The sequence below is a fragment of the Xenopus laevis genome, chromosome 1S (assembly GCF_017654675.1).
Source record: "Xenopus laevis strain J_2021 chromosome 1S, Xenopus_laevis_v10.1, whole genome shotgun sequence".
NCBI lineage: Eukaryota > Metazoa > Chordata > Amphibia > Anura > Pipidae > Xenopus > Xenopus laevis.
The window spans coordinates 178,149,828-178,221,916 of NC_054372.1; the positions used below are offsets into that span (position 1 = coordinate 178,149,828).

Here is a 72,089-nt window from a genome sequence, read left to right on the forward strand (position 1 = left end):
AAGTGAGCACCTCTTGCATAGTAAAAGGCATTAAAAGCAAGTAAATATTTCCAGCTACTTTGACTACAGCGTTTCCAAGTTTATAGCATCAGACCTCAATGGGAATATACATCAGCTCCCACCTTTTTTAGGAATTAACTAAGGTCAATGTCGTCCACTGTGCAGTGAGAAATATATATAATAAAGGAATGTCAATCTTGATTTACTGAAGCAGGAAGTGTCTCTGGACCTTCTGCTGCTCACTGCTTTCATTCCTGTAATATTGATCTGCAAAACTGGTGTCGAGATTAGGGATGCACCGAATCCAGGATTGGTTCGGGATTCGGCCTTTTTCAGCTGGATTCGGATTCGGCCGAATCCTTCTGCCTGGCCGAACCGAATCCTAATTTGCATATGTAAATTAGGGGTGGGGAGGGAAATCACGTGATTTTTTGTCACAAAACAAGCAAGTAAAAAAGTTTCCCCTTCCCACCCCTAATTTGCATATGCAAATTAGGGTTCGGTATTCGGCCGATCTTTCGCAAAGGGTTTGGGGGTTCGGCAGAATCCAAAAAAGTGGATTCAGTGCATCCCTACAAGAGATGCTTTCTGCATCAGTAAATCCTGTTTTTTGCCATTCTGCCTGGCCATGCCGAGACCAAACAGCTGGTTCTCCGGTTACAGATTTGTGAAATTAGCAGTGTAAAAACTGCTAATAACAATGAGATCTAAAAAAATAAATAAAAGTAGAGCAATTGCCAGGATTTTTGTTTCCTATTTCATACAGTAACACTTTGGTAGTGTTTGCACTTTTGATATTTCTTCCCATCCCCCCGCTACGCATATCTAATCAGCATTTTCTTGTTCAGGTGGTTTGGGCACATTCCATGCATTGGTGAACTGTGTGGTTCATGTTATCATGTACAGCTACTATGGCCTGTCAGCCTTGGGGCCTGCCTACCAGAAGTACCTATGGTGGAAAAAGTACATGACGTCTATCCAACTGGTATGGGATACTTCTTACTGTTCTATACTTTGTGTGAAAGTAAAAACTCTTTCGCAAACTACCCTGTTTGGGGGGGGTTGCTTTATTTTTACATCCCTTGAAGTGGTGGTGTTGTGTTAAAGCTGGTTTGCAGAGAGCCGGGCAGTGCATTCTGTGTGTCAGAGCTATATATCCCCTCTACTTAAGCCCTTCATGAACCCTGTGATGGTTGTAACATATTAAAGCTCAACCTGAAGTGTCTGGTGTAGTGGCTGTACCTCATCCTTAATAAAATCCCTCAGTAAAAAGATGCATGGCTTATCAAATGGCTTGTGTGCACCTTATCCAGCACCCAGAAATATAGAACTTTTACTTGATTCTAATGTAAAACCACTTAGGAACTTAAGGTCTCCTAGACATGCTTGCTCAGTGTAGAAGTCAACAGTATCATTCACTGTTGGGTTTACCCAGTCCAATGGAATTCTCAGTTGCTCTTCTGAGTTTATTTGTGATGATTCTTATGCTGTTCCTTAAAATATAATTACCTATGGTTTTTTTCTCTCTTCCTCCCATGCAGACCCAGTTCTTGATGGTCACTTTTCACATTGGCCAGTTCTTCTTCATGGAAAACTGCCCGTACCAGTATCCCGTCTTCTTGTATGTCATTTGGTCGTACGGGTTTGTCTTCTTAATCTTGTTCCTTAACTTTTGGTTCCATGCTTACATCAAAGGACAGAGGCTGCCGAAAGTCATCCAAAATGGCGACTGCAAGAACAACAACCAAGAAAACGCTCATTGCAAAAACAAAAACCATAAAAATGGTTTGCTGAAGAGCAAAAACAATTGACCTCAAGAATAAGCTAAGCAATCTCTAGCCGTATCAGACAATGGTATTACTTGATAATCAAGCGTACTCTGTTTAGAAGTCTACTGTACATATCTTTTTCCAAATAAGTCAGAACCCTGTATTTTTACACTAAGTTATTGGGGTTTATATGCTGTAGAGAACATGGACCTGTGGGGAGTTGTTCAACAAATGTACATATATTTAACATTAGAGACCAATGTTTGTTACCCATAAAGCTCCCAAGCGTGCGTATTTATAAACAAATGGGTGTGCATGAAAAGTACCATTACTTTGAGCACCATGACAGTCAATATGTTATTGAGACAATGTAATAAAAGGAGCAAAATATTTAAACCATAGCAGTCAATCAGATCTTTGCTTTCTTTATTACCAGCTGATTAGTCGTTATGAGTTACTAATCCAAGACTCGCATTTGTGCCTTTTATCACATTCCCCCAAAATGTTTTGTTGGTGTCATGAATGAAGTTGAACAACAATAAACTGGACTAAAGACACAAGATATTTTGTAAAAGCATCTGCAACATTTGCTGTAGAAAGGCTACACTCCTGCAGTTTTGTACCCGTTGAGCCAAAATAAAATGAAAACCTTTTGCCTATTTTGTTTGTTGCAGTTTAATTTATTTTGTTAAAATATTTCTTGACCAAGTAATAGAAACCAGGGCAACCAGCTTCCACAACCCCCCATCATCTAGAGGGTGGCAGGTCATACATGCAAGATCCATTTAGTTTACAGTTCAGGAGATTAGTGTCCATTCATGTGTACGCGTCAGTTACTAATGAATTTCAATCCATCTTTCCAAATTAACCATACTACTTGCCAGGCAAGTCCTATTAAAGGGATTGTACACCTTTGAGTTAACTTTTAGTATGATGTAGAGAGTGATACTGTATGCTGAGAATATTTGCAATTATCTATTACTTGTAGTTTTTGAGTTATTTAGCAGCTGTTCCGTTTGCAATTTCAGCAATCTGGTTGCTAGGGTCCAAATTATCATAGCAACTATTCTGTGATTTGTATAAGAGACTGGAATTTGAATATGAGAGAGCCTGACTAGAAAGACAAGTAATAAAAAGAAGCAATAACAATAAACATGTAGCCTTACAGATGGGGGTCAGTGACCTCCCATTTGAAAGTTGGAAAGAGTCAGAAGAAAAAGGCAAATTAACATTCTGCTTAAGACAGGGGTGTCCAAACTTTTTGTAATGAGGGCCAGAATTAGCGAGGTGAAAAATGTTTGGGCCGACCATTCAGCCTGACATTCTTTCAACCATTAACATCATTTAACTCATTTAAACAAGGCATCGCATAGCCGCAGCAATAATATTTGGGTACATTAGTGAAATGATCTGCCACTTGGTCTATACTGCTGCCTGTGTGCTGAAGGTGTTAGTAATAGACACGTACTGGCACGTAATGACGCGCTGCTCTAACATACTACTTTATTTCACTGTATTGGCACGTCATTACGTCTATTGCACCTTCAGCCCTAAAGAAATATGCGAGAGCGGCGCATCACTACGTGCATGAAATTAATAATAATACGGCCCTCCAGCACAGTACAATCAGGAATCCCGTAGCCATAGCAGTAATATTTGGGCACATTAGTGAAATGATCTGCTACTTGTTCTATACTGCTGCCTGTGTGCTGAAGGTGTTGGCAAAGACCAAGTGGCAGATCATTTCACTAATGTGCCCAAATATTACTGCTATGGCTACGGGATTCCTGATTGTACTGTGCTGGGGGGCCGTATTATTATTAATTTCATGACGGAGGCTGAGGGCCAGTGTAAATTTCAAAATGGGCCGCAATTGGCCCCGGGCCTGACTTTGGACATGCCTCGTTTAAGAGATAACCGGTAGCTCAATCTCACGTGAGCCTGCAGCTTTCTTTTAGACAGAGGAGAAACTGCACACAGACACCATGCTTCTCTTGCTTCAAGAAGACAGAACTTAATTCAGATCAATTAAAAAGTTGCTTAGAATTGGTCATTCTATAACATACTAAAAGTTATAAGGTGAACCACCTCTTTAAACACATTTCATGTTTAGTGGTGCTCGGGTCCTTCTTCCTTGTTTCCTTTGGCGCCTTTCGTGGCTTCGGGACTTTGGGTCTTTGGGACTTCAGGTTTTCGGGACTTCAGGTTTTCGGGACATCGCAATTTGGGTTCAGCTTGTTTGCTGTCAAGGGGGCCCAGCTAATTGGGAAAGACCAGAACTGTACCCCTGTGCCCCGATGGCATGCTTACAAAATCTGACGAGCCAAACTGTTCCTACACAGTATGGCCACCTATCTCTCTTGTTCTGCTCATGTGAGACGATCGCCAGAACGATCAAAAGGGCAGGATGTGAAGTAAAGCTGGGATTGCTCATATCTTTCTCATCTGCCAATTCACCATGCTCTGGCCAACATGGAGCAACTTCTATATTGTAGGGTCTCTTAATAGTACAATGGTTACTCACCACATCAAAGAAGTGGCCCAGGTGCACCGCCCTGGGCCCTCAGCACAAGGGGCGGATAAACCGAAATCTCGAATGGAAGCAGGCACTCAAGGGCAAAAACTTCCACCAGGCAGATGTTCAAAAGTGAAAAAGTTTATTGTGTCAAACAGCCTGTTCCAAACACTTAATCATAGGCTGCTCCATGTTGCTCCAACATGGAGCAACAGCAAATACGTTTTCAGACCTGCCTGATTGATGAATTTACCGATATCTATAGTATATACTGTAGATCTTAGCTGGGGTTGTTGTGACAGCATACATGTACCACAAGTGCTCAGCTATTTTACCTGTATATCTATGGTCATCTCAAGGCCATTAGAAGAGTAATAATAAGATAATAATGGTACATTGCAGATTGGCCAGTGTTAACTGGACGGTCTTTTTTTTTTATTTTGTTTGTGATGCTTATATTTAGTTTGGGCTTTCTTCACCTTTTTAACTGGAGTAAAGGGTTAATTTGAAAGTTAACTTCCGCATCTCTAGGCAGATGGGTGAGCAATACCATATTGAGATCACACAATAAGCCCATAAATCATTAACCATTAACTGATCTTGTGACCAGCACTAGGGTGTCAGAATGGGTATTGTGTTGTAACCACAACAGACCTTTATTATGTGCTGCAAGCCTACAACTCGCTACAGTGTTTATGTACTCACTTATACATTTCGTTGTTATTTAAAGAAATGCATGAAAGATGTTTTTAAATGGTTTAGGAAAAATACTTTGAACTCTGATCTTCAGTTCTTTCTATAGATATTCAATTAGATTCAAGTTGGGTGATTGACTGTGCCATTCTAGCATCTTTTTTTTTTTCTCTGAAACCAATGAGTTTCCTTGGCTGTGTATTAGGGATCATTGTCTTGCTGAAATGTCCACCCTCGTTTCATCTTCAGCATCCTGGTAGATGGCAACGGATTCTTTTTAAGAATGTCCCTGTACATTTCTCCATTCATCCTTCCTTCAATTATAAGAAGCCTGCCAGTACCATATGCTGGAAAACAGCCCCACACCTCTAAACTTCAGTGTTGGTATGTTTTTGTGGTGTTGTGCAGTGCCATTTCTCCTCCAAACATGGCGTGTGCAATGACATCAAAAGGGTTAAATTTTGGGCTCATCTGACCAGACTATATTCTCCCAGAATGTCATTTGCTTGTCCAAATTTTGTGCAGCAAACGTTAAATAAGCATCAACATGCTTTTTTTTTTTTCACCAGTGGAGTCTGGTGCGGTGAGCGTGCATAGAGGACATGTCTGTTGAGTGCATTACTTATTGTTTTCTTTGAAACAACTGTACCTGCTGATTCAATGTCTTTCCGAAGCTCTTGGTGAGTGACCCTTGGCTCTTGGACAACTCTTCTGATTATTCTTTTGTCTCCTCTGCGAGGAGCACCTGGTCGTGACCGGTTTAGGGTGAAATTATGTTCTTTCCACTTCTGGATTATGGCCCCAACGATGCTCACTGGAACATTCAGAAGCTTAGAACTATGTCTGTAACCAATACCATCAGTATGTTTTGCAACCATAAGGTTATAAAGATCTTGAGTGAGCTCTTTGCTTTAACCCATCATGAGATGCTTCTTGTGTGATACCTAGGAAACGAGAAACCTTTTTATAGGCCATTAATTAGGACTAAACCAGCTGATATTCATTTGCACTGATAGGCGCAGGATTGCTTTCAAAATACTTGAGGCTTGATAAAGGGCCCTGCGTGGCCCGTAGGGTTGCCATGTTTTTGCAGTCTACGAGCCAATAAATCACTTTGTATATTCACCAAATAGATTTGTGTGCTACAGCGACCTTGGATTTTGTTGCAGATTGTTTTGGCCCTGAGCAGGGGGTCTTATACGCTGTATAGCACCAGACACCTGAAAAGGTATATGGAGTAGCAGGTGAGCGCTCTAACTTCTGTGTGGAATTGCTTTCTAAATACTGACAGATTTCAGCAGGTTTCTTGGCTTCAGGTCTGGACTGGGAGTCAAAATAGGCCCTGGCACTCCAATACAGAGAGGCCAAATCAGATCCTCACCACCCCACTAAATAGTGACTTTCTATGGCATTTTATGGCAGCCACTCAGAACCCACAGCTTGCCAGTCCGGAGCTGCATGGCTTTCCATGTCCTTTTGCTCCTCCTTTTCTTCATGTGTTCAATACTTATTCCCTGTGTCAATCCACTTTATTACACATAACTTAATTTATGGACTTCGTTTTGAGTTCTTTGTATGTGTGGATTATTTCGGTTGTTACCGACATCTGGAGTAAATCTGGTGTCAATAGTCCCATTAGCAATATATATATATATATATATATATATATATATATATATATATATATATATATATATATATATATATACAGAGAAAAACATTGACGTGTTCAATACTTATCTTCCGTGCTGTATATTACATAAAACACATGAAAATCCTTCATTGAAAATCTCACTTCAAGGGCATTTGTAATTCTTGGGCTTAGACTGTAGGCCTAGTGAGTAGTGGCATGTGCCTAATGTACAGCACTAAAGAAATCAGAGCATTACTGCTGTCTAAATAAACATATAGAGAAATATAAAAAAATACAGCAAATGCCCAATATACTGTTCAAGATTTGGTGAAAAACAAAATGTTCCAGTTTGTAATGGTCTTGCAGCAATAGCTACTTAGCACATAAATAGTGCAGCCAGCAATGCTATATATAAAATAGCTGATATAATAGCCCCATCTAGTGAGCCATTGTAGTAAGGCGATATGAGCATTAAAGTGGTTGTTAACCTTTAAATTAACTTTGCAGTTTGGTATAGAGAGTGGTATTCTAAGGCAATCTGCATTTGGTTATCATTTTTTATCATTTGTGTTTTTTGAGTTATTTAGCTTTTTATTCAGAAGCTCTCCAGTTGCTGGGGTCTAAATTACCGTAGCAACCATGCATTGATTTAAATAAGAGACTCGCATATGAGTAGGAGAGGGCTTGAAAAGAAAAATTAAAAATGACCTGTAGCAATAACAAATTATTTGTAGCCTTACAGAGCATTTGTTTTTTAAATGGGGTCAGTGACCCCCCCCCATTTGAAAACTGGAAAGCGTCAGAAGAAGACAAATAAATAAAAACATGCAGGGGGCAAGGAATAAAACATATTACACAAATTACTTGTACCTATATTTTGGTTTCCACACAAACCTAACAACAGTTTTTCTATAAGTATATAAAGTAGTAATTATATAGGGACTAAGTGTACAGACCTAGGGAGATGAGTTTCCCCGCAGGTTTAACTTGGGGAAAAGGCTGAAAGCTGGGTGTACCCCGAGTGGCTGTTGTGTACATTGTCCCCATCCCTGTGGGCGACAGCTACTGACCAACGGTGCTGTGAGTATATGCCTATCCACTGTTCTGTATGATCCTGTTTGCTCTGTATGTACACTCCAGTGTGGAGGTTCTTGTAAAATAAATATGTTCATTGGTTAAGTTATAAAAACCACTGGCACCCAATTATTGTACCTGCATAAAGTTACAGTTACACTACACCCTGCCTCCACACCATATGCGAGGTCTTACTCCCTAAGAATTAAGAATTAAGCTCTCATCCGGAGCACAATTTTGGGACTGGCGCTCATAGTAAGAGAACGGTGCGCTCAATTTACTATAGCGCTACACACACATTAACACGAACAGTTCATTTACACACAGGCATAAATACACACAAAGACACACACATACACTGGCATTGACACACATATATAAACTGGTATTCACACTCTAAGCTTAACACTCTAAGATTGACATTCATCTGCCCTGGGAAAGAAGCTGCTTCATTAGGAGAAAAGTCTCTGATTCTCTCATTCCTCACACAGTTGAGGAGCAGGAAGCTTCTCACAGAGGAAAGGGGTGAAGCTAAACTGGACTGCTGCTCTGAGCAGTAGAAAAGGTATTGGGACGGTCCGTTACTTGAAGGGGTGCTGACCACAAGTCCCTGGGTATCTACTCACAGCTGATAGGTGGCTAGAAGCAGGCCCGGACTGGCAATCTGTGAGATGGGCTGCTGTAAGATGCCATAGACAGACTATTTAGTGGGCTGGTGGGGAGCTGTTTGGGCCACTCTGTACTTGAAATGCCAGGGCCTATTTTGACTCCCAGTCCAGTCCTGGCTAGAAGTGACACACTTGGCAACTGCCATCTGATACATATTGGCAGTCACTCAGTCTAGTCACAGCATTTTTTGCCCATTTTCTTGGCCGTCTTCCAAAGAAAAAGTTAGATGGCTGAGCGGTAACGGAACTACAGTACATACAGGATCAAGGGCAAACATTGAAACCCCCCCAACTTTTATTGTTACTTTTTAAAGGTAACACCACATTGGGCATCATAGGGTTGCACTGCATTTGCAACAACCCCCCCCCGGAAGTTACACCACTGGGGTTACTGCTGTAAGGCATGTGACACTGACAAGGTGGTGGAATTGTGCCCATTGTTTGTAAAAACAAGTAAATCCTGACAGTAAAACTTGTTACAGACTATATACAACTTGCACATTGATCTAAATGGACACAATCTTCACTTCTGAACTTTGTCCTCTGTACATGCACTTACAGGTATAACTAGCCACATAGAATGGTTGGGCACAGACCCTCCTTGCAAGTGCAAATGTGCATCAGGCTGAGCTGTGTGTATAGTGAGCACGTTCCTGCCCTGCAGCCTACAACAACAAACTAATTCAAACAAATCAAATTCCTCCTGTTAAATCCACTCTCCAGTCACTATCCTTTTCGCTTAAAACATAAATAATAACTGCAACATGTCTATAATAACGGCAATGGCGCACAGGGCGAATCACAGTATTTTCTTACCCAAGCTATTTCCAACTTGGTTGGTGGGTGCCTGGAATAATTATCAGAAGTGCCCCACCATTGCCTTGAAGGGTAAGCACCTAGAAAGGCTGTGCCAGTGCAAACAGAGAGCCTAAAACATGGCTACAAATACCCAAAACTTCCCTCACCTGCCCTCATTACAGACCTTCACAGTTGTAATCAGTGACTGTCTGGCGTGTTATATTATCTGCACTGTCGGTTCTAACTCCTGAACAGTGTAGCAGAAGCCAAGCCCAGACTGTCAATCTGTGGGTTGTGCTTCTGACAAATGCCAGAGCAGCTGCTGTAAGATGCCATAGTCACTATGTATTGGGCTGCTGGGGGTTGTTTGGGCCTCTGTCTACTTGGAATGCCAGGGCCTATTTAGAATCTCAGCGTGGGCCTGACAGACCTAGCACACTGACTTCTGCTACATTGTTTTACGAGTCAGAACCTGAATTAGTTAAAAGCCATTAGTGAAAAATGTCAAGTGAATGTGCTTATAATTATAGTTCCTTTTCATGGTGCAAAAAAATCAGCCGGTCCCCATGGACATTATGGGCTCTGGGCAGGATTGCCAGGTCTAATATTCAATACCAGCCAAAGGCGGCTACAAAACCATCCCAAAACTAGCCAAGATTCACTTTAAAAGTAGCCAAATGTGTGCAATAAAAAAAATCTAAAAAAATAAACGAATTTCTGTGAAAATACACCTTTTTAAAATTTTCAGTTTCAAAAATTTTCCCATGAAGTAAAATGGGACCGATTTGCCTGTCACCAGGGGCGTAACTACAGAGGGGGGCGCAGGAGGTATAGGAACCCCATAAGACCCTAATACATATTCAATTTCAATAAATATTGGTAAAACAGCTCAACCTCTAAACATTTTGGTGGCCAGCAGTTGTTTGTCCCAAAATTGTCTGAAATTGAGGAAAGTCACCTGAAAACGCAAGAATGCTTAATGTGATGGCAGACGGGGAGCTAGGGTTGTCACCTTCTCTGGAAAAAAATACCGGCCTTCCTATATATTTATCTTTTTTCCCTATTAATAACATTGGGATCAACCATCAGGTGGCAAAACTAGGGGTAGCCCAAGTAAGTCCCATTGCATGCTGGGTATTGTAGTCTTATTTTAAACTTGGCAGCTGGCGAACTGTTAAACAAAAACTACATTACCCAACATGCATTGGCAGGCGTAAGCTTGGCACATTAGAGCAAGAAAAAAAACGCTGCTTTCCAAATTGTCAAAGCCAAAGGTCCAAAAAGTAGCCCAAATTCATACCTTGGCTAGTTTGTACTTCAAAACCTCCCTGAGCTTTAAGTCAGTAGCCCAATTTTGCTGTAAACCCGCCAAACCTGGCTCTGTGAATAAATTGTGCAGTTTCTATAGCACTACAACAATCACACTGCCATGTTCCCCTCCCCCTCCCGAGGGCTGCCAGTCTGTCATTATTTACATTGCTGCACAGCCCACACTGTCTCGCCGCACCGGCTCTGGTCACGTGCTTCGCGGGGCAGCCAATTGGAAGTACTCATGCAGCAGGTACGCGTTTCAAACTGTGATTGTCGCCAGGAGACGTAATAGAGACGCAGGCCCCGCGGCGCATTCCGACTTGGGGACCGGGGAACCCCCTGTTTACTAGGAATTCCCTTAAGGCAGTCCCACAGCATGGAGCACAGAATTATAGGACCAGGACCTTACAGGGCCACCAAGCTGGTGAGTAGCGAGCTGGAACCATGTGAGTTTAACAAAAACTCCCTGAACTACGACTCCCATCATCCTCTGCAGCCATACGTCTGTACTATGTATACCCTTTGTATATGTGTGCCCTCTTTACTTTGTATTTTGTCAACAGTTGCTTCTTTGTCTGGCTGTGCTAGCATTGGCTTTACTGATCTGATACACACTTATCTGGTAGCTAATATCTGCCCCTTTATGCCCAGCTGATAACGTCCCCTGACCCTCTTTGCTTGTGGGGTTTGGGAGTCGAGACTACCCAGTGGAACCCCAAAATGTTTCCTGATCCTGAACTGCACTGTTTGCTCCTGTGTTTATTGCATTGTCCTGTAGGTGGCAGCAGCATGAACTGAATTGACACAGGTATGGGATCTGTTATTTGGAATCCCGTTATCCAGAAAGCACCGAATTACGAAAGGCCGTCTCCCATAGACTCAAAGTTAACCACCCTTTTAATGGCATATGTTTGTGAGTCGGGGGGAACAATAGTATTCAAGCCACTCTCCTTCAACTGGCGCAGGGACCGGATTCTTCCTACGCTGTTACTCATATAAATGGTGCCCCCTCTGCCAGTCATGCTTTGAGATTTATATAGTGAATAAAGTACCACTTATTGTAAAATATAATGAGATTATAAATTACCAAGGAGTTCCATGACCACATAACTCAGAGGTTACTTCCAATATGCTAATTTTCCAACAAGGGGTACTTTATTATAAAACACAGGTTGTAGTGGGTCATGCGAAAAAAATGACTCCGTTTATAACCGATGACATCACTAAGAGCTATTTATAAGGATATAAATTTACAGGATATTCATGACTTGTGCATTATATTATTATATATGTTACCGTGCTGAAGAAAATAACTAAAGGGAGGAGCAGAACAACTAGTTCATGTTTTATTATAAGCACTGTGGGGAATAGTGTAAAGGTGGCCATAGACTCCAAGATCCTCTCGTTTGGCGACATCGCCAAACGAGCGGATCTTTCCCCGATATGCCATTAAACTGCATGGCTATATCGGGGGTAATTCGAACGTTCGACCGTATGGCCGAACGTTCGAATTACGATGCGCCAAGCGGCTCCGACGGGTCGGTCGGGTAAAAATCCAACCTTCCCGATCGATATCGTGGCCAGATATCGATCGGGAAGCCCTTATGGAAGCCCCCATACACGGGCAGATAAGCTGTCAAATCGGTCCAAACGACTGATATCGGCAGCTTTATCTGCCCACGGATGGCCACCTTAACTTATGTGATACAGGTTACTACATGCTCTATGCAGTAAAATAACAAAAGCTGTTGAGTCACCTGATTCCTGTAAAAATACAGGCATGGGATCCCTTACCCAGAAATGTCCAATTTACGGGAAGGCCATCTCCCATAGACTTCAATTAAAGCAAACCATTCCTTATTTTTTAAAAATGATTTTCTCTATAATAATAAAATTGTACATTATCATTAGGGATGCACGGAATCCACTATTTTGGATTCAGACGAACCCCCTAATCCTTCCCAAAAGCCAAGTCCTAATTTGCAAATGCACATTAGGGGTGGGAAGGGGAAAACATTTTTTACTTCCTTGTATTGTTTTGCATATGCAAATTAGGATTTGGTTTGGCCTGGCAGAAGGATTCGGCCGAATCCAAATCCTGCTGAAAAAGACCGAATCCCGAACTGAATCCTGGATTCGGTGCATCCCTAATTATCATTGATGGTAACCAAACTGCATTAATCCATATTGGCGGCCTGAAATTTCCTTGTGAGGCCACTTCGGGCGACTTCGGAAAAGAGATCCGAGTGCCATTCTGCCGGCGATTCATATTCTAGCCGGTGGGAAGGCATTTCTGGGAGATTAGTCGCCCGAAAAAGAGGTTTGTCATTGGGCGACTAATCTCCCCGAATAGCATCGTGTGCCACCACCCTTACCTGAGGTGGTCAAGGGCTTAACATTATTATACAAGCTTTCATGTAAACTTACTATAGTGGGATGCATTATCCCAGAGTTTTAGTAACGGTGTATGAAGGTTCAGCAGTGTGGGAAAGTGAAATTGAGGGCTGGTCTGTTGGTCTATATATCAAGGAATATATTATATAAATATGATCCTTAAGCACTCATTCATATCTCTCTCCTTCGCTCTTTTCTGTCTCTCTCTCTCTTTTATATTAGTGGAATGAAACAATTGAGCTTTTTCGTGCTGGAATGCCACAGAAAAGGCATCGGGTTCACTTCAAAATCTACGAGAGGTGCTTTACTGCAATAGAGGCTGTGGATTTCCTGCATGAACTGCTGCAATGCAACCAGAACTTTGGTCCCGAGGTCACCCGCACCCAAACCATCCAGCTGCTGAAAAAGTTCCAGAAGAACCACGTCATTGAGGATGTGAAAGGGAGATGGGGCAAGGAAGACTTTCAAGATAACGGCTGCTTATACAGGTGGAGTTAACTTAGGTTAATGAATGTATGTGCTGTAGCTCAAAAGCATCTGGGCTAATGCTTACATAGTGAAACCTCAATTTTCCATAACCTGATTTTTACTTTTCCACTTCTTTTTCTGTGGTCACACCAATATATAATTCATAATACAACTTAAAGGAACAGTAACACCATAAAATGAAAGTATTTTAAAGTGATGAAAATATCATGTACTGTTTCCCTGCACTGGTTAAACTTCAGAAACACTATTATAGTTTTATATAAATAAGCTGCTGTGTAGCAATGGAGGAAATTGAAAAAAGGATATATTGCACAGGTTAAATATTGGATAACAGATAACACCATTATGTTCTACAGAGCTTATCTACTATGTAACATGAACTAATTCTCTTTTGAATGGCTGCCCCCATTGCTACACAGCAGCTTATTTCTATAAACTATAGTAGAGTTTCTGAAGCAAACACACCAGTTGTACCAGTGCAGGGCAACATTGCATTATACTTTTATTACTTAAAAAAACTTAACATTTTTGATGTTACTGTTCCTTTAAAATGGGGGCTATTCTGTACTAAAATAATGTATAAAGAGATGACCCGCCTTAATGATCCAAAGGGATCCTCAAGCTACATATAATATACCGTAAGAAAGAGGGCCTGGGCATGGCATGCAGATATATCATATTAGCAGATTGAAAACTGCTTATCATGAAATATGAAAAAAAAAATCTGCAAAATGTAAAAATTATGAGAAGAGCCGTTTTATAGTAAGCTATATAGGACGGAACCCTAAGGCTCTTTGGCAACAGGAAGACTAAGGTTGAAGAGGGAGGATTTTGTACACTCCGTCCTACCTGTACCTTCAGTGATTCGCTCCTTTCCACCTCCTCCACTGGTCAGACCCTCTGTTCCCTCTGGAAACAGGCCTGTTGTCTGAAGGGCCCATTTAGCCTGTTACGGGCTTTGTTGTAGTTGCCCCCGGTGGATGTCCCACGTGGGGGGCTAACCCTCTAGGATGCCAGGTATTCCTGCTGTTGCCCCTATCGTCCAAACGTGTGGATGTTTTTGGAACTATACTCTCGAGAGCTTTGTCCATCCTCCCAGGAGTAGGACACTTAAAAAACTGATTGGAATGAGTATAGTGTGTGGGGTTTAAGAATAAGTAAACCTTAAAAATAAGTGAATGTAAAATTGATGACAGTGCTATTCTAAGAACCTTTGCAATGTATGTTCATTATTTATTTATTTTTTTAATTCCAAGATATTAAAGGATACATGTACTTTTTACATCAATGCATTTTGTTTCTACAGTGCCACCTGTTGGTCATTTTCTGATCAGTCTGGCCACCAAATAGTTAAGGAAGTTGTCAGAAGAAAGAAAGAGGCTTGCTCTAACGCTGTTCTGGTGAGGAAAGGTTTCTAATTTTCTTTCTAATCAGAAGAACATCAGAGCAGCCTCTTTCTTTCTCCTGACAACTTCCTTGACTACTTGGAGGTGAGACTGGTCAGAAAATGACCAGCAGGTGGCGATGCTGTAACAAAATTCATTCATGTTAACAGTACATGTATACTTTAATATTTTGGAATTTAAAATAAATAAATAATGAATGTACATTGCAAAAGTGCTTAGAATAGCCCCCTCATCAATATTACATCCACTTATTTTAAGGTTTACTTATCCTTTAAGCTGGATCACCAGACACACCCTTTTCAACATTTTAATAAGTTTCCTGCCTCCTGGAGGATGGAGCTTAACCCCTATGTTCCCTGTGTCCCCCCTATCGACTACAGGGAAACAGATTTAACGGTGAGTATCAAAAATCTTATGTCTCCTTTAATTGCTCTGCATATAAGGCTATATGTGCATGGTACAAGGCATGACATCTGTAGGGAAAATATTAATACACTAAAGCTTTGTAGTGCTGCTACATCTTCATTTGCTAGGTTGTCTTGGTGACAAGTTTATGTTGCAATTAGGGTAATGTTGGTGCTGTATCCCATAGCATCTAAGCAGATGGTTTTTCCATTCATAATTCAAGCTGCTGCAGATCATTAAAAACGAAATGGCTTATTGTTATGAGTTATACAATTGTTTTGTGGTACAGGGACCTCTAACAGGTGTTATGATTGTGTCACCACATTAGGGAGATAGTTGGCAGATGCAGAGCAGGGGCCTTACTGCAACATCTATCTACGTGCTCTCAAATGCATAACGGATTTATACGTCATATGAGGAACTGAATACAGATGTATTTATAAAGCGCCAGTATATTCCACATCACTGTACAATTGATGAGTTTATACAATTAACATACAGTATGTACTTATGCAGTGACCAATAACCGGTACAAGAGGTGAAGAGGACGCTATCCAAAAGAGATTACAAAAGAAATCTAAAGATTTAGACCTTATATCGATAGCAACTGACGTCCCACACAATTTGGAACCACAACTATCAGGCCAGGAAAGATGTTTGTTACAACCTGCCAAACTTACTGCTATGATTTATGTATTGGTCGTCACAACCTATTGTTAGCACATATGAATCTGTTGCTGCTGAAGTCTCCCTTATATTTATTCTGATTTTTACAGATTTCCACCAACCTCTCCACTGAAACCATACCCCAAAAGACCCCCCTGCAGACCCAATCCCATTCCATTCCCACAGTGGAGTGATCAGGGATCGCTGACATCTCGGGTGCAAATACATGGGAAGTCTATAGATCTGGTAAGCCATTATAGTTATTGTTATATAACCCACAAGAGCCGTAGTAAATTATATCCATATAAACGTGCAGATTTTATTCTTTGTGTGATGAGCGCTTGCTGGTGTCCGCAACATATCAGACAATGTTCTGGTCATTCATTGACTGAGAGCAATTGTGCAAAAGTTATGTAGCACACACGTGGGTGGGCCTGAGAAGTGTGTGACTTGTGACCAGTGTATACCAGGCACCCTAAGGCTATGGGCAACTCCCAACAATTTGTAGTGGCCCCTCAGGTGGATCCTGGGTGTCTCCTGGTGTACAGATCAATAATACTGAAAGAAACAGCAGTCCAGGTTAATTGCTTCAAACAGATAAACTTCTTTATTAGAGAGTGGCAGATGATATGGCTCTCAGCAGTCAGGCAGTATAGAAAATACAATCACAGTACACCATGGAAAACCTTCACAGTTTCTAATATTGCCAGTAGATCCCTCTCAGGGGGTAGTCTTGATGACTTTACCCAGCACTAAAGATCCCACATGGTATCTTGCTCCTTGGCACTTCCCCTGCTCCTGAGCTCACCCACTTGTTTCCCTGTCTGACGGCTTGATCATCGCAAGGGTGCTAACCCCAACTACTCTTTACTCTTTGTTGGAGCCATAAAGCAGCTCACTAAAATAATCTGCTACTATCTGTCGCTTCTAGAGTGACTCCTACCACTAAATAAACTTTCTGTAACTTGGGGCCTGATACTGTCCAGACCCACTCCTGTACCCACATTCCTGCAAGGTGAGTTCCAGGAAGAGATCCCTGAGCGTGTGTTCTCCCTTTTAAACATGGCCACCTACTGGGCAAAACTTTGAACTACAGTGGACCCAGGAAAAGGGACATAGCTACCTGGGTGAATCCAAGGACCATTTAGGTGTCCAAAATACAGTGGAAACTGCTTGAGTAAAACCATACCTAAACCTCAGGGTCTCTTCATTTTATGTCCGAGTAATAGCCCTTGGATATCTTCAGATAGGCAATACATGCAGAGATCTTATCGGCAGCTGTCATAAATCCTTTAAACTGTCAAAAGTTTATACATTTCCTGTGAAAGAAGAGATTTATAAACTTAAAAAAAAGAAAATTCACTTTATGGTCTTGCTAGTCCTTCAACTGCATGTGCACCTTAGATTTAACATTTCTAGCTTTCTCCTTGACCTCTACTATGCTCATGTTTACCGGCAAAACACACAGCAGCAGGGAATGGGTTAATGTTTGATCACCCCTGTGCAGATCCTTCATGTTGTCTTTTCCTCCCATTACTATAACAGAACTCGGAAGCATGGTACAAGCGTCACAGCATAGCAATCGGGGAGGTGCCCATGTGGCGTTTGGTTAAGAGGAGGGAGTTAACAGCAGCTCATGTTGAGGAAATCTGGAAATCAAGAACTCTTCTCCAGTAAGTATGTCAATAAGGGTCTTGGTCACTGGCTAAAGTGACATATTTAGATGTTGGACTTGTTTGGGGGCCCAAAGCGATTCATTACTTAAATGTTAGTCTATTAATAAGCTCGCCAAGCTTTACATGCTGGAAGCAACAAAACATAATTGTAGCCAATAAATGCTGAGAAGACACATACCTGCCCGTACTGCCAAGTACAGTTACATATTAGTTGACGTGACTGATATATCTGATATCATAACTGTAACTGCCATGCATTCATTTTTTTTTTTTTTTTTTTAAAAAGTGGATGTAAACTCAAAAGTATGTTGTCTAATATATTGATATATTTGTATTGGTTTTATTCATATGTAACTGAAATGGCTATTGTAAGCAGTATCTCGTCTGTTCTTTTCTATTCTTTGCACTGGTGGTTCTGGCATTTGAGACAATGTTTTTTATTTTTTTTGGATTACCCTGTGTGCTGTGTCAAATCTGGTATATATTTCTCTTTAAAGGACCCACACTCCAAAAGCGGTGAAACATTAATTTTTATTCATACTTGTGTATCCAATGTTAAATGATAAAGGCCCTCATCAGGGCCGAAATGTTGGATACAAAAGTATGTATGAAAACAAATGTTTCACTGATTTTGGAGTGCAGGTCCTTTTGAAGGAAAAAAAAAAAAAAAAAAAAAATATATATATATATATATATATATATATATATATATATATATATATATATATATATATATATATATATATATATATATATATATATATATACATAGCGACACTCCCAGGTTTTTTGGAAGTTTCAAAAAAGTTGTTTATTAAGACTCAATGTTTCGATCCCCCACAGGGATCTTCGTCAAGAGTATACAAACAAACATATACTCCTGACGAAGATCTCTGTGGGGGGTCGAAATGTTGAGTCTTAATAAACAACTTTTTTTATTTTTTGAAACTTCCAAAAAACCTGTGAGTGTCGATATTTTCTACTTTTGCATCTATCTCAGATTGGCGGGCACCCAGGTAAGTATAGTGAATAAAGTACCCACTCTTGTAAATTATAAGGATATTATAAGTCACCGAGGCATTTCATGACCATATAAAAACACGATTCCGAAGGCCGAGTGTTTTTATACAGGTCATGGAACTCCAAGGTAACTTCTAATAGCCTCATATTTTGCAAATAGGGGTACTTTATTTATTATAATACACAAGTTTCAGGAAATCATATGACAGAAATGACATCAGAACTCAAAGTTTCTAAATGAAGACATCAGAACTCACTTTTTATAAGGATATAATTTGCAAGATATTCATGGCTTTTGTGTATTTTATATATAAATATATATATACATATATGGTGGTCATGTCAATCCCACTTTGGTGAGTTTCCCAAGAAGTAAACCCATTAACTGGAAAAAATCAAGGAATCCTCTAGTTTTCCTTGCTCATGTGGAATAGATTCATCCAGCAGCTAATCATGTAATGAGAAAATATGCCAAAATATAGAAAATACAATCACCATGGAAAACTAAAGGTTAGCTGTAGAAGTAGGCTAGAAATGATGTACCAGCCTAAGGCAACCACAGCCCTTTAGCAGTAAAGATCTGTGCTTCCAAATATACCCCAGTGTCGCAGACACTTTCCAAGATGGTGGCCCCCTGTGACAAGTTTGAAGTTCTGGATCATTACTGCTATTGACAAGCTGAAACTTTAGGCTGGTGCAATAAGTTCAGTATATAAAATAAGGCATTTTTAGCCATATTCATTTTTAGGGTTTAGTTCTCCTTTAAGTAAAAGTGGCCATACAATAGCTGAAAATTCCATCAGAAGAGGAGTGTGTTGAACCAGTCCATTCCTGAAGATTCTCCATAGGCTTGCAGTATGATCCAATCAGCATGGTTTGGCCCAAGGCATGGGTGGCAAAATCAGGCAAAGATCTGCTTGGATATGAAATGTTTCCCTTTATGCCCAGGGTTACTCTTATAACTGTAATATGCATGTATAGTTTAATGTAAATTGTGGAACTGCACAGTGAAATGTTTATATTTGCATATGTTTTTATTGTCCTTACAGTCTAAAGAAGATCCTCGGACTTGATTCCCTGAATGATGTGATGGACACAAAGCAGCTGGAAGCAAAGCATATATTGCACAACATCTACAACACTAATAAGCAGGGGATTGTGGTGTTGGATGACAGATCAAGTAGGTGCTGCCTGTATCTGGAATAATGAAAACACTCTGTTCCACTCTAATCCACTGTCACTTATCTTCTCCTTTATCTCGTATCTATAACTGGATGCAATTACTTTACCTCATCTTTTTAGTGACAATTTAAGGGACCCTGACTGGTTGAACAGAACCTTACCATATCATTTATATTAGCCACCAAATTAAAGGGAAACATCCAAGTATCTTACAGTATACTGTATATTATGTTGCCTATTTGGATTTTTACCTGCATAAAATCTGTTAGATTAGCTCTTTTGGCAAATGTATTCATAATGTTCAGCTATGGAGATTTTACTAAAAATGAATGAGTTGCTGGGACAGGCATCTCCCAAACATAGTTAAAAGGGAACTATCGCAGAAATGGAAAATTATATTAATATTCGCTTCAGCATACTGAAATAAGAAACTTTCTAAATACAATAAATTAAAAATTCTGTACCCTTTCTGAAATAATCAAGTTTATGTTCACTATTCCTCTCTCAGCATCTGCTTTTCTTCATTCAGGAGTTGGGTATCCAATATATCTTATAGGGGGGCTCCTTTTGCCTAGAAGATGTATTAGAGCTCACTCTATTAAAATCACCAGATATCCTGTCTCTCTACATGCAGGATTTGTGCAAAAGGCAGTTATTTTGTTTTGTTTGATTTTGATTGTTCTGGAATCAGTTATTTGAATGAGCTCTAGCTCTGCTAGGAAAGGGAGCCCCCTATAAGATATATTGGATCATTCATCTAACACCCAAATGCTGCATGAAGAGAGAATGAAGAGAAACCGATGCTGATAGAGAGAGATAGTGAACATAAACTTGATATTTAAAGCTGGCCATATACGGAGAGATCCGCTCGTTTGGCGATGTCGCCAAACGAGCAATTCTCTCCCTGATATGCCCACCTTGAGGTGGGCAATATTGGGCTGATCCGATCGTGGGCCCTAGGGCCCAACGATCGGATCCTAACGAATGGGAACGGGCGGGCGGATCGCGGGATCGCATCAACGAACAGATGCGGCCGCGATCCGATGGGATTTTTAGTCCCATCCAATCGAGATCTGCCCGACTTTCGGCCAGATCACGATCGGGGGAAGCCCCTCGGGGGCTCCATACACGGGCCAATAAGCTACCGACTTGGTCTGTCGGCAGCTTTTATCGGCCCGTGCATGGCCACCTTTAGAAACAATGTAGAATTTTTAATTGATTGTATTTAGAAAGTTTCTTTTTTCATATGAGGGAGCTTATATTAAATTTTCATTTTCACAATTGTTCCCCTTTAAGAAATGCAGGCATGCAAATATTCTGTGCCCCCCAGAAGCCAGTTTCTAGTACTATGCGCCACCTAAAACCTGCTGAATTGCTGTTTTAGTCAGTGGAAGACGTCCTGGGATCAATTTGGAGTTGTTCGCGGCCTTCCTGACATTCAAGTTTTTTTCGGAGTAAAAAAAAAATCAAGGTTTTTAAAACTCGAATCATATTCGATTTGAATTCGAGTTTCGATCCTATTCACCCAAGTTTTGAAAATTCGATCTTTTTAATACATTTCAAATTTCAAGTTCATGGGAGTTTATGGGAGTTTTTAAAAAACTCACATGAACTTGAAATTCGACCTTTGCTAAATGTGCCTCTTAATGTCTTTTATGCTAAATAGAAACATTTATGCAGGAAGAATCTATAGTTGAAATGAAAATAAGCTGGTTGCAGATACTAGTTTTTATTCCTTACATATGCACTAAATCAGCGTTATAATCATGTTTCTCTCTCCACAGAAGAGCTCCCTCACTGGCTGCTCTCGGCCATGAAATGCTTGGCAAACTGTAAGTATTATAATATATAATATAGTGTGTAACTGCAGCCAATTTGAATTGTGGGTTGCCATGGTCATTGGTAACTATGCCCAGCTTTATCTAGTTGATAGGTTTGCTATGATTCTTACAGGGATACGGTCATGATTTTTATGGTATGGTTTTTATTTCCAAATTACACTGTTTACACTGGAAATAATTCACTCTACAATATAAAATTTTATTCTTGAACCAACAAGTGTATTTTATTTAGTTGTAATATTGGTGTGTAGGCGCCATCTCCGCTCATTTTGCCTGGTCATGTGCTTTCAAAAAGATCAAGTGCTGCAGTATGGAACTGCTTTCTGGCAGGTTATTGTTTCTCCTACTAAATGTAATGGAAGTTGCAGTGGGATTTGGATTTTTACTATTGAGTGCTAATCTCATTTGTGCCATGGAACTGTTATGTTGTTATTTGGTTACCTTCCCATTGTTCTATTATTAGGCTGCTGGGGGGGGGGGTTCACGGCATTAAAGAGTGACTGAAGTTTATCAGAGCACAAGTCACATGACTGGAGGCACCTGGTAAACGGACAATATGTCTAACTCCATGTCCAATTTCAAAATGAAATATAAAAAAAATCTGTTTGCTCTTTTGAAAAACTGATTTTAGTGCAGATTTCTGCTGGACCAGCACTATTAACTAATACATTTTGAAGAAAACATAATTCACCACACACATTGTTTCAGACAATTGTGCTTGGCAATAAGGGGCTGATTTACTGAAAACTGGATATTCTTGAGGAATTCACAGCAATTAACACACTTCTGGCAGTCATGAATGTGTTTAAGGAACTCACACATTTATCAAAGCGTTTCCTGCTTTAAAGGGGAAGTAAAGTCTAAAACAGAATAAGGCTAGAAATGCTGTATTTTGTGTACTAAACATAACCATGAACTTAATGCACCACAAGCCTAATCAAACAAATAATTTATGCTTTCAAAGCTGGCCACATGGGGTCACCATCTTGTAACTTAGTTAAACATCTTTGCAAGACCAAGACTGTGCACATGCTCAGTGTGGTCTGGGCTGCTTAGGGAACGTCATAAATTATCAAAACAGCACAAGTCAAATGATATATCTGCCAGAAGCCGATACAGCAAGACTGATTAATAATCAGAATATACAGACTGCACTGGCTCCTGTGTTGTCATGTAATCTAATGTGGATTTTATAGTTTTTGTATTGTTTAATACAAACTTTCAAACCAGTGACTGTAGCAAAATAATCCTCCCAAATAGAATCCCAGTTTATCTGTTTAAATCTGGCTCCATGATCTTTGTCCCTGCAGCTGGAGTTGGAAACAGTAAAGGGGATATAAAGGCAACAATAAAATCCAATACAAATCTCTACACAGTCGCCGACTGCTCTACAGAGAAACAAACAAAGCTGCTTGAGTTCTATTTGGCTGGGAAGTAAGGCGGGGGGGCCCCCCCGTTGTTCATAAGTATATGTTTCCCTTCCCAGCAGTTGGGGACCGTCTGACAATTCCTATCCACAGCAGTAAATGAAGGAAGAATTTCACTGCATATAGTCAGGTTTCTTATAAAAATGGTTTCTTTTTCATTAAAGAAAGTAAAAGTGGGATTTTATTTTTTGCCTTTACATGCCCTTTAAGCAGTCACATGTAATTCTCCCCTCTAGGAAGCACTGAATCTCCTGTACCTCTATGATGATACAGCAAAATATTATATTGAGCCCTCTGTGAAGATTTATTGTCTGTCCCATCGTGCAAACTCTTTTACTTATAGGGCCGAACTATTCGGACTGGAACCAGCCAATGTATTTGGGATTTGAGCGAGATGTATTCAGAACAATCAAGGATTATTACAGTTTCCTGAAGGAGCCACTTCTCCCTTTTCATCTTTTTGATGCTTTTGTAAACGCTCTTGGTAAGTTAATGACTATATATGCTATATGTTTAAAGGAGAAGAAAAGCTACCGAAGCAGTTAATTGCCAATAGATTAGCCACAATAGTGAAAGCTAAACAACTAAATTTATTTTGCAGAATGCTTTACCATATCTGAAGCTCTTCTGTTTGTTTTGGATAGCAGCTGCCACATTCTGCAGAAGCTCTTCTGTTTGTTTAGGATAGCAGCTGCCATATTAACTTGGTGTGACATCACTTCCTGCCTGAGTCTCTCCTTGCTCACTCATAGCTCTGGGCTCAAATTACAGCAAGGAGAGAGGAGCAAACTGAGCATGCTCAAGCCCATGTCCTTTAAGCTGAAAACAGGAAGTCTGATACAGAAGCCCATGTGTACACAATAGAAGGAAAGAAATGCTGTGTTTCGATTGTCAAAGAATTTAGAGCAGCATTACTTTGAGGATTTACTGGTGTATTTATATAGACCTTTCTGATAAAGCTTACTTAGTTTTAACTTTTCCTTCTCCTTTAAATAATATGGCCCACAGGTAGGCACATTATCCCAGATATTGGTTTCCAATGCAAAAACTGAGACGTGCCAAAGAATCTGCATGTATAGCTGTCCATGCACAGATCAACATAAGCTGTAGACATGGCCCTTCAGACTGGGTTGGCAGTTTATTGGCCTGTCTAACAATTATCTGAGCAGAAATATATTGGCATGTTGGAAAATCCCACTGGGTGAAGACCACATTGGTCTATTGATGTGGTTGTCTCCAAGACAGGTTTGTATAAGTAACATCTGATCTGATCATTGATCTTGCAGCCAAGCGATTGAGTGACCTGGTTTGGTCCAACTGGAGGCAAAAGGCCCAGATCAGTGACTTCAGAATATATAGCTGCCCTAAGCACGGCCAAAATGGCATCATAACTTAAAGGGGAACTATTGCAAAAATTAAAATTTAATATAAGCTTCCTCATTAGAATTACAAATTCTGCATTGTTTCTGAAATAATCAAGTTTATATTCACTATTCCTCTCTCAGCATCTTTCTTTTCATTCTGTCTTCATGCAGCAGTTGAGTATCCGATGAATGATCCAATATATCATATAGGGGGAGCTCCCTTTACTAGCATACGTACAGTATTAGAGCTCACTCAAATAATTGATTCCAGTACAAACCAAATCTAACAAAATAACTGCCTTTTGCACAAATTCTGCATGTAGAGAGCCAGGAGTTCTGGTGATTTTAATAGAGTGAGCTCTAATACATCTTCTAGTTAAGAGGAGCCCCCTATATGATATATTGGACACCCAACACCTTGAATGAAGACAGAATGAGAAGAAATGTATGATGAGAGAGGGATAGTGAAGATAAACTTGATTATTTCAAAATAACAGAATTTTTAATTGATTGTATTTAGAAAGTTTCTTATTTCAGTATGCTGAAGCGAATATTACATTTTCATTTTCGCGATAGTCCTCTTTAATGCAATCTGGTCTTCCAAGTGTCTTCTAGTGCACAAAGTTGCTCCATTGTTTCATTGTTACCCGGTAATAGGGATGCTCCGAATCCAGGATTCGGTTCAGTATTCGGCCAGGATTCTACCTTTTTCAGCAGGATTCGGTCGAATCCTTGTGCCTGGCGGAACCGATTTCGATTCCTTAAAATCATGGGACTTTTCGTCACAAAACAAGTAAAAAAAATTTTTGCCGCACACTTCATGCGCGCCTATCGTTCCCCCTCACTGATTTGCATATGCAAATTAGGGTTAGGTATTCAGCCGATTCTTTCACAAAGGATTCAGGGGTTCAGCCGAATCCAAAATAGTAGATTCGGTGCATCCCTACCCAGTAACAAGTAATTGGGCTTGTCTTTGATGTCTCCGGATTCAGGCACTTTATTTGAAAGTTATTTGAAAGGATATTTACGGTCATGTGCTAGACAACCTTTTATTCAGAACTGATACTTTATTCCTTCGCAATCTATAATTCATTGCAATGCCTCCACAGGCCTTCTGCAGAAGAAGCACGTTGCAATTGAAGCACTTCAGCTCTGCTGTCTTCTCCTGCCTCCAGAAAATCGAAGGAAGCTGCAGCTTCTAATGAGGATGATGGCAAAAATAAGCTTGAACAGAGAAATGCCACCTCTGTGTGATTCCACTGGCAACCGGGCGCTGGTATGTTAAACGCTCTCCAGATAATTGAACATTCGTCAACCGCTGTGTCTTTCCCTACGGGTGTCCCTCTTGGAAATGGCAGTTTTATCTGTGTAACAAATGATCATCATTACATAGTGGCTTCTGTTTTAAAATCCTGCACATTTTCCCTTTATCTACAGTTCAGGCTGTTTTAAATGGCAAGTAAAACCAATTTATAAGTGAGGTTTATATGTCGACGTAGATTTTTTCATATATCAACAAATTTGTCTTGTGTGTTGCGCAAGTGAAGTTGTTGTGAACAGAGAAAATATCCCTCACAGTGTCCAATGAAACACGCCGAGGCACATTTATGAAGGGTTGAATTTCCAATTCAGGTGAGTTTATTTTTATTTTTTTAAACTCCCATAAATTTGAAATTCAACTACTCAAAATGAATTAATTAAACAACTCAAATCTAATTTGATTTGCATTATAAAAACTCAATTCAAGTCAGGAAGGCTACAAACATCACCAAATTGATCCCTGGACCTCTCCCATTGACTAAAGGTCCCCATAGACACAAAGATTTCTCTTGCCGAACGACCGATTTTTAGCGAAGTCCGATCAATCTTCCGAAATTATCGTGCGGTTACTAGGATTCGACTGATCTAACGATTTTTCCGCAGACATCAGTCAGGATCTTGATTGGCCAGATTAAAAAATTCGGTCCCAGTGCAATCTCTCTATGTTTGCAGGGCCAAGCAGGCAGCTCCCCTTTGTTTTCCTGGCAAATTGGTCTTTTTAGTTGATGGACAATTCGTTCCGAAATAATCGTGGTCTCACGATGACGATCGGATCTTTTAAAAATCTCAACATCTATGGCCAGCTTTATACAGTAATTTGACAGGGTTTTAGGTGGCGAATATTCGAATTTCTTAAAGGGCCAGAGTATGATACATCTTGAAATTTAAAGGGGACCTGTCATCCAAAAAAATATTTAATATCCTATTTTATCACATTAGTCAAGCAAAATTAACTTTAATTACACTATATAAATTATTTGAATCTTGTTTCCTTCAGTCTGGGAATTTATAATTATAGCAAGCAGGCAGGAGCCATTTTGTGCACACAGTTATTAAGGCAAGTCTTGTATCATCTCAGAATCTTGTTTGTGCACCAGAATGGGGGACCTGATGTCCATCCCCATGCCCTGGCTACCAATTAAATGGTGAAGAGAACGGGGGAATGTGGGGAGAGCAGTGACATCTAGGAAGTGCTGAATGGAAAGTGAAAGTAATTGTCTGCCCCGCCTCTATGCCCAGGGCATAGAGGAGTGGCAGACAATATTTGATTGACACCTGAGATTTTTAAATGAGTTTACAGCTATGAATGCTTTAATAAAAAATAAAAATTTGATTTCATGTTTAATTTGAAAAGGACTACTATTATACAGATTTTTGTGTCTGGGTGACAGGTCCACTTTAAGTCACATCTCCGGCACAACCTTGTTCTAAATGAACTCCATCAAAGCATTTTGTTTTCTATTCATACTATGATTGTGATGTCCAATGTGTATATAGCAATGCTAAATAATGGATTCAGTAGCTGCAGAAATCAATCAAAATGTATATTTTTTAAAAATGTATTTAAATTATTAAATTAATAATTAGCACTCAACGTTTTCATTATTTTCATTGCTACATATGTTCCTGAACTAGTATAATAAAAATTAGATTTTTTTTCTAATACCTTATGGCCATATAGTTCAGGTATGAGATCAGTAATCTGGAAAGCCATTATCCAGAAAGCTCAGAATTATGGAAAGGCCATCTCCCATAGACTCCATTTTATTCAAATAATCCACATTTTTTAAAAATTATTATTTTTCTCTGTAATAATAAAACAGTACTTTGCACATGATTCAAACTAAGATATAATTAATCCTTATTGGAAGCAAAACTAGCCTGTTGGGTTTATTTAATGTTTACATGATTTTCTAGTAGATGTATGAAGGTATGAAGATCTAAATTACAGAATGATCCGTTACCCGGAAAACCCCAGGCCCGAGCATTCTGGATAACAGGTCCCATACCTGTATTTAAGCTTACCAGCACCATCCGTGCATATTTATTCATAGTTAAGCCCATGAATCTTTGGACAGAGACAACTTTTTTCTAATTTTGGTTCTGTACATTACCACAATGAATTTTAAATGAAACAATTCCGATGCAGTTGAACTGCAGACTTTCAGCTTTAATTCAGTGGGTTGAACAAAAAGATTGCATAAAAATGTGAGGAACTTAAGCCTTTTATATTTATAAAACAAATGCTCTGTAAGGCTACACATTTATTCTTATTGCTACTTTTTATTACTCTTTTTTTCTGTTGAGGCCATGTCCTATTTATATTCCAGTCTCTTATTCAAATCAGTGCATGGTTGCTAAGGTAATTTGGATCCTAGCAACCAGATTGCTAAAACTGGAGAGCTGCTGAATAAAAAGCTAAATAACTCAAAAACCTTCAATAATGAAAAATGAAAACCAATTGCAAATTGTCTCAGAATATCAATCTCTACATTATACTAAAAGTTAACTTGAAGATGAACAACCCCTTTTACTTTATAAGGACTTCTGTTCTTTCCTGGCAGTTATAGCAGTCATGAATCTGAATCTGAGTAACCACTCCTCTTTCATTTACCACCAACCCCCAAAAATATATATATCTTTTTGAGGAGCTCCTGATTATCCACTCCCATTTTTTTTTGTAACAGATGGTACAGACATTTTCTCGCTGTATCCTTCGTTCCAAGGATGAAGTAGACTTAGATGAACTTCTCTCCACCAAACTGGTGACTTTCATGATGGATAATGCTCCGGATATTCTCACTGTGCCGATAACCTTAAAGAACACAGTAGAAGATTATGTTGCCCAGCAGCGAAGAGTTCAGGTAAGTATAAAAAAAACAGTAAAAAATCTGATTGATCAACTACTTGCCTCGATCCTCTTGGCACTATACATACAGTCTGCTAGTTTGGATAAACCCATGTGCATCTCAAGGGGCATTATACCAGCTTTCTAATGGGTCGTTTCTTTCCTTTTCAGATCAAGTACCCAGGATCTGATATGGAGACCACGCTTAACCCCACCTTTGTCCAGCCGCAGACCCCAGCCCATGACTATGAATACCAGAAGTTAAGCCAAACTCCAGATCCAGCGAAGGTCCTGCTGGAGGAAATTATATCAAATAAGCAAATCTCTGCTAAGGAAAAGAAGAAGCGTCTCAAACAGGTTCTTTGCATTAAACAAAAGCCACAGCTAATGTATAAGCAGGAACTGGTTTCTGGACTCATTTTGTATCTAGGTTGTAAAATACTACAGGTCTGTTTAGGGCTGGAGTTGGGAAAAGACGGTGGTTGGAATCCTGCAGAGTGTTCAGACTAATGCTCCATATATAGTTGAGATAAATCTATTTGCATCCTCTAAAAAGCTTGGAGTTGCATACCCTGAGGTAAAAATAAATATATAGCTATGGGAATTTGGAGTTTGATGCACACTTTCCCCCGAAAGCTGGTCGTACTCTTTAATATCCTCTCATAAGACAAGGTCAACAATTCAGAAGATTTTTACATAATTCAGCTATCAATGCACTGGTCCAAATCAGGAGGATCTTTCCATAGGTTTTTCAGCCAATAAGTTTCTTCACTGATCTGCAGGTGCCACATTGACCACTTTTATTGGCCTGTGTATGTGTTTCCTAAGATTTTAGTTAATATACTATATAATCTCTGGTTTACTCTAAAACCAGGTCTGGCTCTTCTTCTGAAAGGTCATTTTTTTTTTTTCAAAACACATCAGTTAACAGTGCTGCTTTAGCACTGAAATCAGTTTTTCAAAGGGGCAAATGGATTTTTTAAATTTAATTTTGAAATCTGACATGGGGCTAAACATGTCCGTTTCCCAGGTGCCCCCAGTCATGTGATTTGTGCTCTGTCACTCAGTGACTCGTTTTACTGCTGCAGCACTGCAAGTTGGAGTGATATCACCCCTCCCTTCTCCCCCCCCCCCAGCAGCCTAACAACAGAACAATGGGAAGGTAACCAGATAACCGCTCCCTGGTAGATATAAGAACAGCACTCAATAGTAAAATCCAGGTCCCACTGCGGCACCTTCAGTGTCATTAAGTAGGAGAAACAACAGCCTGCCATAAAGCAGTTCCATCCTAAAGTGCTGGCTCTTTCTGATAGCACATGACCAGGCAAAATGACCAGAGATGCACCTACACACCAATATTACAGCTAAAAATTACACTTGCTGGTTCAGGGATAAAATTTTATATTGTAGAGTGAATTATTTGCAGTATAAAAAGTGTCATTTAGAAATAAAAACTACATCATAAAAATCATGACAGAATCCCTTTAAGGTAGAATTCATACATGGCTCTATATCCAAGTGAGTTAGCTGGAACTGTAAAAATAGAGGCATCTGTGAGACTTTCCATATGTATTTATGCCGGCTTGCAATAAAGCGTTTTCGGCACAGTACTGTTGTTGGTGAACATTCCTAGTAAACGGCGCTTCTCTTATTACATTATGTTAATAAGAGTTTTTCTTAAGGACTACCCTCGTATCGCCACCCAAACTCACAGGGTCGAAGTAATTGTTGGAGCTATGTGGTTTAATGACAGTAACAATTTAATGTATCCAGATGTAGTCATCAAACATCGGGTCATTTGCTGTTCATCAGCAGACCTTGAGCAGATTCTCTAATCCTTTGATATTCTTTTTGCCATCTGTTAAAAAGTGGCCATACACTGGCAGAAATAAGATGCAGATTTGAGTCCTGTAGACTGAGTCGGCCGTTTATTTGTTCATGTATGGGCTACCCGACCAATATCTGGGCAAAAATCAGGCAGATGTCGATCAGACGGTTTGATTTTTAAAGGGGAACTATCGCGAAAATGAAAATTTAATATAAGCTTCAGTATATTGAAATAAGAAATTATCTAAATATACAATCAATTAAAAATTCTGTACCGTTTCTGAAATAATCAGATTTACCTTCACTATTCCTCTCTCAGCTTTTTCTCTTCATTCTGTCTTCTTGCAGCAGTTGGGTGTCAGATATTCATTGACAGTTAGATCCAATATATCTTATAGGGGGGCTCCTTTTGCCTAGAAGATGTATCGGAGCTCACTCTATTAAAATCACCAGACATCATGTCTCTCTACATGCAGGATTTGTGCAAAAGGCAGTTATTTTGTTACATTTTGTTTGTACTGGAATCGGTTATTTGAGTGAGCTCTAATACATCTGCTAGAAAAGGGAGCCCCCCCCCAATAAGATATATTATATCTGAATTGGAATTGCTGCAAGAAGACCATGAAAAAAACCAGATGCTGAGAGAGGAATAGTGAAGATAAACTTGATTATTTCAGAAACAATGCAGAATATTTAATTGATTGTATTTAGAAAGTTTTGTACTTCAGTAAGAGGAAGCCTATATTACATTTTCGCGATAGTTCCTCTAAAGTTGGGTTGAGGACCACATTGGTTTGTTGAAGTGATCTTCAGCCCAAGAGCCCCTATTCTGGTCATTGTAATATGATTGGCCCTGGGGCCAAACGATCAGATTGGCCTGATTTCGCCCACCTTTGGTGCCTATATAGGGAAGAGAGATACTCTTGCTGCCAAACGAGTGGATCTTATAATGTATGGCTCCTTAACTTGTGTTATCTATTCACCTGGATATGTTTCTTCTTCAGTTCCAGAGATCCCATCCAGAATTATACAAGCAAAGCTTTCCAACTCCTGACAGCGAAGCAGCACTTTTCCCTGAGAGACCAAGCTTAAAGTCGCAACTCTTGTTTTTCACACTGAAGCGACCTTTTCAATCATTTCAGAGAACCCGGAGCTTTCGGATGTAGCTGCGGTTATTCGCCCTTATCTAGACTGGACTGTCACGTTCGCAGGATTATACTGAATATCTTCTGCTGGCAGTTGGATACAGCACCCTGTATAAACCCTGAGACACTGAATTTTACCCCAAGCCTTTATCAGTATTGTGCACATATGATTGTTATAGGTCAGTTATGCTCGGTGATGTATGTGTGGAAGCGACTGGAGCCTGTGCTGTGGAGTTCACATGTGCACGAGAAATATGAATTTATATTCGGAACATTTCAGACCATACATGTATGTTTTTTCATCATGTACATACTTGAATTACGTTGACACACTGAAAATTATATTTTTGTAGCGTTCTACTTTCCTGTGTCAAAACTGAACATTTGGTAAATTTTATATATTTTACTGGCAACTTTTTTTTAATGGAAATTATTTTTTTTAGTGAGTAAAGTATAATTGACTAGAGATTGATGCTGGATTCTTGACAAACAAGTATGTGTAATATTTTTTTATATGCAGTTTGTCTTCGGCAATATCTTCTGATTAAGTATTGTTTCACCTTATAGATAGGATTCTGGGAGTTCCAACCACTCTAGGGCTGCGGGCTAGTCACCTGTAAAAAAAAAAAAAAAAAAAAAAAAACTATATATATAGTTCCCAGTTAGAAAGCACTTACGGCAAGTCGCTCACATCAGCGTTAGAATAAAATTGTAAACTTTATTTTAATATAGACGTGTTTGATCTGTAGGAGATCGTCATCAGGATCTGATGACGATCTCCTACAGAACGAAACGCGTCATTACTTGCCGTGAGTGCTTTCTAACTGGGAACTGTGTTATTTATGGTGAGCACCCGGCCCTCGGTTCAAAATGTGGTGAGTGCAGATTAGAAGGAAGGATATATTCCTTCCTGATGATGGCTTGAGTTTGTAAGCCGAAACGTTGAAATAAATCTACCAGCTTTTTTTTCACTTATCAAGACCTATGTGTGCGGAAGTTTTTTTGCTTTATATATATATATATATATATATATATATATATATATATATATATATATATATATATAAGCTGTCCATCTTTGAATCGGCGCATCGTGGTGCCTTGCAGAACGATAAGGAAGCCGACTGGCTGGGGCGCTTGCAGGATCAAACCAGCAGGTATAGAGCGGAACTGCTAGCATTCAAGAGCGCAAAGCGGCTCAAAGTTAACCAAGACTATAAGGAAGGCACCGTGTATCGCTGGCAACAGGGAGGGATCCCGAGGAGAAGGAGACCGGAATGGCGATCGCGGAGGTCACCGTGGATATCAGCAAACAGCGGCGCATCGGAGAGTGAAGGGGAAATCGCTATACAAGAGTCTCCACGTCCACAGGCGGCTTTTTTAGGAGAGCGACAGAGAAGCGACCGGGACCCAGGAAGGCCACCCGCCGTGGCGGCAAGCGCAACTCCAGTAAGCACGAGATCGCAGAAGCAGCAGCATGCGGTGAGAAGGAAAACTTGATATTCAACTTGTCTACACATCAACTGTCTGAGGCTGAACAATCGTTATTGGAGAAAGGTCTGGGGTACGTGCCGATGGTGAGTGATAACTCTTTTTTACATACAATTGACAATTATAAGTTTACCAGACAATTGAGGTTAAAGGAACGATATAGACCCAGGGCTAGTGATATTGGACTGGATGAAGATAGGTTGCGAATTACCATAGACACCCCAGATACCAGTGTTGACACAGCAAGTGTGGGCCCGGCTCGGGACAAATTCAAATTGGCAAGCACTTTTGATCCGATTAGCATGAATGCGTCTATTAAGACTTTCAATCGCATGCTGAATTTTGATATGTCCACGTTTAATAGCATGAAACGTAATAGAAGAGGTAATCTGACGATGCCAGAGAAAGGGGCATTAAAGTCTCTAAAGGATAATAAGGACATAATCATTAAGGGGGCAGATAAGGGTGGGGGCATTGTGGTTCTGGACTATGCTTATTATAAACAGGAATTATTGGCTCAATTATTTGATTCAACTAAATATGATAAATTGCCCTCTGACCCCACGGAACGGTTCCACATGAAATTGGATACCATACTTAGAACTGCTGTGAATAATAGATGGATTTCAAGTGAAATGTACGATTATTTTTTACCTGCATACCCTATCCGGCCCGTGATTTATACTTTGCCTAAAATCCACAAAAATGTGGAGAAACCCCCTGGACGACCGATTATTTCTTCAAATGGCTCGTTGAATGAGGGTATTGCTAAATTTGTGGATAATGTGATGCAACCATGTGTGCAAAATATTTACAGCTGTTTGAGAGATACAAAGGATTTTTTGAGGGTGATCCAAAGTATCAATATGTCTATAAGAGATATTATCCTTGTGACCATGGACGTACAGAGCCTCTACACCTGCATTCCCCATGATGCAGGTGTGGAGGCAGTACGGGAATTATTGATCAATAATCCATTATATGTGGGTCCCCCAATTGAATTTATACTGACCCTGTTGAAATTTATTTTGGACAAAAATTATTTCAAATTTGAGACTACATATTACATTCAGCGAACAGGGACAGCTATGGGCTCGAAAGTAGCCCCTGCCTACGCGAATGCATATATGAATAAATTTGAGAGTGACTATGTATTGTGCAATCCAATGTTTAGACAGTATGGGGCATTCTATAGGAGGTACATAGATGATATCTTGTTTTGTGGACGGGCCCGATGAAAGACCTGGTAGAATTTGCCGATTACTTGAATACTGTAGACAGTCCAGTGAAATTTACAGTCCAATATGATATGCATCAGATCAATTTTTTGGATATAACAGTCTATAAGGAAAATGAAGGCTTGCAGACGTGTATATATGTCAAGCCGACTGACCGTAACACCCTAATGCACTATCATAGCAACCACCCAAGGCATCTGTTAAACTCATTACCGAGGTCACAGATGCTTAGGGTGGTGCGTATTGATAGTGATTCAACAAAAAGGGAGACCGATTTGAATGATATGTGCCGAAAGTTTTTGATTAGGGGGTACCCTAAAAAACTAGTAATGGATACCAAAAATTGGGCCCTCTCACTGGATCGTAATGAAGTAATGAGAGAACAAGAAGGTGAGCTGAACAACAAAAAACCAGTTGGGAATGATATGTACTACGTTAGCAAGTATGGAGAAAACAGTGCACAGGTCAAACAGAGTGTTGTGACGCACTGGAAGCTTCTGATGGCAGAGTCCATTTGTAAGAAGCTGCCCAAAAAACCAAAGTTCAGTTTCAGAAGGGGGAGTAACCTTAAGGAAGTACTCAGTCCGTCAGATCCTGTGCAAAAATACCAAAAACCACAAACGCAACATTTTTTGATGCAGCGCCCAGGGGTGTTTAAATGCTCAGGCTGCATCTTATGTGGAGCGCTGATACAGGGAACACATTTTACTCACCCTCATACAGGGAAGCGTTATGCGGTTAGACAGAGAATGACATGTAATACCACTATGGTGGTTTACATTATTAAATGTCCCTGCGGCCTCATTTATTGTGCCAAAACCACTAGACAACTGAAGGAAAGGATGGCGATGCACAGGTCTAGCATACGGGCTGCATTGGACCCAGATAAAAAAGAGGTGGTTAAAAACAAGAAACAGGACATTGCCCAACAGCCGGTGGCAAAACACTGGGCCGAGGCCAAGCACAGTCCGGCAGCATTTAGGTGTATGCCGATAGAACAGGTGCCTAAGAGAGTGAGAGGGGGTGATTATAATAACATACTTCTAAAACTAGATACACGAGTTGGACTGTGTAACGCCCAAGGGGTTAAATGGGCAACAAGTGTTCAGCTGTTTCTTAACTTGAGGTAAATTTTTGTCTCGATGTTTTCTAACTTGTGGTGAAATCTTTTCCCAACCAGCTATTATGTATTCACAGCAAATGGCAAGTACAAATGTTTATTGATACAGAAAATTGAAACATGAGTAAGAGATACATGACGATTTTTTTATTTGCAGATGATGTTACAATGTATTTGCTGTATCTGGAAATGTAGTGAGCAATAATGGAACTTTTAAAGTGATTTTATATGGATTGGACACATGGATTTTTCACTCTTGGCATCGAGGTGACACCCAGTGGTGGTTTTTATATATATATATATTTTTATATATTTATATATCTATATATTTATGTATTTATATGCTTCTCAATGACGGATGTCTTTCACTCGTTTTTAAAAATTTTCACACCTGTGATATAATAATTTGATTGGTAATGATGTCATCTTAAGGCGTCTCTTTTGGAGGGTTTGTGGGTATTTAAAGATTTGTAACACACAGCACTTTATCCTTGACAAAGGCCCCAAAGAGGGCCGAAACGTTGGAGACACTGTGAGTTTTGAATACCATTGAATTTTTTTGGAAAACGGAGTGCTGGTCCTTTCTACAATTTTATATACCTAATTTTGACCAAGCACCCGGCAAAAACGAGATGTGAAGGAGTGCGGGTATCATCTACGATTTTGATATATATATATATATATATATATATATATATATATATATATATATATATATATATATATATATATATATATATATATATATATATATATATATATAACAAAATCGTAGATGATACCCGCATATATATATATATATATATATATATATATATATATATATATATATATATATATATAACAAAATCGTAGATGATACCCGCATATATATATATATATATATATATATATATATATATATATATATATATATATATATATATATATATATATATATATATATATATATATATATATAACAAAATCGTAGATGATACCCGCATATATATATATATATATATATATATATATATATATATATATATAGAATAAAGTACCCCCTCTTGTAAAATATAAGGATATTATTAGTTACCGAGGAGTTTCATGACCATATAAAAACACAAGGCCGAGTGTTTTTATACAGGTCATGGAACTCCGAGGTAACTTCTAATATCCTCATATTTTACAACTGGGGGTACTTTATTTATTATAATACACAAATTTTAGTGAGTCATGTGACAGAAATTACATCACTACTCACCGTTTATAACTGATGACATCACTACTCACCGTTTATAAGGATATAATTTACAGGATATTCATGGCTTTTGTGTATTATATATATATATACATACATACATACATACATACATACATACATACATATAAATGCTTGGGGTTTAGGGACAAATGCTAAATCTGTCCTATCAAACACTGGCCCTGTGCCCATCCCCCCCAAAAAAACCAAGTAGTTGTTTACATTATGAGTGGCAGCTAAATGTCCTTGTGAGCAGGTATTAGTCGTGATGATCACCAGTGTAACTCTGTGTGTACTCACTATCCTGGAGAGGCTGCACATATTCCCGTAATCTTGCACATTAACATCGTTAATATGAACAAATCATTCCGTATGGAAAAGGAGGCTGTTATAATTGGTTATACACTTGCACTTCTGTCTGTTGTGTATTCGCATTGCTGTGTTTTCCCTTGGTCCATTTATATTCCCGTCTCTCCTGCAACATTGACATTCTCTCTTTTGCATTGCACATTTTATATTGGTACTGCTGTGCATTGCCTGTATATGAATGTGGGTGCTCTTTATACCTACTGGAGTACAGTGTTCCCCTAAATGCACTTATTAAAGGGGAACTATCGCAAAAATGAAAATTTAATATAAGCTTCATACTGAAGTAAGAAACTTTCAAAATACAATCAAGTGCTGAAATAATCAAGTTTATCTTCACTATCCCTCTCTCAGCTTCTGTTTCTCTTCATTCTGTCTTCATGCAGCAGTTGGGTGTCAGATGAATGATCCAATATATCTTATAGGGGATCCCTTTCCTAGCAGATGTATTAGAGCTCACTCAAATAACTGATTCCAGTACAAACAAAATAACTGACTTTTGCACAAACGCTGCATGTCAGGTGATTTTAATAGAGTGAACTCTAATACATCTTCTAGGCAAAAGGAGCCCTCTATAAGATATATTGGATCTAACTGTCAATGATTATCTGACACCCAACTGCTGCATGAAGACAGAATGAATCTATAAAAATTTCAATATAGGACAAGAGAAAAAGATTTAACGGCGAGTATAAAAATCTCTTTCTCTTGCCTAATTGGGGGACACAGGCACCATGGGGATGTCCCAAAGCAATCCCAGAGGGTGGGACACTGTAACCCCGCTTTCAGTGATAACTGTCTGTAGCACCTTCCTCCCGAAGCCTGTGTATGTATCCTGTAGAATCGCATTAAAGTATAATGGGATGCCCAAGTGGCCGTTCTGCAGACCTGTTCGGCCATTGCTTGATGTCGAACAGCCCATGACGTGCTGATAGAACGAGTGGTGTGTGCTGTGATCTTTAATGGAGGATTCCGTCCCTTCACCGCGTATGCTCTGTTAATCGTGTCCTCAGAAAGAGAAGACACACGTACTAGTTGCTGGAGTACTGGTGATCAAGGACTCCGGTCAGATCATGCCACATTTAGGGCCACTGATTCATTCAAGAGCCCTTCCAGCTGCCTGAATATTTTCTGCCCAACAGCCTTCCCGCTCTACGGAGGACTGCAGGCTTGGGATTTTGGTTCTGTATGACTGTAATACAGTGTTATTGTAATGTTATTTAAATAATGTTCATTTTTTGTTGTAAAGTTTTCAATAAAAAACATAAAAACCCATATCTCCCTACACTGGATTCCCGCTCTACGGAGGCTGCACCAGTGGTATACACCAAGGACCTGGTGTTATACATATATGTGTTTATATACATATTAATATACTTCAGCATATAAATATATATCTATAGACATATTAAGTCAGGGAGACACACAAACTAATATCTAAGGGCACCGTTCAGCTGGCTACAAATGGTGAGTAGGCAACTGAGATTGCATCAACCCTCACCTGGCTTCCCCCTCTTTACAACATCCACTCCGTCTCCTTTATTTAAAAAATGCGCGTTCCATTCGGCACCATTGTATGCGCTCTTCCGGCTGTCCCATCTTCCCCCCTCCACTTCCAGCGCCTATCTCTCTGTGCTCACTTCCGACTGTGCACGCATACCTCTACACCGCCTATCGGATCCAGCGACATTCCGCCTGCCATCTTCAGCCTACGCAGCTCTAACCCTGTGCGCCTCTAAAGGAATATCACCTCAACCAGGATTTGGTTGTCCCATCTCTTTGTCCTGAACCCAAGAAATCCTCGGAGTGTCTGTTACACAAACTAGATGTAGTTAGAGCACTCAAGATTTACTTGGAGGCCACCAAGGATATCTGAAAGGTAGACTCTCTCTTCATTATTCCCAATGGGCCAAGTAAAGGAAACAAAGCTTCTAAGACTACCATTGCCAAGTGGATTCGCTCTACGATTATCAGAGCATAAGCGGTGAAGGGACGGAATCCTCCATTAAAGATCACAGCACACTCCACTCGTTCCATCAGCACGTCATGGGCTGTTCGACATCAAGCAACGGCTGAACAGGTCTGCAGAGTGGCCAATTGGGCGTCCCATCATACTTTCACGCGATTCTACAGGATACACACACAGGCTTCGGCTGAAGCTAGCTTCGGGATGAAGGTGCTACAGACAGTTATCACTGAGCACTCAAAGCGGGGTTACAGTGTCCCACCCTCTGGGATTGCTTTGGGACATCCCCATGGTGCCTGTGTCCCCCAATTAGGCAAGAGAAAGAGAGATTTTTATACTCCCCTTTAAATCTTTTTCTCTTGTCCTATATTGGGGGACACAGGCCTTCCCTCCCTGTTTGACACTGAAAATTTTATAGATGTACATAGTTACTCCTTGAGAGTCTTATTTTAGTTACTGAGGGGTATTGAGATTCCTCTTCTGTTTTGGGTTGCTTTGCTCCTTCTTCGGTAGAAACTGGAAGTAATAGGAGGAGGCAGGGGATAAAGCCCAGAGCAGGAGGAGGAGTCACAAGTTAACAAGTTAGTGTCCATTCTCCAGTTGCAGGATCTTCATTCCCATGGTGCCTGTGTCCCCCAATATAGGACAAGAGAAAAAGATTTAACGGTGAGTATAAAAATCTCTCTTTTACAGAATGTTACCTCTTTTCCTCCGCCAGTTTAGACCTGGTGAACTAATAAGATGAAGCTACATCTTCCTTAATCTTATGTCAGTGACATCGTATCCTGTATGCCGGAAACTCATAATAGTTGTAAAAAACGCTGGCATTTTTTCATATTTTAAAGCGGGATTGCCTTCAAAGTTCTAACTATTAAAAGATTTTTTCTAAATTTTTTTAAACCAATTTGAGGGGCATGCCACATTTGTTTTAGGATGGGCTCATGTCTAGGACATTAGAGGATCTCTTTTGTCTTTATTTTGTTTCCTTTGTAATAATAAGTGGTCACTTCAAGCATTTGCACCAACATCTCTAATAAAGACGTTTACACCACTTATACTGTATGTACCTGCCCTATTCATATTGACCTAAGTGTAAGAGTATTAACAGTTTCACGAGGCAGGAAAGATCTCTATGAAATGGTAGTGCTGATGAATTAACGCTAGTGAAACTTCGGCTGCTGAGATATAACTTCGCAGTTTAGTAAATTAGCTTAGTGGGAGCGAATTTGCACTTGACGAAGTATTGAGAATCGTTCTCTGTTGAAAATTCGCCCTTTGTAGTATTTGCCCCTTTGTCTCACTAGCAATCTTGCTACAGTTCCTTATCCCCTCCCACAGAGCTCCTTTTGTAGTTTTCATCCCAATGCAAGAAATCATGGGCTCACATTATATGAGTTCAGTCTCTTTAAGCAAAAACTGAAAAGAAATCTAATAACGTGTCTATAAATGCAAATCCTGATATATAGATTATTCATTATTTCCATCTGCGTATCAATGACTCTTTCATTGCTCTTGTAACTGTCCCCCTCGTGCAGTAGTCCATTTCGAATGCAGACTTACCACGGCAGTGTTTGCAATTCTCCACCAGGGGGCATCATTGCTCACCTTTTTGAATTCTAGTGACAATCTGATTGGTTTTCAAGTCAATGCAAGTAGATTTTATGAGTACAGCAACTGCTAGATATTTCATGTCAGACCTTTCCACAAATAGATCTTACTGAAAACAGAAGCAATTCAGTGGATACTTGGGAACAATATATGGGGAAAAATGAAAACAATATGAAATGACTGGCAGGTTGCAGATATATTTTTTAAAAGAACCGTTCTGCTATTGCCTCTACCCTCTGGCAGTTAAATAGCCTTATCACTACTGGTGACTGTGCTGAGTGTGTAGTTGTGATGCGGCCTGAGCGGAGGGACACATGCATGAACCTGGAATTCATCAATTATCCAGTTGAGCAACAGCCTTAACCACACATCTGGCTGAAACTCAGCCAAACTTTTGATCAAGAAAAAACTTGGCTAATATCAAGGTAAACAATGTAGGAAGTGACTGTACTTTCAGGTGAATTAACAGCAGCAAATAGACACTCGTAACTGGACACTCACACACCCTACTTGGCCTTCAGGCTGAACCCCAAGTAGTGATGAGCGAGCCGGCCATGAAATCCACAGGACCTGTTGGTAGGTAGGGTGCGGGTCCACTTCCACACAAATTTTTGCTGGTTTGGGTTGAGCTTTTCTGCTCTCCTCACACTCAACCCTACTCTGTTGACTTTCAGCTCCAGCTGCCTCCATTTATAGGTGCACACTTGATCTGCCTCCATGGCATCAAAGATGGGTGGGTTGGACATGGTCTATAAATGGAGGTTCTGGCCGGGTTAGGGTTGGGTGTGGGTCAAATTTTTGTCAACTCACACATCGCAGTTTCCAAGCTCTCCTAGGGGGCCAATCCCAAAGTTTGGAAGCACTGATCGAAGTTTAAGGGGCCGATTCATCAAGCTCGAGTGAAGGATTCGAAGTAAAAAAACTTCGAATTTCGAAGTGTTTTTTGGGCTACTTCGACCATCGAATGGGCTACTTCGACTACGACTTCAACTACGAATCGAACGATTCGATCTAAAAATCGTTCGACTATTCGACCATTCGATAGTCGAAGTACTGCCTCTTTAAAAAAAACTTCGACCCCCTACTTCGGCAGCTAAAAGCTACCGAAGTCAATGTTAGCCTATGGGGAAGGTCCCCATAGGCTTGCCTACATTTTTTTGATCGAAGGATATTCCTTCGATCGTTGGATTAAAATCCTTCGAATCGTTCGATTCGAAGGATTTAATCGTTCGATCGAAGGAATAATCCTTCGATCGTTCGATCGCAGCATTTGCGCTAAATCCATCGACTTCGATATTCGAAGTCGAAGGATTTTAGTTCCTAGTCGAATATCGAGGGTTAATTAACCCTCGATATTCGACCCTTAATACATCTGCCCCTAAGTGATTTATCCTTCATAAAAGCTTCCAACAGGGAAAAGGGGACCACATCCCCAACTCAAATTACATATTAGAGATTTTAATTGCTGCTACTTGGGTGCAATATATGTTGTGCCAGATATTCTGGAGGAAATGTGGCTTACTGTGCAATGTATAAAATAAATTTTAAGAACAATTTTTCATAAATGCCAAAAGTTCTTAGGTTTCTGAATTATTCCGCTACTTCCTTATCATGGGAGTTATGTCGTGGCTTACAAGCAAACCACCCTCACATTACTATACAGACGGACCCCCTGCTGAATCACTTTCCCCTTAACCCAATATTGGATTAATAAATGTACTTTTATTAATAAGAACTGTGAGCGTGCAAGAGAGGCACCGATTGCTCATATAATCTCTATCCTGTAAATACCGAAGTCTCCAGGGAGTGTTGATATGTTTCTACCTCTATGACCTCGTACGTAAAGCAAAACCACGAAATAGTGCAAGTTCAAAATACAATGAGGTAGTTTATTGTGTCCAAAATACAAGACAATAGGTTTTGCCTGGGGAAGTAGTCGTGTGTCACCTGGGTGGTACCCGAATGCTTTCCAAGGATACTCCCATATAACATAAGTTTATATACCCATTTTGATGTCATAGATGGTGGTGATAACAAATGTGAGTATGCCAATACCATACATAGTCTGACTCCTCCTTGTACAATTAATGTCTAAATGATTTACTTAGTCTTACATGTTAGCAAAGGAATGTGGTAACATACTGTGCCTAGCTCCAACGGTCCACAGCCTCGCAATCAGCTATGGCTAACCAAGGCCATTGTGATATTTCAAGTAATTCGAGCAGCACGTCTGCAGGAGGGGGCCACACCAGACAGACTGGCATTATGCTAACACTCTGGAATTTAAGTAACAGAGTGATGATCTTTTGTTTGTATGGCCTAGTATAAGCTATATGATTGACCATTGTCCACAGTAGACCATATGTCCTTGTAGTCCATCCTGCCTTAGGCCTTATAGCGTTATGGCGTCGTAGAGGGCGGGGGTGACAAATATCAACCCTCTGACACTAGCCATTCGTCCGTCATAGGAATTGGACCGTTCCCGATATTTTTATATTTACATTACCTCTCTTGAAACATTAAATATGTTTCATATTAGTAATTGCAGGCACAGGGAGAGTGCTGAGAGGACCCCCAGGAACAAAGGAGGTCTATTATAAATGGGACAGTGGTGTATGCTGTTGTGAGTTATAGTTCAACTGTTGTGGCAGCACCAATACAGAAGTGCAGCTGAAAAGCTGAAATTAATGAAAACAAAGAAAACAGGAAGCTAGGGGGCTAGAGGTATTTCCTGTTTTTGAGGAACTAACTTGGCTAGGAACCGCTGGAACTGCACAATGAAGCAAGAGCTGTCTGAATATAACATGTAGCCTAAGATTTAAGCAAATGTATGATTATAGTGAACTTAGGTTTCAAAATAAAGCAAAATAAAGCATTACAGAGAGATAATAAAAGGAAATCATTGCATAGAGATAATGAGACATAGTAATAATCATCCTGAGTAAGATAATACTGATATTGTAAAATAATACTGAGTACATTAAGGTTAAAATTCAAGTTAGATTCAAAAATACCATGAAATTAAGATAAAAATGAAAATAAAAGTCAAAAATGAAAATATTAAAATTTTTAAAAGTTTTTTTTTTTTTTTTTTTTTTTTTAAGATAAAAGTTAAAAAATGTAAAATAAAAGTTAAAAATGTAAAAATGTAAAAATGAAAATTAGTAAAAATGAAAAATACTAAAATGAAGCTAAAAATGCTAAGATCCCACTTTTTTTTTTTTTTTTTTTTTTTTTTTTTTTTTTTGGTCAAACCTCCCCTATAAGGCTGAGAAAAGTTATATCTTATAAATGTAAATCAAAGTAGAGCAGAAGCTGGGGAGGAGGTACAGCGGCTTATGGCACATATCATTACTTTAACAACAAGATACAGGCCAAGAGCCAAAGCTAAAATAACTAGGATGGGTTTAAAGAAACTTCCAAGGAAATCATTTAACCATCCACCAATATTACCTAACCATGTAAAGGGATTAAAACCATTTTTTGAAATATCCCTGGCTTGTTTTTGCAATTCGAAAACCTTGGCCATATGAGATTCAACCAGCGATTTAGAGTCATTAATGTAGGTGCAACATTCTTCTCCTACTAAAACACAGACTCCACCTTGTTCTGCTAACAAGAAATCTAGGGCCATTCTATTCTGAAGGGCTACTTTACGAATCTGAGCTAGTTCTACATTAATTGCAAGGACCGATATTACAGTGTTGTTAATCATGCGGTCAAGAAGGGAAGCATATTCATTAAGGCGAGCCATCATTTCTATTCCCCAACCTGTCCAGGCAGGGAAGAAAGCCCAAGCCTTATCTTTATCATTAAACAGTTCCCTTTTCTGTATCTTAAGGTTTAAAACAGCGGATGAGTGTGTATCAATAAGTGAGGTAGCAGATAATTCTGTTCTAGTTCTAACAGCTGGGATTACATTTCCTATAGTACATCTACCTTCGGCTCCCATGGGCAACCATGCATAGGCTTTCTTACCACAGATGTAATAAGTCCCTGAAGGAAGCACCATGGGGCGGTGAAAACCCTGATTTCTAATCTGAAGTGTTAAAAATTTTATGTTATAGTGAGCAGGACCATCTATATAATCTAAATCCCATTCTAAACTCTTATTGGCCCAAGAAAGGCAGGGCTCAATAGTAGAAGATACTTTTGTTTCATCAACACAATGTGCATATGTGGTGGCTGCTTCATAATGTGTGGGGACCTGAGTAATATTTAAATCGGTTGAGTTACATGTAGTTTCTCCTATAAGGATTTTAGGAATCCTTATTTGTTTACCATTAATGGTCACCCGTGTTTTCCTACTAAAAACAGTGAAACATACTGAAGGATGTCGTACTATTCCTGCCAAAATAAGAGCTGGGGGTGCTTTCATTATTTCATCACCTTTACCAGAAATTTCCCTATATTTAGACAATTCTGGATCAAGAGTTGAAAAGTCCATCACATATCTGTCTTCAAAATCAGTCCATGTAAAGGGGACCCCAAGGATAGGGGTACCGAGGCTGTGAGTAGGAATATGTGAGCAAACCCAACAGTCAGTCTTATTTTCAATCATGGCAGCAGTACTGTGCAGTTTTAAAAGTTCATTGTCAGCCCATAATGCTGTTATGGGGGTGGAGAGGAAGTAGGAAACACAGAAGGACAAGGCAAGCAGTCTCGAAGATGAATGCATGTCCCGTGGTTTTCAAGTAATACGGCAGTGGGGGAGAGCTGTTGTATTTTAAAAGGACCGGAATATATAGGTTGGTCCCAACGGCTACGAGTAAAATTTCTCTTGTAGACTAGATCTCCGACCTGAAAAAGAAAAGAAGGAGTGACAACAACAGGTGCCTTGGAAATATTCACTTCAGACATTTGATGTGCTAACTGGAGGCACCGTATGAGATTGTATGGGCTGTCAGCATTGGGAAGTGGACGTGTACTGATTGTGTAGATAAGAGACATACGTCTACCGGTAGTGATTTCGAATGGGGTAAGTCCACAACGCCTAATAGGATGGTTGCGGAGTATGAACAATGCAGCTGGGAGACATTCCAGCCACGAGCCATTTGTGGCAGCTGTCAATTTTCTGAGTTGTGTCTTTAAGAGACCATTAGCTCTTTCCACAATGCCATTGGAGGTTGGTTTGTACACAGACACGTACCTCCACTTGATATCAGTACAATTTGCAAATGTCTCACAGAGTTGATTTTTGAAATGGCTTCCATTATCCGAAACAATAGATTTAGGAATCCCATGTCTGGGAAAGATTTCATTGTATAGATTATCAAATACAACCAGAGCTGTTTCCTTCCTACATGGAAAAGCTTCTAACCATTGAGAGTATGGGTCAATCATGACCAAAAGATACCTGTATCCTTTGCAAGGAGTTACCATGTCCGTGAAATCGATATGCCATTCTCTGAAGGGGCCAGCAGGCCTTGGAATCGCTCCAGGAGGAATCCTTGGAGTTTGATGACTGGTGTTGGTAAAACAAACATTACAAGTATTGACCACAGCTTTACAAATATCTTTTAAATCTGGGCACCAGTACATTTCCCTTATAGTATTGATCAAGTCATTTGTTGGCATATGTGACCCGTAGTGTAACTGGTGGGCCAATAGGTGGCACTCACCTATGGGTAATGCTGGTACACCTGAAGGGTGCATCCAAATATATGGAGGCTCATTATTGTGATAGTAATGAGAGCACTCATTAGCCACCCATTTGTCTGTTTCTGCACTAGTGGCACTTTCTTGCATTACTCTGATGGGTGCAAAAGGGTTAGAAGTGGAAAGATATTTCTTAGCTCGTGTTTGTACAAAAATGGTTAGTGGGTTTGTGGTTTGTTTTGCTAGTTCGTCAACTATCTGATTGCCGTATGCGACAATATCTGTGACATTATGTTGGTGTGCTTTTACCCATTCACAGGATGTTTTTAAACCTTTGTTGTGTCTTTCCTGTAGTACTTCCATTATAGCAAGAATCGTGTCATGATGTTGTAGTGGGGTTCCTTTTCCTGTAACAAAACCTCTCTTGTGCCATTTAGATACATTTGTATGTATGGTGGTAGTGACGTAAGCTGAGTCTGTATACAGAACTCCGTTTTTGTCATTCATGAGCCGGAAACCTTCTAAGGCGGCGGCTATCTCTGCTAATTGGGCTGATGTATCTGGTGGTAATGCATATTGTTTTTCTGTATAATTTCTTTGGTGTCAGGATCTATCTGACACACGGCAAAGCCCGTATGTGTTTCTGTCTGTGAACCGTCAGAGAAAATTACAACATGTGACGGTGGTAAATCTGTTACTGGGACAATACCCATAAAGGGACGTTCCTCTGGAATTTCCTCAGAGGTACAATCATGGTTCTCAGCCGAGAACAACAATAAATCTTTAAGATTATTGAAAGGATTAGTTGGAGGCATTCCTTTGAAAGAAATGTGACTTCGTAGGAGCACAGCCGTGCATTGTCCTACGCGTGCAGGCACAAAGTGTAATGTATTACTTTTGAGTAGTGCTGGCACGTCATGTGAGGTGTATATGGTAACACTGGGAACAATTACATGTGAATAGAGTTTTTCTACAGATGCTGCACAAGCGCATATGTTACGTTCACAAGAAGTGAAAGCTTGTTCTATGGGTGTAAAAATTCCTGAAAAGTGTCCTATAATACATCCCTCTTGTTGGGTGGCTACTGCCGCCCAACAGATTGCGTTTGCAAAAACGTACATGTAGATAGGCTCACAGCTGTTCGGCAAATGGAGTTGTGGGGCCTGCAAAATATCAGACATTAGACATTCAAGAGCAGTAGAGTCAGATTGAGACAGAGAGACAGAAGCATAACCAGGAGGGTTGCCTTTGAGGTATTTTCTGAAAGGAAGTATGCGAGAACTGTAAGCAGGAATCCATAAGCGACAGAAGTTAAACAAACCCAAAACACTGCGTAATTCTTTGACTGAGGTAGGTAAATGCATACGTTGGACATCAGTGAGCACCTGGGGGCCCATGAGTTTGGCTCCCTTGCTGAGTGTCATGCCTAGAAAAGTAACTGAGGTTTGACAAAATTGCAGCTTTGAACGATTGACCTTGTAACCACATGTATGCAAATGCAAAAGTAAGGCACAAGTGTAGTGTTGGCACAGTTCAGCAGTGTCTGCAGAAAGCAGAAGGTCGTCAACATACTGTATTAGAAAAACAGAAGTAGGTAAAAGGTCAGTGAAAGTTTGCAGATCAGTCGCGAGTACGCGGCTGAAGATCGAGGGACTGTCAGCTCCGCCCATTACGAGGCGGGTCCACTGGTAACGGTTATTGTTGTAGGTGAATGCAAAAAGTGGTCTGGATTGTTGAGATAAAGGAATGCAATAAAATGCTTGGGATAAATCCAAAACTGAATTATATTCCTTTAAGGGGTTGTCTTGTAAGAGAGTGGCAGGGTTGGCAACAACGGGGAACTCTGCTGCGACTACTTCATTTAACTTCCGTAAGTCATGGACTATACGGTAGGAGCCATTTGGCTTCTGTACTGGGTACAAAGGAGTGTTATAAGGAGAGTCGCTTGGTTCAATTATGCCGTGTTGCAAAAGTAGGTTAATTTCATCTGCCACACCCTGAATGGACTGGGCTTTAAGTGGGTACTGTGGTACCTTGGGGCCATCACACCCTGGACGTAAATTAATTTGCACCTCTTCAACTGAAACGGCCTTACCAAAAGGTGACTCGGGTGTGGCCCAGACTGCTTTAGGTATATCTTCAAATGGATCAACTAAATCTGCAGGAGAAGGGACAGTAGTTGCAAACAATACAGTTGGACATGAGACAGCAAAATCAAGAATGATGTTAGCTTTGGTTAACAGGTCTCTGCCTAGCAAATTGACAGGACATGCAGGTGCATAGACAAAAGCATGTAGACAAGTGATATTCCCAATTGTCACTGGAACTGCAGAGGTTAATTGGTTTAGCTGAGGCTTACCATCAAATCCTGTAGTGGAGACTGTTTGGGAAGAAAGGGTTAAACCAGCAGGAAGTAGAGAGAGAACAGATACTGTAGCACCTGAGTCAAGCAAAAAACATGTAGGCATTTCTGCTATAGAAACAGTGAGAAAAGGTTCTTCAGTGGACATGGGAACCCGTAAAAGCATAGACAGTCATTGAGATTGGTTCCTGGGTGGAGACCAATTAGGAAAAGATTGAACATTGGAATTGTTGCGAGATTGAAAGTTAGATTGAAAGTTAGGAGAGTTATACTGATTGCCAAATCGTTTTGGACTACGGCATACACGGGCATAATGTCCTGGCTTGTGACAGTTAAACAGACACCCTTGGGTGTGTTATTAGCTTTAAAAGCACCAGATGTCCCTCTATTAGGGTTGTTAAATTGTCCACCGGACTGAACATTTGCAAAAAAGGTAGGGAAATCTTTTAAAAATTCCCTAAAAGAATAGGACTCAGTGGTGGGTGTTGGTTCTGGTGTTTGTTCTGCGGGCTTGCTTTCGGGCTTGATTTCTCCCTCTTGGAGTTCCTTAATTTGCAAGGACATGAGTTTATGCTGGGTGTTTTTGAAATCCTTCTCAGCCTTTTTACTATCTTCCTCATAGATTTTATGGTAGTGAAGGATATGAGTATAAATCTCCTTCCATGTTTTGGCATCTAAGCCGACTATAGCATCTAATTTTTTCTGTAAGGCGGCTGGGAAACCTTTACGGAGGGCCTGATAAACAAGTGGCACTACATTTGGTTCGTAAGGATCCATTCCTGTTTCTTGTGCCCATTGATCTAAGAATTCTGAAATGTGTTTAGTTATGTCTGCACTTTCAGGGAGAGAAGTATTCATTAGTTTCCCGAAATCCTTGTGAGTGGGATAACAAACTCTGAGAGCTGCAAAAATTCTAGGTCTGTAAGGGTTAAATTCAGCTCCGTCATGAGAATCTGAGGACAGAACAATATGAGGAAGACCTGCCTCGTTCCATATGGACTGTGCTGAGCGTCCAAGAATTTGAGCTAGTAATGCTTTTAGATCGCCTAAGCATAGAGACATGCCGGCAGTTAGTCTTTCAAATTTAGATATCCAGGGGTCTGCCCCCCTTAACAGAGGCGGCAGAGCCCTGATTATCCCTTCCACATCGGCAAAGTTCCAAGGGACATATTTAAGTCCTTTGGTAGTATGCATAAGAGGATACATCTGTTTGGGTGAGGGTGAGACAATGTTAGCAAGTGCTCTCAGATTTTCATATTTCTCCCAAATGCTAAGACCATTAATCATGTATTGTCTATCCCAATTTGGATCTCCCATGCCTCCTCGGATACAGAGGCGTGCTGTATTCAAGTTACGGGTGTCCAGAGCTCCCTCTCTAGGAAATGGGGTAACATTAGGTTTTAAAGATTCTGACCAGCCCGGCCAGATTGTCAACCCATGGATCTACAAAAGTGCTATCCCCCCCTTCTCCTCGGATTACTACATCCTTTGGGGAGAAGGAATTTTGTTTTGGAGTGGTGTTTTTTGGTCTTGTAACAATAGTTGCCAAGACTCTAGTTGTCGGGATTTCTGCATCTTCTAATATGGGCATTTCATCCTCTTCCTCGTCAAAAGACATGCTAGCGAGAGGTGTATGTTCCCTGACTTCAGGGCAATTTCTCGTAGGAGTCTGAAAACCCTGACGAGGAGGTGCTGTGTTAACGGGGGTTTGGTGTGCAGCATCCTCAATAGGACAAAAGGGGTTGGTTTTGCTAAGCTTAAGACGCCCTGAGACGTCTGCCCAGAATGAGTCCTCATTACTGGCATGTGGGCACTGTCTGCAAGTTTGTTGGTGGGGGAAGTGCCGGGGCAGTATAGCCCTGTGCTACCCTAGGATTGCCAATAGGCGTGTTTAGGGCAGTCTGTAATTGCTCCTGTGCGTCCATGTTAAGGACGGGATATAATTTGGCTGAACTCGGAGCAGTGTCTATGTTGGCTTGTTCAGCTGGGGCATATGCAGGTGGTTTTTCTGGGTATTTCTGAGCATATGCTTGCCAGATATCATGGCATGCGGTATGTGCTATTAATTCTTTGCCCTTACATTTAACATTGATCTGTTTTTAACAGGCTAGCTAGATCTGTAGGGAGAATGCTGCAGTTTTCTGGCCAGGAAAACGTGGCATCCTTACTTGTACCCCACTTAACCCATGCTTTGTGACATGTTACAAGAGCCTTACGACATAAGGGGTTTTGGGCACACACCTTAGCCAGAAGTTCTGGGGGAGGTTTAGGTTTAAGCATATTGAACATATCGCCTCCAATAGTAAATAAGAAGAACCAAATTTAACAAGGCAAAAAAAATAAGATTGCTTCAAACGCTAGGTTGTATTTGGAAGAATTACTATCCTCTTCTGTTGAAAGCATAAGAAATCTCCCTAACAAAGAAAGTGGGAGTGTGTCTGTAGTGTTTTTACAGTGTGGGACTTACAAACTGAGTGTAAGGGGAGAAAGTAGATTTGAAGCTGCAGATGTGTGACACCTAGATGCTGCTAGGGCTCTCTTTTGACATATGCAGATTCAAACAGACAGGAAAGTGATTCACACACCACACACTAAAGAATTTCCTTCAGAAAACCTAGTTTTCCGTTTTCTGGCCTGTTAGGTCGCCCTATAAACAGAAACCGCAGAAAAAACTCCTAAACAGCAAGCAGACTCTGAAATAGAGTCACGGATTCCCTTATGGACACTATCACACAGTTTACAATTAAACTAAAGTTATTCACGCACTCGGTTGATTCCGGAGGGTGTGGGTTCCAGTTTCAACCACAATCATTCAATCACAACAGTCAGGGATCCTTTGTCATTCATACATCAACATGCATGTGTAATTGCTATGACAGAATTTTTTCTTCTTAATCTAACTGCTCATGATAAGGAACTAGGTACATACAAATTACAAAAACAGTAAGGAAAAAAGCGTATTCCTATCATGAACGGCAGAATATCAGAACTGGTTAGTACAACACTTAACACAACAATAAGCAGTAAAAATAGACTAGAAAATTACATTAATGCTCACCTTATATCAGAGCCTTCCGCGCGAGTATCATTCATCCATGAGTAAAGCTTCACGGGTAGTCTCCTGTCACCTGTAGAAGCAGGAGCTCTCTTCTCAACTTGCCTGAAGATCCGACTGACAAACTTGGGCGTCCAGCGTCCAGGAATATCACGTCGGCGGGTCACCAAATGTTGATATGTTTCTACCTCTATGACCTCGTACGTAAAGCAAAACCACGAAATAGTGGCAAGTTCAAAATACAATGAGGTAGTTTATTGTGTCCAAAATACAAGACAATAGGTTTTGCCTGGGGAAGTAGTCGTGTGTCACCTGGGTGGTACCCGAATGCTTTCCAAGGATACTCCCATATAACATAAGTTTATATACCCATTTTGATGTCATAGATGGTGGTGATAACAAATGTGAGTATGCCAATACCATACATAGTCTGACTCCTCCTTGTACAATTAATGTCTAAATGATTTACTTAGTCTTACATGTTAGCAAAGGAATGTGGTAACATACTGTGCCTAGCTCCAACGGTCCACAGCCTCGCAATCAGCTATGGCTAACCAAGGCCATTGTGATATTTCAAGTAATTCGAGCAGCACGTCTGCAGGAGGGGGCCACACCAGACAGACTGGCATTATGCTAACACTCTGGAATTTAAGTAACAGAGTGATGATCTTTTGTTTGTATGGCCTAGTATAAGCTATATGATTGACCATTGTCCACAGTAGACCATATGTCCTTGTAGTCCATCCTGCCTTAGGCCTTATAGCGTTATGGCGTCGTAGAGGGCGGGGGTGACAAATATCAACCCTCTGACACTAGCCATTCGTCCGTCATAGGAATTGGACCGTTCCCGATATTTTTATATTTACAGGAGCAATCCATCACGTTGTTCCAAAGCAATTACATTCGCATTGGCACAAATCTTTATGTGCTCCATTTCCCCAAGATGCTGGTAAAATGGTGTCAACATTATAAATAAGTCACAAGAACATTAAACTCTGCCGTAACTTTATTAATAACAAATGCACCTCATTTTTATTAACCCCTTTGGAGCCTCACCCAACAATTCATCCTGATAGAGACAATACTTCCTATTATTCATTTATTTATACTGGCATAGGTGGCACATAACAAGTGTAGGTCTGGGAGGATACTTAGGATGCAAAAATAATTTTATTTGATATTCTGTTATTCACAAGAAGGAATAGGGGTTAATCAACATGGTGCGTTCCTGGTGCTTTGTGACTGGAATGTACAGTTGTGTTCAGAATATTAACAGTGTGTTTAAAAAAGTGAATAAAGCTCAAAATGCTTATACAAGTTTTTATTTCCATACACGCAAATTCATTGGGAACACTGCACATTCTATTCCACTAACTTCTGGCACCTGTTGCATTCCACAAAAGAACAATCTTGCTTTCATCAGTCCACAAAATGTTGTGCCATTTCTCTTTAGGCCAGTCAATGTGATCTTTGGCAAACTGTAAGCTCTTCAGCTCTTGTCTTTTATGGCACATTGCGGGGGCTTCTTGCCGATAGCTTGGCTTCACATAGGGTCTAACTTTAACAATTAGTGATGGGTGAATTTATTTGGGAGGTGCGCATTTGCGGTGAATTTCCATGTTCTGCAACCCGAGAATAAATTAGCAAAATCACCACGAAGGCCAAAATAATTTTGACCCCGGTGACAGTTCTGAACCCGACACCCATTGACTTTATTGTGCATCGGAATTGTCGCTGGTGTCGGAATTGTCACTGGCGTCAAAATTCATATTTCACTAATTTTTCACCGCTTCGCAAATTTTGTTGTAAGTTAGCAAATTTTTCACGAAATGGGAGAAATTCGCCCATCACTAGTAACAATATCACAGGGGACTTTACACCTTATTTGATCTTCCTGGAGCTGATCATTGGCTGAGTCTTTGCCATTTTGGCTATTCTTCTATCCATTCCAATGGTAGTTTTCAGTTTTCTTCCATGTCTTTCAGGTTTTGGTTGCTATTTTAAAGCATTTGAGATCATTTTAGCTGAGCAGCCTTTCGTTTTCATCACTTCTTTATATGTTTTCCCCTCTCCAATCAACTTTTTAATCAAAATGTACTGTTCTTCAGAGAGAAGGGCACTATAAACAAGCAGCACAATATTTGCTCCTTCCTTCCTGAAATAAGAGCCGTAATGTAAACTTGTTTTTTCACAGAACGAATGAGCTCACTAATTGAACTCCACACTGCTATTATTTGGAACAAGCTATTATTATTTGAACACTGCGGTTATTTGGAACAAGCTATTATTATTTGAACACTGCGGTTATTTGGAACAAATGATTCAATGACACAGAATCAGCTGCATGTCATGACTGTTGGGTCTGTTGGTTTTCTATTACTCTACTACACCTACTAGTAAATTATTTGCCATGTAGAAATATAATTTCCATCCAAAACATGTATAATATGTATCTGTGCCAGTATAGGTATCACATGCAGCCTAAGTCTCAAGGAAAACGTCATCTATCCCAACGAAATATTTTGTATATAAAAAAGTAGTTCTTACTTGTATTAGTGCAAATATATATTGTATACTAAACAAATGTTCTTGCGACTTTGTATAATTCTGGATATCATACTAAATAGATATGAAGTCTACACTTCAGCCTTAAAAAAAGCTGAGGGGTATCAGTATGATGCTCCCCAAAAGCCATTTTGAAAGGTTTCATCCTGTGCTTCACCAGTATTTATTGGCATGGAATGTTTTGTTTTGGACGTCTAGTTGCCCAGTAGTGATGGGCGAATTTGCGCCGTTTTGCTTCGTCGAAAAATTTGCGAAACGGCGGAAAATTTGTGAAACGGCGCCGGCGTCTCGTTTTTGACGCCGGCACCCGTTTGTGACGCCAGCGCCCATTTTCTCGACACCGGCGCCCGTTTTTGGCGCCGGCGCCCGTTTTTGACGCCGGCGTCCGTTTTTCGCCGGCGTCCGTTTTTCGCCGGCGTTTCGCGAATTTATTCGCTGGGCGCGAATCGCGCAAATTCGCCGCGAATTCGCGCCTGGCGAATAAATTCGCCCATCACTATTGCCCAGCCCTGACCTGGTGGGGTTCAGTTTGTGGGGTCTTCTATACCAGCAGGCAGCTTAGTAAGTTTTGTACAGTTGATATATAAAGCTGTGCTTGGGCAGGCAAACTCTTGGGAATGACAGATGAAATGAGCAAGCTATTAGCGAAACGAAATGTGTTATGCCTTGTGGCATGGGCTGGCAATATTCATCACAAAATACATGTGTTTCATTATCCAAACGACTGAATGAGCGGACTTGACTTTATTCTTATCCTGACGAGGGAAATGTCTCTGCTTAAATAACTGAATGGTAATTGCCAGACGTTGCCTGGAGTGGGAAAAAAGCCCTATTTCTATGTTTAGCTTTTTTTAATTTTATTTCTGGCAGCAGAATGCTCAGTGCGAGATAGTACATTCAAATAACAGGGTCTGATAAATGAGCTGAAAGTGAAATCAAATATGAATTACCCACAGGGGCACAGCACCGATTCAGATTTTAGCTTTCATTAATTTCTAAACGAAGATTGATTTGGCAGGAGATCATTACAGCTAGAAAACTCGGATGACAATTAAAAATAATGCATTTAACTTAATTATGTAGCAAACTTTAAAGCAGGGAATTCACCGTGGAATTTTCAGAGCATGGGATTTGGGGAACAGAGTTTTCAAAGTCAAAATATTAGCTTCATGATATAGAGAAATACATTTTACAAAAACAACTTGGGTGTTGAAATTATTTTTTAATATGATGTAGGCAATGGAGTTCTGACAGTTTGCAATTGGTCTGTTAGGGTAGGCTTTAGGTGGGTACAGAGGGTCACCAGTGGCAACACTGAAAGCTTCTATCAGTTGGCTGCCAATCACAACCAACTGATAAAAGCCTCTAAAAAGTTATGATCATGCCCCACTAAAAAGCCACCCACCTCAGTGTTATAGTGTAAGAAAGGCACACTCACGTAACCAACAAAGATCAAAGGTGGGGTGGAAAATACGATTTTTGGTATTATTAATATCAAGACAAATAATCGGAATAATTTCTTATTGGTTGGTATGGGTTAAGCTGGCCTGTCAAGTGCCAAAAACTCAGGTGGATTTTTGTCCCATTTGGCCAAACAATTGAGGCACTATTTTTTGAAGGAATGTCTTAACCCTTTGCATAATAACGGGCTGACATTTAGGTCCAATATGAGAACAAGCTCTGATCAGATATCAGTTGAGAAGGTGACATTTTTATTGTTTTGAATGTTTTTATTGAGTTTTTCAATAAAGGTGGAGACTAGACTGGAGACCAGTGGCAACTAGATGTTATTGGGCGCAACAGCAAATTAATTGTAGGCCCCCCAAATATCCAGAGGTTTTCTGTTTTACCAGTAAACAGTATATTGAAATGGCACATCAATCAGGGTCTCATGGTGCCGCCTATACTTCCTTGGCCCCCCTGAAGCCAGTAGGGTCTGTAGTCCTCTGTAGTTACACCCCTGCTGGAGACTGCAAAGGGAAACCATGATAGGCCTGCTGGGCAGAAAGAAGCTGACCTTCCCTTTCCTCTCATGTTATTGTTGTTGGTGATTATTAATTAGTAATTGTTAATATTGGAAATATTGTTTTAGTTTAATCACTTCCTATTGTAACAGTCCTTTTATTTATTTTTTTGTATACATCCACTTTACACTAATAAACACTTATAAACACATTGTTGTGGATTCTTTTTCTGCTTTGGGTCATTGCACTTATGTTGGTGCATTTGGTGAAGCACATTGCATATGGGAAAATCAGCTCTCCGTAACGTGTTGTAACCAAAGCCTTTCTCTCTTTTGCTAAATGAATAGTCAACCGGCATTAACCTCAAAGTGTGACATCTAAATATACCGCACAGTTCCAGTAGCTCTCTAAAATTCTGGTTAAGATGTTTACTGGTAATTTTGCAGGTACCTGAGATGCAGCAGCATGCGTTCCATCTTTTGGGAATTCCGTCCCACCTTGGTGCATATGGTGGTCAAGGAAACGTTGTGTTTGTTTTTTGTGTTTGTTTTACAGATGTCCCTGCTATATGGGCACCAATATATGGGTTGAGCACCAATCCCCATTCCTTTAATGAATTTAGCCAAGCAATTTTCTTTTTAGACAACAGAATGTTAACCTGCAAGTACAGATTCCAAGTCAATACAACCAGGCAGTAACTCCAGGGGTCCACTGCATCAATAGGCAGAACTGAGTAAAATTTCTAGTAGGAGGCAGAAGTAAGGCAGAAACAACTGAGAGGAGAGGAAAACACTACTGTTGCTCTTTACTGTAAAGTAGAATTTGTTTCATTTCCACTGTTCTGGCACAAAAGGTTAGCGATTTTTCTTACACTGGGTACCTAACAAATTGGTGAATGTTTACCTAAACAGCGATGTAATTAGGTCCGGTGCCACCCTAGACACCCAAGTTGCAGAAGTGACGCCACGTGCATCGCTGTGTATGATGTAACTTCTGGTTACCAGTGATGTCACTTCTGGCAGGGCCCTACAATGCGCATGAAACCCCTCCACCCCCAATTCTGACATTGAATTTACAGAGCAAGACTCTGGATCAACCCCCTAAATCTGCCGTCCTAGGCACAGGCCCTCAGGTGCTTATACAGTATATAAATACAGCCCTGCTTCTCAGTATGTTTAACTTTCCTTGTCCTTTAGAAAGTAACTGTACACTTTGAAAGACTTGGAAATAGACTGTGTGCCTAAGTACTGAGGTCAGGAAACCTTAAAATGAAAACAAATCTATCTTGTCCATAGGAGCAGGCAGTATTTGCATTGTAGGTGATCATTCTCACTTGAGCTTTGCCTTATTGAATTTACCTTCCACTGAGAACAGCTCAATACAAGCAGACCAGAGACAAGCAAATCAATGCCTTTGTAATTAAGACCAAGTACACTGTGTATTCAGAGTTGTGCTTTTTTGCTGATGGTTAACATTGTGTTGTGCAAAGACAGGGCAAAGCCTGAACACACAAATAAGAACTTAAATATCCTTGCTGAGAGCATCTCTGTGCACATGAAGTCACTCTGAGCAGGGTTAGACTCATTTACTGGCAACTTTTGTGATCATATTTAAATGGCAGCTGGAGTTCTTCCTCCACACAATCATTCCCTTGCCACGATGGAGAGGCGTAGGTTCATATAGTTATTTTGTTAAGTGGTATGTTCTCCTGGAGTCCCTCTCTTCATAAGAAGGTCTAGGGAGAGGAAGGTCAAACAGCCAAAGATCCACAATGGTCCCTTTGTGTGATGCAAGTTCCCTGTCTGGAATTGGGGACACATCCCTTAAGCCAGTGCCACTGAAGTGTGCTGGTCTTAGCCCAAAATACTGTGTCATCATGGGGTCATTATACCTGAAATGTGAAGATCAGGTGGAATGCTGTACTGACATTGGGGGGCACATTTACTAAGGGTCAAAGTGAATTTTCGAATTTAAAAACTTAAGTAGTGTAGACAACTCTGTTGGAGTGCAGGAGGTTGGAAGGAATCAACTAGTTATAGATGGTGTTCTTTCACAAATAACATAGGCTCTGGAACAAAACTTGTTAAGAGTGGGTGGAGCCTAGTTATAAGTACCTTGGTATACCTGTTGATGGAAAAAGGGAGCATTACATTGATATGTTGATTGGTCAGCTTCCATAGTATTTTAGATGTTTCACCAAGCAGACAGGGAAGAGGGAAATTAATTACTGGAGAAATAATCTACTGATCAGTCTAAATTCTCATCCTCACTTATGACAAAGAGTTATGAGCAAAAGAAACAGGTCAGGCCACAGGTAGAAACAGCTGAAATTATATTTCTTTGCTACTCTATGATTGGGTTAATGAGAACTGTGATCCAGAAGAGACTTGGAGAAGCATCACTGTTCTTTAGGTAATGATGAGCCAATGGAGGTGGTTTGGCCATTTTATTAGGATGCAACTTAGTTACTTTCATTTAGAGCTGTTGTCAACACATTCCACTAGAAAGAGGCCCAGGTGGGAGGAGAAGAGACCCAATATATGTTGCACAAATCAACTCTCCCAGTTGACTTGGTAATGCCTGGGAATCCATCAGGAGGAGGTGGAGTTTGTTGCTGGATAGCAAGATGTTTGGGCTTACTTCCATTGTCCCTGTGATCCAACAAGAAAACATACGGATGTTGAGAAGGAAACAAGTTCTTGATGATGTGTATGGGCCAAACATGCTACCTATGTTTGCTGAGAGTATCTCTCTGGAGATTTGTATTTCGGCTTTGATTGCTTTAATTGGAGCTAAATTCTGTAACATGACAAAATAGAGTTCATTAAAGAAATTCAAACATTGACTTTGAAACAAGTATCAGTGATCCATACCTTGCTGCTAGCCAAATACATCATTTTGAAATACATCAATACATGCAGATAGAATCAATGATACAACAGAGTTAGAGATTAGTCGCTCAACATCTCAAGAGGTTCTGCGGCAGCAGCAATTATATCTAATTCCACCTCATTCATTTCTGCTAGGTAAACCTATTTACTCATGAAAATGTCTAGTGGTCATTCATACATGGCAACCTCCCTCTGGTAATTGTGCTTAACTGGAGGAGAGTTGGCTTGATTGAAAAAGCTATAACATGTCTAGGGAGTGTGCAGAAAGGAGATCTGCCATGTGTAATTAGAAACCTTATTGAAGTGTGCTAGATATGGATTGAAGGATGCATGCTAGCATTAACAAGTTCCCCTGTTAGTTTACAAAATACATTTGGTGATTGATTTGATCATGCTCATTTGGAGATGCAGCAGAACTCATGCCAAGGAGGCCAAAGCATGGACCCGTTTGCTCAGCTTCTACGGGTAGGCCAAAATGGAAGTGTGCACCCAAACAGATCAACTTAATTATATCTGCATTAGATGCACATTTTGGGGATTATTTGTTACTTACGGCGATCAGAAGAAGATTAAAGCTTTTTTCCTCTCTCGTTGATTATACAGCCTGCTGCTTAGTCAGGCTATTTTCTTGTTTGATCTGATCTTAGAGAAAGCTTTTTGTTTGACAAACGCCTAACACAAAGTTTTATAATGCTGGTGGGGGAACACAGTATTTTTTATTAGTGATTATTTTTTATTTTTTTAAATTAGAATGAATATTATGAATGAATAAGGTGTTAAGTTGGCCATACATGATAAGATCTGCTCGTTTGGTGATGGTGCCAAACAAGCAGATCTTTCCCTGATATGCCCACCAACAGCAGGGCAATATTGGGTTAATCTGAACCCTAGGGCCAGAAAAATCAAGCCTCTCAAATCGATTGGCCACATATCAATCTTGGCTGTAGTATAATAAACTTGGATGTAGCAAGCAATGCCAGTTAGCAGCATCAAGAACAAATATGGTCTTGCGCAATTAAAATTCACAATGTAATGTAACAGTTTAAGGAAGAGTATTACATTGTGAAATGAGACTTTTTATTCTTATTTGTGCAAATTGTTTTGCTCTTTGCGACTTTTATTACAGTCCCCCATTGATGTGTTGCTAAACCTTCCAGGGAGAGGTGCCAAAACAGCATTGTATGTGGCAGGCACCCCTCCACCTCTATTCAAACTTGTTTTTTCAGTTTTTACATATATGTAGGCTTGGGCGAATTTGACCGTTTCGCTTCGTCAAAAATTTGCCGCCATCGAAATGTCGCCTACGCCCATTAAAGTCTATGGCCATCAAAATGTTTTTGCCGCGCGACGCCATACAAGTCTTCATTTTCACGGCAAAACAAGCCGAAAAAATTCGAACATCCCTACATATATGGCTTCTTTACCACCCCTTTTTTCGACCAGTCGCTCTCCTGGTCTAGAATCTGGACTTGGCAGTCTTCAAACGTGTGTCCTTTTTCTTTTAGATGTAGGTACACGGCTGAGTTCTGATCAGAGGAGCAAGTCCAGTTGATTTGACATATTTTTATAGACATTAAGTCCAAATATAAAAACGGGTCCGGGATTGAAGTTCCCCCAAAGTCCAGCAACTTCTTTTAGGGCCCTCCTCTGCCCATACAAAAGCTTCACAGAAATAAACGATGTTGCTGTATCCCTCAGAAGGGAAATAACAGAAAGTTTATATAGTGTAGTAATTTCAATGTTAAATAAAACACACCCACAGTGTCCTCCAAAGCTAATTAAAACACTCTTTCACTGTGATACAGAGAAAACATACACTTGTGTGTTAAGTTAGCTTATTCACCATGTGTGTTCATTTATAGCTTTTTCACCCTTATTTCAGACAAGAGAAAAGACAGGGGTGGGTGGATCCGTAACTAAAGGATAGTGAGGTTAGCAACACAAATCCGGATTGTTGCTTTCCGGTGGTATTATATACTCACAAGAAGTGAGTTTCAATTCAATAGTGTGAAACACCAAGAGGATGGTCTCTCGTCCAGGCTCCTTCTTCCTGATTCTCTTGGTAGGGAGATAAAAGACAGATAGATATCCTGTGCAGAAGAGCTTTTAAAACATTTTAATAAAAAAAGTAAAATCACACTCACAAACACACTCTGGTACAGCGCATTGAAATGTCCTTGTAAAGTCCTTCTGGCACTTATGTTTCCTCGGCGTCCCTTGGAACTTTGTGCTTGTTTTTTTAAAAATCACGAGCGGCGCTGCTCCAAATCGCGGGCGTAAACACGCTCGGCGCTTCTGCAAGGTAAGAGCGTAATCACGCTGACGTGTTTTGCCTATCGGCTTCCTCCTCGCTCAGGAGGGAATTTTAGACATAAAAAACGTAGAATTTCGAAGTAATTATTAGGTACTTCGACCATCGAATAGGCCAAATTCGACTTCGATTCAAATTGAAAATACTTCACAAATTCGACCATTCGAAAATCGAAGTACTGTCTCTGAATTTCGAGGTTTTTTTCACTTCGGAATTCTACCCTTGATAAATCTGTCCCTGAGAAGCTGCACTTTGAAACGTTTATAACAATTTAAGATAAGCAAAGAAACAATTAAAGATAAGCAGGTCTCTTGGGAAAAATTAACTCAACTTAAAGGGCAAATTCACTTTCATTAGTAAAAGTGTTTTAACATAATACCATAAAAAATGATCCTAAAACTCTCAAAATTGTGTTTTTAAACTTTTCTAACCTGCCAAATTTGGACATGATAATTAGTGGGTGTGGCCACAAAATGGATGTGGTCAAAAATGTATAATGTTTTTGTCCCTCTTTACATGTTTCACATGTTGGGAGGTGTATGCTACTAGTTCAGCTTAGCACATGCAAAGGGTAATACACCTCTATCTCTCCTAGGAGACCGCTCAGCCTCCCCTCCTATAGCAGCTTCTGTTCCTCTTCAGGGGTGCTCGGTCCGCAGCGTCCCCACCGCTTAACTCAAAATGTGCCAAAGGAATGGACGGCACTCCACATGAAGAGGGAAAAAGTCTTTATTACAAGATAAAAATAGGGATCAAAGGCCCTACGCGTTTCGGGATACAATCCCTTAATCATAGGATTAAGGGATTGTATCCCGAAACGCGTAGGGCCTTTGATCCCTATTTTTAGCTTGTAATAAAGACTTTTTCCCTCTTCATGTGGAGTGCCGTCCATTCCTTTGGCACATTCAAAGGGTAATACACACAAACATATATATATCTATATATATATATATATATGTATATATATATATATATATATATATATATATATATATATATATATATATACACATATGGCTCGTTACTTGCAAAGTGCATCATCATTCTAGCTGCTTCTCTCCATAAGAGATACAGTACAGATACAGTGGAGCTAAATCTGAACAGCATTATATTTCATTGACGTGAATGGTTGTGAGTAGGAGGTTGTACTTATTTATAGGTTGTTATGTAATTATGTTTGCAAAATTACAATAGTTTTATTTTTTGTATTAAACATCACACATGGGAATGGGTTTTTTGTAACCAGAACCAGAGAAGATTTCTGACATATAACTATAGTCTCTATTAAAGGAATTGTTCATATAAAAATAAAAACTGGCTAAATAGATGAGCAAAATAAAAAACTTTTCTAATATAGTTAGGTAAAAATATATATATGTATAAAGGCTGGAGTGACTGGATAATAATAGTCAGAACACTACTTCCTGCTTTTCAGCAATCTTGGTTTTCACTAATTGGTTACCAGGCAGTAACCAGTCAGGGACTTGTGGGGGGGCACATGGGTCATAACTGTTGCTTTTGAATCTGAGCTGAATGCTGAGGATCAATTGAAAACTCACTGAACTGTTATGTCCCATGTGGCTCCCCTTAAAGTCGCTGACTAACTCAGAGTTAGAGAGCTGAAAAGCAGGAAGTAGTGTTCTGGCTATTATGTTACACATCCATTCACTCCAGCCTTTATACATTACATTTTTGGCTAACTGTTCATTTAAGATGGAGCTGCAGCTTCTTCATTTATGAGCAAGTAAACAGTGCACACAGTGGCAGAGAAGCTCAGCCTGAAAGACAGTTTTGGAGGATATCTATATGGTCTCCTGGAAACATCTGAAAGCCCAGGACAGTTACGGTGGATCTGGGGTCCTAGATAACAAATAATGTTAATGTTTCCCTATATCTATAGGGTTGCCATCCATCTGTCTGGATTTGATACGAGCAACCAGGTTTTTGAAAGGGCTGCCTGGGTCAAAACTGCCTGCCTGGTTTTCCAAATTAGGAAAACAGGGCATGATTCTCCTAGTTTCAGGTAGGGATCAACCAATCATCATTCATCACATCAAAACCCAGCCACATGATTTCAACAGCCTGTCCCACAATGTCACCAGTCCACCCCTACGATGTCACAGGTCTGCTCCCTGCCTGGACTATGCAGTCTGAAAAGGTGGCAACCCTACATATCTAGCACTTTGCTATGAGCCAAGGGGGCCCTGAACAAAGGTTGAACCTTCAAGGGGGTATTGAACTGAAAAAGTCTGACAATCACTAGATTAAAGCATTTGTGTTCCATAATATGGAACAATTTCTTGTCCTTAAAAACTCAAGCCAAAGCACCAAAGCAGGAAGAAGATTGCGTGGAAGAAGATGGTGCCTGTGAACTCCGTGGACTGGACCTGCGCAGAAGGGTAAGTAACAAGTTAGGGGCATTTGCCCAGCGGGATAGGTAGGCCAGGGGGGAGGAGGGAGGGTGGGCAACACAGGGGAGGGGGGGAGGGTTTTTGCGCCGACTAGATTTCCTTCTCCTTTAAGGTGCCCCTAGGCCGCATGGTCCTAACGCTCAACCATCTTTGTGTGAGCAATGGGGATTATGCACACAGGAGTTGCGTTACCGACCCCAGTGCTCCTTAGAATGACTTGCCATCCTAGACCCGGGCGTTTGTGGACTTGCCACAAGTCCGGACCTGAGCTCCTTTTCACTTTCAAACTGATCTGCTTATGGGGGCCATTAACCTAAATGAAGGCCCAATACTTTAAGCGAGTGTCCAAAATGTACCAGCTGTTCGATCAATAGGTAAATTTGCCAGAAAAATGCCAAGTCTACGTCGCCTTCTTAACATAACTTTCTTAATGGAAAATAATTAGAAACCTGTTGTTCTCTGTTGGCTCTATATTTATGTCATGTTTTAGAATAAAAACATGGGAAATTGGTATAATAATAATTATTATTGACAACTTCAGGTATGTGATGTGTTATCCAGAATTCTTGGGACCTGGGGTTTTCCAGATAATGGATCTTTCCATAATTTGGATCTACATACTTTAAGGGGCAGATTTATCAAGGGTAGAATTTCGAAGTGGAAAAAACTTCAATATTGGACCATCGGATTGCATACTTCTATATTCGAAGTAGTATTCGAAGGATTTTTAACATCCTACGATCGTACTCTGATTGTACTACGATCGTACTTCAAATCGAACAATTCGAATGATTTAATATTACGATCATATGATTCTACTTCGACTTCTAAAAACTTAGCCAAATTTTGGATATATGTTATTGGAGGTCCCCATAGGCTAACATAGCAATTCGGCAGGTTTAAGGTGGCGAAAGTGTCGAAGTCAACGCTTTTTAAAGAGACAGTACTTTGATTATCGAATGGTCGAATAGTCAAAGTATTTTCACTTCGAATCGAAGTACCCAAAAAATAGTTGGAAATTTGAAGTTTTTAACTTCGAATATTCACTTTGAATTCACTTCGACCCTTGATAAATCTGCCCCTAAGTCTAGAAAAAAGATATTAAACCTTAAATAAATCCAGTAGCTTTTTTTGCTTCCAATACTACTACTACTAATTATAATAATAGCTCAGTTTGGATGAAGTACAAGGTACTGTCTTATTATTTTGAATTTGGATAAAATGGAGTCTATGGGAGATGGCCTTCCTGTGATTTAGAGCTCTCTGATTTAGTTGGTGATGCCTCCTAAACAATTTACTAGATAACAAATGAGTAAATTAAACCAAAACCAACATCCTAACTACCAAATCATGCTCAGTGAATTTTTAGCAATCATACAACAAGGAATGAAAACGACATTTTATGGACACATCCGTTTAACCACCATGAAGTAAAGCTAGGATCAACGTGGTCCCAGGATTTTGACCAAGTTTCAGTAAGAAAATTGTTATATTTTAGGCACATTCAGTTGGACCAAAGGAGCAACTGCAGTTTTTCAACCATCAGTGCTGGGCTCAATCTTTTTATATCTTAATATTCTAAGATATTCTTGAAAGACGTTTTCAGTAACATAAATGATTTTGAAGTAGACAGAGAATCAGACCATAATGAGTGATAGCAGGAGATTTCTTCAAATGAAGAATCATAGGGATGATTCCCCTATGTGTTTATTATGTCAAACAAAGATATTTGTTTGACATAATAAACACTTAGGGGAATCACCCCTTTGCAAAGCTACTGTGTGCCAGTACTTCATTTGAAGGATCCTATACTTGTGGGGAGAGCCGTTCCCCCCAAGGACTGAGCACCTAACAACACTTACGAAGGAAGGCCAAGGTGTGCAGGCAAATTTTGAAATAGCAGGAGATTTACCACCTTAGGTTAAACCTTTTCTACCATGGGGAACAAATCTGCGGAAAATGCTTTCCCGCCAGCACTAAAGTAAATTGCCGGTGGCAGGGGAGTAACAACAGCGTGCTGGGCCCCCCGCCAGAAAATTTTTCAGAGATCTCAACACACATAGGCACTCCTGAGAGTACCGTAGCAAGCCTATGATTAAGTATCCCAGCGACCCGAAACGCGTCAGGCGAGAGATGACTATATAAATAAAGTTTCCATTTGTTATCTACTACTTTTGGTCTGATGAATACGTGAGTTTACCAGTGTGCCCTGCACCAACATTTACGCTTTGTATATGGATTGTCCGCTTCCCTGAGCTGAGGGCCTAGGGCTGGAGCACCTGGGCCACGTCTCTATTTTGGTGAGTGATTCCACAAGTTTGAATTTGCTTCATGCTTAAAATGTTCTTGACTCCTGAGCGTACCCCCTCGCTCGCTGAGGCATGAGTGTAGCAATTTAAAGACAAAGAAAATGCTGGAGATGGGAATTTCAATGCTATAGATGAAACATACCCTGTGGTCCAGGCCCCCTTTTCCCTAGGCCCCCTCATGACCACAGGGTCTACTTTCTCTATAGTTACGCCAGTGGTCATATTTTCAGTGGTTAATTTTCCAAAGTTGCCAAGAAGTTGCCTAACCTTGATTTGGGAATGAGATATTGGCTATATAGTATATGTATTCATCATTATTAAATAAATTATTAAATCAAGAGTGTTTGATCCAGGGCGGGTCAGAAAATGAGGATGGATTGGCTGTTGACTTTTTTGGGGTTTCGTTTGTCATCTGATGGATCCAGAGAATAGATCGAATATGGCCAGGGTTACTTACCACTCAGATTCTTTAACCACATCATTAGCACCGCTGTCTGAACTCTTTCATGTTCAACAAGTTCTTTTGCAGTGTTCTGGTATCACCCAACTCTCTTATAGAGAGCAAAGCAAAGAGCAAAGAGTTCCCCATTGCTAAATACCTGCTGGATAAGCCAGGGCAAGCATTGAGAACAGTTTAGTGACAAGAAACTCATGTTTCACTGGTGTCTGTGGATAAGATTCAGATGCTGCCTTCTCAGTTGAGGGCCATTGTGACCTCTTCTTTATCACACTCAGAATAACATATTCCAGTATCTTACTGAGCTGATAGAGATAAAAATGTATATGAAAATAAAATATACAATTAGGGACTGGTTTATCACAAATGGTAAAATGTTGCACTCTTTCTCAGTTTTTGCTGCTATTAAAAAGTGTCAGGTATACATTTATAATAATACAAGTTTTGGGTATTCACTACGGTTGACGAAACTGTAATATAGCGAGATTGTCATGTTTTTATAAATAATGAAAGTGTTCCCAATAAAGCTTTATCATTTTCTATAAATAAACTTATAAAACTTATAAATAATAATAAGTGGAAGCCTTGTTTGTATGAGAATATATTAATGTATTAACTCTTTCTGACCATGAATGTTGTTTTCCGCCTCAGGCAAAAAGGAATGATGATTATAAGTGTTTATTTAATGATCATTCCTTCCCCATAGAAACCAGCAGTTTGGTAACCAATTGAAGAAAGGGCCCAATTACCTTTTGTGTATGGCTTATTCCTCTCCTGAGTAATGGGCGAAGAGACACTGCCTCACAGTTGCTGTGCCAGCCTGGGTAGGGGGTAGAGAAGGGATAGGCTGCATCCTTTATATTTTGATATCAGATCAGTTTTATATGGAAAATCTTCTCATGCTGGTATTGTGTTCTTTTATAATCAATGGTGCTTTTTTTTACGTTAATAACGTTGTTAGAATAAAGTGTAGTTGGAAACTGAGCAGGGGTTCAAGTGCTAGAGTGCTAAGGGCTTCATAATTCCTAATATTTGAAAAATGGAAAGAGGACCAAAAATAATTTTTTGATAATTCCCATTTTATGACCGCACCCCTAATTACCATGTCCATTTTACAAAATGTGTCAAGTTATGAAAGTTTTAAATAAAATTCTGGGAGTTTTAGGGCAATGTTTTATGTGTTTAAAGGAGAACTAAACCCTAAAAATTACTATGGTTAAAATGCCCTATTTTAAATACTGAACTTATTGCACCAGCCTAAAGTTTCATCTTCTCAATAGCAGCAATGATCCAGGACTTCAAACTTGTCACAGGGGGTCACCATCTTGGAAAGTGTCTGTGACACTCACATGCTCAGTGGGCTCTGAGCAGCTGTTGAGAAGCTAAGCTTAGGGGTTGTCACTAATTATCCAGTAGAAAATGAGGTTGGTCTGTAATATAAGCTGATGCTATAGGGCTGATTATTAAATTCTGATGCTAGTTGCACTGGTTTCTGTGCTGCCATGTAGTAATTATATGAATTAATTACCAATCAGCCTTACTGTATATTGTGACATTTCTATTCTATGTGTACTGTATATTGTGAGTGGGTCCCTAAGCTCAGTAAGTGACAGCAGCACAGAGCATGTGAAGTGAATCAGCAGAAAAGAAGATGGAGAGCTACTGGGGCATCTTTGTAGACACAAATCTTTACTGCTAAAGGGCTGCGGTTGCCTTGGGCTGGTACAGAAGCCAAAAGCATAATGTACAATATTGCTATCCCACTTCTTTAGTTAAGCTTTAGTTTTCCTTTTAACAGTTTTGCCAACGAAGGTGAAATTGCCCTTTAAGCTGTGAGTCTCAGTTCTCCCAAGAGACTTTCTTATCTTAAATAGTTACAATTGTATCTTTGCTTATTTTAAATGGTTACAAATGTATTTAAGTGCAGGCATTAAGTATTCTGGGATCTCTGCCAAAAAGCCTCTTCTTTAATTAAGTTTCAGAAACGTATCTTTTTCTGGTGAAACTTGGGATTTTATAATAAAAATTCAGGACTGCGTGCTGCTGAGCTGTCAAAATCGTAACTGTCTCGCATAAAACAGGATAGTTGGCAGGTACGCGGTTTAGGTTTGTGACATGAGCTCATATAGCTGTGGGATTAAGTGGAAAAGGTGCATAAAGGCTATTTCAACTGCCAGAAATAAATATAGTGTTTATTTATACAGATATACCTGAGTTAATTAATTAAAAGGATACCATGATACTCATATGTATATTCCCCCAACCCCCCCTTAGGCTCACAGTGTAATGCAAACCCTCTCTCATCTTGTTACATTGTGAACTGCATTCTGGAAACTGAAGTCCCTCTGCTTTCCATAGTGGTTGGTGAAATACACAGAAAAGACAGGTTGTAGGAGCACTCCAAGGTCAAGTAAAATATACAAATACAAAGGAAGTGCAACTGATCTGGCCAGGATAGTTACAAACAGACAAAAAAGAATAAAATGATCAATGCACATTCCCTGGTCCCCTGTTTAACTACATAGGTTCTACTGGCACCGGCCCATGCCAGTAGAATGGGAGAGGTTGGCAATATCAAAGCATTGTTTTTTTACAAGCTTCCGCCTTCCTCCTTCCTCCTTCGCTTACATCCATTAAAAGGGAGTGATTTCCCACACCAACACCAAAGTACTGGATTACCTGGGCTTGATTCTCCCCCATGACACATTTATAGGGAAGACGTTTGTGAGACACACACTCAGATTCGGGGAGATTAGTCGCCCAGAGACAAATCTCCTCTTCTTCAGGACGACTAATCTCCCCGAACTGCCTCCCCTGCCGATTTCACTACGTGACTTTTGGCGCATGCACAGTAGATCGTACCGGCGAAATGCTCCTACTGCGCATGCGCTGGTCAAAGCAGGAAGAAGATCGCGTGGAAGAAGATGTCGTCTGTAAACTCCCTGGACTGGACCTGCGCAGAAGGGTAAGTAACAAGTTAGGGGCATTTGCCCAGCGGGACAGGTAGGCCAGGGGGGAGGAGGGAGGGTGGGCAACACATGGGAGGTGGGGGAGGGCTTTTGCGCCAACTAGGTTTCCTTCCCCTTTAAAGGCATTAACAGAATCAGCATCACAACATCACCCGGCAGTGCATTCCACAACCTCGCTGTCCTGACTGTAAAGAACCCCCTACATTGCTTCAAATGAAATTTATTTTCTTCTAGACTAAAGGGGTGGCCTCTGGTACGGTGATCCACTTTATGATTAAAAAGGCAGATAAGGCCAATAAAAACACAAGTATTTTTTATGTGCTCCAATGCGACGCATTCAACCAGCTCTGGTCTTAGGGGGCCAACTCAATGCCTGATAGATATATGAAATGAATCTTTCTCTCTCTGACACAAAAAGCCTATTCACGCTACTGTGCTTTTAGGCCATATTCATAAATATAAAAATGGGGGGTTGTGCACACCTGAGGCCAATTTCAAAACGTTTAGAGCCCTGTCTTGTAACAAAACAACCCTGTTTTAAAATTACATGCACTTGCAAATTTACTTGAATCATTTAGACGGCTCTAAACATTTTGAAATTGGCCTCAGGTGTGCACCCACAACCCCCCATTTTTATATTCATATTCATAAATAGTAAGAATTGTTATCAGCTATTGGACTTTCCATAACTCCACTGATATGTAAGGCATAAGGCACCCTGGGCATTTGAGTGCTGTGGTGCTTTCAGGGAGAAAGGGCTAACCTTATCCAATATATAATAATCCAACCTATTGATTTAAGCGTATAAGAGGATTCTAGGAGATAGAGTTTAGAAGCATACGGGATCAGCTTTTTCAATTGTAGGCCGCATATGGACCACTGTGGTGGGCCAACCCCAGAGCTGTATTTTGGTCCTCAGAGCACCCCATACCAGCACATAATACTCATGTGTGGAAGTGATATAATAGGCATACACCATTCATCACTTTCACCTGTGCATGGGTTAGCAGGTACCCCTTACCCATCACTTCCCCCCCACCACCAGATTTAGTCAGGAAGGATTTGGTGATGGCTTGGAGATTTTAATAATTTTTTACAAAAATGTATATTTACCCTATAGGCACCTGAGGGCCCCATAAAGCTGCCTCCCTCTCGAGGCACAGGTCCTCATATGGTAAGTATGGCCACCCTAGAATTAAATGGACACTGTTGTTGTTAATTACCACTGGGATCTGGGGTATCTAAGTGAATCCTCACCCAGGAAACAGTTATTAAGACAAAGTCCACTATGTGTACCCTTGCCCATAGGCTGTCATTCTATCAAGAACCACAGACAGCTCCTGGGTTGCTAACGTGTATATACAAGCACATTTTAATGTACAAACCCTACAGCCTTGAGATTTGCACACATATAAGCCAAATTAATTCCATCCCAAATAGTTTTGTCAAAATGAATGCAAATAATTCTAAGCAACTTTCCCATATGCATTCATTTCAAATGTAAAGTTATTTGTAAACGTAATTGAAAACAATAATTGTTCCTTTCTACACTGCTGCTTCTGAAGCCAGCACTCCTCCAGCCAAGACTCTAATGCCCTCCATGCTTCTTCACAATCTGGCTTCTGCTACGTTGTTTCAAGAGTCAGAACCAGCAGTGTAGAAAGGAACAGAAAAATACTGCTTTCAGTAGTAACAGTGTTATGTTTTGGTTAGCCGAGGATGAGTAGAGTATAACAGTGCTTTATTAGCAGAGTCATGCAGGCATTACACAACAGTACGCTTTCACTTTCACTTTTCAAGCTGTACAGAAAGTCCTGTGTATGCACAGTGACACCCGCAGGCCATTTGTATAAACACCACAAACAGTTGTGAACACAGAGGGGCAGATTTATCAAGAGTCGAAGTGAATTTCGAAGTAAAAAAATTTTAAGTAATTTTTCGGATACTTGGAATAGGATACTACGACTTCGAATATACTTCGAATTCTATTAGACGTAAAATAGTTCGAATATTCGATAATCGAAGTACTGTCTCTTTAAAAAAAATTCGACTTCAATACTTCGCCCAATTAAACCTGTCGAAGTTCTATGTTAGCCTAGGGGGGCTTCTACAGCATTTTTCTAAGTTTTTTGAAGTCAAAGTAAAATCGTACAATCGTAGGATAAAATCGTTTGACTTCGAATATACTTTGAATTCGATTCGAAGTAAAATAGTTTGAATATTCGAATATTCGATAATCGAAGTACTGTCTCTTTAAAAAAAATTTGACTTCAATACTTTGCCCAGTTAAACCTGCCGAAGTTCTATGTTAGCCTATGGGGACCTTCTACAGCATTTTTCTACGTTTTTTGAAGACGAAGTAAAATCGTTCGATCGTACGATAAAATCGTTCGAATCGTTCGGTTCAAAGGATTTAATCGTTCGATTGAACGATTTTACTTCCACCGCAGAATACCCAAATTCGATTTAAATTCGATGGTCGAATTTTGAAGTATTTTTTGCTTCGAAATTGACCCTTGATAAATCTGCCCCAGAATGTATATCTTGTCATTAAGGTCTAGGAAGGTGTTCTACAAACATCTAATCTTAACCAGCCATCTGTTCACTAGTGCAATCCTTATTAATGATTTACTGATGCTCTGAATCCCACAACACCCCCCATGCTATGTAGCTACATCGCAATTATCTGCAAATCTG

General features: G+C 40.1%; 2 protein-coding genes across 4 annotated transcripts in view; both read left to right on the forward strand.

Moving 5' to 3' along the window:
- elovl7.S (ELOVL fatty acid elongase 7 S homeolog) overlaps positions 1 to 2,428 on the forward strand; it is a 17,467-nt gene extending 15,039 nt beyond the window's left edge. For both annotated transcript variants that reach the window (NM_001091737.1, XM_018240973.2), the window contains 2 exon segments: positions 849 to 985; positions 1,542 to 2,428. In NM_001091737.1, coding sequence (NP_001085206.1) covers positions 849 to 985; positions 1,542 to 1,811 — 407 coding nt within the window. In that variant the 3' untranslated portion in view covers positions 1,812 to 2,428.
- Positions 2,429 to 6,097: 3,669 nt separating this feature from the next.
- depdc1b.S (DEP domain containing 1B S homeolog) lies at positions 6,098 to 32,446 on the forward strand. Of its 2 annotated transcripts, none has more exons than XM_041580562.1 (11): positions 6,098 to 6,221; positions 13,078 to 13,343; positions 15,932 to 16,067; positions 17,367 to 17,494; positions 19,567 to 19,697; positions 21,484 to 21,531; positions 23,311 to 23,451; positions 25,441 to 25,607; positions 28,339 to 28,515; positions 28,671 to 28,856; positions 31,331 to 32,446. In XM_041580562.1, the coding sequence occupies exons 2-11, from the start codon at positions 13,111 to 13,113 to the stop codon at positions 31,490 to 31,492; spliced, it is 1,509 nt and encodes a 502-aa protein (XP_041436496.1). In that variant the 5' UTR covers positions 6,098 to 6,221; positions 13,078 to 13,110; the 3' UTR covers positions 31,493 to 32,446. The 2 variants fall into 2 exon arrangements, with proteins under 2 accessions (XP_041436496.1, XP_018096479.1); XM_018240990.2 differs by lacking the exon at positions 6,098 to 6,221 and adding an exon at positions 10,612 to 10,885.
- The last annotated feature ends 39,643 nt before the right edge of the window (positions 32,447 to 72,089 follow it).

What these genes read in the sequence shown, in the direction of transcription:
- depdc1b.S (XM_018240990.2), top strand. Translation starts at nt 10,838, where the DNA reads ATGGAGCACAGAATTATAGGACCAGGACCTTACAGGGCCACCAAGCTG. An exon ending in AAATCAAGAACTCTTCTCCA is followed by an intron (nt 17,495 to 19,566) that starts GTAAGTATGTCA and finishes TTGTCCTTACAG; the next exon opens with TCTAAAGAAGATCCTCGGAC. An exon ending in TGCTTTTGTAAACGCTCTTG is followed by an intron (nt 23,452 to 25,440) that starts GTAAGTTAATGA and finishes ATGCCTCCACAG; the next exon opens with GCCTTCTGCAGAAGAAGCAC.